Below are 71,599 nucleotides of genomic sequence, written 5' to 3'. Positions count from 1 at the left end.
TGTTGTGCTCAACAGAGTTGGCACTTTCTTCGTGTATGTAGAGCCACCTTTTGCGCCATCCTTGGACAGAATCAGGAAATTTGACGTCGAAGTAATCGACATCAGTTCGGACACAGATAACAACTCCACCTATGTTATAAGTGGCGTTGTGGGAGCCATTGCGGCGGAGGCAGAAAATGCGTTTCCAAAGAACCCAATTTGGAGTGATTCCAAGGAAGCATTCGCACAATGTGATGAAAATAGAAATATGAAGGATGGAATTGGGGGTCAGCTGGTGTAGCTGAATCCCATAGACAAAGAGAAGGCCGCGGAGGAAATCATGAATTGGGGTAGAAAGGCCGCGGATGAGATGATCAACAAAACTAACCCGGTACTCCATTGGAGGGTTGGGGTAGCTTTCTTCGCTGGGGAAGCGGATGGCGTCTTCTTTCTTCATCAAGCCAAGCCTCTTCAGCAAGTTAACATCCTGGTTGGAGATTTTAGATCTCTCCCACTCAAGGTCAGAAGCAGCCATCGTCGATTCTGGAGTGCTGTGGCGAGTGAGTCGCGTGCGCGGTGGCATCAACGGCACTGGGAAAAGCAGAGCTTGTGCGTGCGGAAGATCAAACAGAGTTGGGCGCAAGGGAAATTTTTGCAGAGGGGAACATATGTGCGGCGCAAGCGAAGGACTGGACCGAGGTTGAAGAAAGGTTTATATAGGGTTCGGACGAAACAGTGCACCGTTGGATGAAGAAATCGTATGGTGAAAAAAGGATCTTGTAGATACAAGGGTAAAAAGGTATTTTTACTGGGATGGAATGGAACAGGCGTTACTGTACGTGCGCCAGGAAAAGCGGAGGACGTGTGTCCCCCACTTGCACGACGTGTCAAACGTAGTGGGAATAATGGACCCACAAGGCAGAGAAATCTCGACTATTCATGGAGCTGAAGAGAATTTGACAAAGCAAAGTATGTCGACAAGGAAAATAAAAGGAGAATGGCGACAGGAGAAGTTATTTGAATACTTCGGGAGCCTTTGGTCAGAAACAAGTTTTTGCCCAAATGCTCGGGGGCTACTTCGATAAAAGTAAAATTTCGACTATGGCAAATATAGAAATTGTGGGAGCCTACAACCAAGCACAAGTTCTTGGCTGTAGCCTCGGGGGCTACTCCCATCGGGAGCGCTGTTCGCGCACCCGAGAGATAAAAAAAAAGAAGAAGAAAGAAAAGAGAGAATATCGGAAATAATGGCAATATAGCGACAAGATGGACTAAAATGTTGAGCCTACAACCAAGCACAAGTTCTTGGCTGTAGCCTCGGGGGCTACTCCCATCGGGAACGCTGTTCGCGTGCCCGATGAAATTTAAAAAGGAAGAAGAAAGAAAGATAGAAAAGCAAGAGAGTATATTTCGAGTTATAATTAACTCTACATATACTCCCATCGGGAGATTAATATAAGTCATATTTGACTCGATAAAATGTGCCATTCCAACAGCCGGAAAAGCACTCGACAATATATTCTCGAACGCCAAAGTTGCGATCAATTTCTGAATGCCGCAAATTTGCGAAGGTAAGACCCCGGATCCATTCTGCCGGGCGTGGCATCGCCGAAGACTGCACTCTGCTACTTTTATCCGTATCAACAGATACGAAGAAAAATCCTAACGGACGCGTTAGGTACCCGATAAATTTAACTAGGACTCGACAGAATGGTAAGACCTTAAGCGGCACCTGTCGGAGTTTACACCAGTATCCCGAGATCATGTCCAGGGACGTGATCTTGAAGTAGGTTTTTGCGGATTGCCACTAGAGCAGTTAACTAGTACCCGATCCGTCGGATGAACTAGCCCCAACTACCAAGTATCCCTGTACAATATAGAAATTTATATGAAGAAATATAGAACAGTTTAAGTTGTCAAATAAAAATAAACAGTGGAGATTTTCCCCGATTCTACGATTCAAGCAAAATCTCGGGGCTACCGACATAGGCATCCCAAATGGGCCTCGCCAAAGATAGTACCCGGGTTTAATGAATGCCTACTACCCGAAGAATAAGAAGGTTCGAGAGCCCAAGATATATTAAGGAAAGTAGAATTGTAATAGGAAGTGTTGTTTGTAATCCGGCGGGATGAGTTAGAAACCGTCCCGACTCGTAACTTGTACAAAACGAAACCCTCGGCTCCACCTCTTATATAAAGGGGGAGTCGAGGGACGAGGAGATCATCGAATCATTGTTCACAAACCCTAGTTTTCATAATCGTCGAGTACTTTTCGGCTGAAACCTTCGAGATCTACTTGCCCTCTACTTCTAACTAAACCCTAGCCTATAACCCGTAGGCATTGACAAGTTAATCCCTTGTCACTCAGGGGCCCAAGTTTCAGCATATGAGCACACTGCTCATGAGTTGTTGTGCAAGCAACATCAAGACAAGGCATGGCTTAGTCACCAGGCCAAGCCAGGCTTGTGTGGCATGGCCAGAGAAGAAGTAGCCAGGGTATAAATGGTACACAAACCCTAGAAACAATGCATAGTCGACCAGATAAACATTCACCAGGCAATCGGAGAAAGAAAATAGGATAGAGTTCATCATGTTCTTGCTCAAGAATAGCACCAACCATCACAGAACCCAACCATCCATCCAAAACCACCAAGTAATCAACCAACAAGCATGGTGACATAAGGAGGAGATCAACCAAGAGCTGGAGGTGAAGGGCTGTGAACATAAACCAACCAGAAGCACTGCATCAACACAATATTTCTTTCTAGGAGCTGGAACAAGGTATACCTAGTTCCTGGAGTGGATCCAGTGGATCCAATCCATTATTTATTCATGACACAGGTCATGGGAGTGAGCAGATGCTCAAGGGGTTATCATCACTTGGTTTTCACCAAGGATCACTGGCAGGAGAGGAAAACCACTAGAGCTAGGGCCATCCAGATACAAATCATGTGCATATAAACTAGGATACATGCACAGATGTGCACACAAGCAAGCATACATGCACAGATAGAACCAGTAGATGGATTACTAGGAATAGTAGCTACCAAGGACTACCCAGTGAGATCCTAAGCAAGTAACCATCAGGAAAACCCTAGATTTTCTTCACAGGAAAGCATAATGGCATTCATATTAATTATGATTCCCAACTATGCAAGCAAAGATGAGTAGCCAACAAGATCCAACCAATTGTGTGAGGAAGCAGTCAGTAGCAATGCTACTGAGGTCACAACAAACACAAAACCATCCAAATTAAAGCGAAGCATTAAGTCATCATTATCCAGTAATGGATTCAGACTTCATTTATTTCCCAATTGATCATGGGAATATCAAATCATGCTTAGCAAGTCATTTAATCAACACTGCATCAGCAGTTCATCAATAAATAATTCATCCAGGCATGAATACATAACTAATCCATGCAACAAGCATATAGTAGCAGCAATGTAAGGCAACACCAAAGATGTGCCTTTACATCCTAGCTACTGGATTAAGTCCAGGGAGCTATGAATGGCAACATCACACACACATAGTAGTATAAGTATGCAGGAGTAGCAGCATCAGCAAGCAAACCATCTATTAAGCAAAGGAATCCATCAGTAACTAGCCACTGACATTTAATTGATCAAATGGATCAATTAAATCAAATCAAGCATCATAGAGAGTCTAGTCATCGGGATTTACTCATCCAATGAATCATTGGATCATACAGAAGGCACAGAAACACCTCACATGCATCACAAGTGTCACAGTAATGCATAGAAAAATACCTAGACAATCAAGCAAGGCACACCAGTAAGCCTAGGTAGCATGGTATAGCATGATGAGCATGGAATAGCATGGCAGAAGCAGTGAAAAGGCAACAATGGCCATGAACAGCAAGCAGAACACACTTGGCCAATAACTAGAGCTTGGTTAATCGGCCAGGTCTTGCAGAGAGGAGGCGCAGAAAACATAGGCAATAACAGCAAGGCCCTGTATGATCATTGGATCATCGGAAGCCTGGGAGCCAGAGGTAGAAGAAGCACAGTAGCATGGGGGCGGACAGACATGATGATAAGAAGGAGGAGCCGAAGAGAAGCTTACTCGCGCCTGGAAGCAGAAGCTACGGCATGGCGAGGCAGTGCCCGCGCGGCCGTAACAGCTGCAAATCCAGGGAGGACGCCGACGTTACGCCGACGAGCTCTACAACAGCAGAACACCCTGGGGACGACGGCACAGGCGCTACCAACACAACACCCGCACCAGGACAGTCCCAGGAGCACGCTAGCGTTGACGACGAGGTCTACAGCTCGCCGGAGACCACCAATCGCCGGAGGCGATTCGTTTCCAGATCTGGCCTCGAGGCGATCCGGAAGAGGAAGGAATGAATCAACGAAACCATGCGGATAGATCGTTAGAACTTCAGGCGGCGGTTCAGGCGGTGTTGGTGTCGAGGTCAGGGGCGGCCGGACTTGGCCGGAGCATGGCGGCGGCCATGGCGGCGACACGGTCGCCACACGTATTGCCAGAGCGCTAGGGTTTCGTGAGAGAGAGGAGTGAGTGAGTGAGTGAGGTGGGCCGGACCAATTCGGTTCCACCGAACCGTTTTTGGGCAGGCCTTAATGGGCTGTCCAAATGGGCCAAATAGGTGGGCTGGCCCAATTGGGCCAGGGGGTTATTTTAGTCATTTTGTATTTGAAAATAGCCCTAGAATTTAACCAAATTTTAAATAATAATATATACCTTTAAAAATCTAATAAAAATCGGATTAGTGAAAGAAAAATTATTCTTAATAAGAATAAAATAAGAAATACAATTTAGAAAACAAATTCAAATTTTGGATTTAAAAAAATTCAAACTTGGAAGTTTTAATTTGTAATTTTCCTTGTATTTAAAAAATAAAGGAAAAATTTCAAATGAGTCCAAATATTTGTTTTCAAATATTTCAAAAGGAATTTCTATTATTCCAAGTCATTTTTTTAAGAAAGATATTTTCCAAAGGAAAATATTCTATTATTCTTATTCCAAAAATATAGAGAAAACTCTATTATTTCAAATTATTTTTGAAATAAATATTTTTCAAAAGGAAAATTTTATTACTTTTAAATTCTTTCCTTTCTAAAATGAAAGTGATTTTATAACTTAAAAGTAATTGCAAATTACTGCCAAAGGCATAAAATCTTAATTCAACCCTAAATCTTAATAAAATATTGGGGTAAGGGATTCAACATAAAATAATACATCCATGCATGCATTATTTGGATTTTATAACATTGTCCTTACTGGAAAATGATGCTTCTTTACAGAACCCGAGGTCCAGGTTCCATCCACTGCATTGAACTGCACTATCTCGCAGTTCACAGGCAAGTTCACCCTTGCTCATGTCATCTTGAGTATTTCTATCAATTTACCGCAAATCTATATACTTATCATTCCTGCATTGAAAATGAAATGTTACTTTTCCAATTATGAATATGACTATGTGGCGGGCAGTGGAACCATGGTATGTGTTGACATGGTGGAGGTTCCATTGCAAGGGTTCTATTTATTTAGGACTAATCACCAATGCCTTCTAGTGATTCTAGCGCCGTACATTTCACGTTGACCATAAGATCTATAATGGCTCTAGGGAAGCCAGCTGTATCTACCTTAATGGTAAAGGTGAGAACAAATGCCTGGGTCGGTCTCTCCATAGATAAAGGGCATGATAGACTTACAAAAGGGTAGGTCTGCGAGGTCGCCGAGATGGTGGTGTGGGCTTGGATCTTATTTCTGGCCTCACACCAAGGAAGTGTGGACGGGGACAAGTTCCTGCGGCTGGCAGAAAGGATAAGGTCTCTTATGGGAAAAGTAACGCACATCTGCAGAGTATATAAAATTGTGGCTTGTCACTCCCAGTTCAGGGAAGGGAACTAAGAACGCGGCAGGAAAGGAACTCCATGAAGTTCTGGTCAACCTGTGAAGACTGGCGGGCATAGTTTTTCAGAATAAAATCAATCTTTTGAAGAAATGTTTTCGAAACATGCATTGACCTGAGATTTCCTGATCAACGGTCATAGCTAGTATAGCTAGTGCATCAAACACCTTTTACTCTTTTAAACTTGCTGAGTACCTCTGTACTCACTTTCTTTCGACACCCTTGCTAGACTGTGATGGGGAAGTGGAGGCCAACGACGGAGCGCCGGAAGGATGCTACGAGCTGGTCTATGAAGAACCTGATCTGATCGGAGGAGTGGAAGGCGTAGACTATGGGATAGTCTACGGGCCCGACGAAAATGAGGCGGAGGAGTAGTGACATACTTTAGTATCATAGAGCCGAGCAGCGTAGAACTTACTTAAATAAGTTGATGAGCTCTCTTTCATCTATATGTGAGTTGTAATAGTATTTAAGTAATATCTTAGGGTGTTCTCATCGGACCTGTGAGAATACCAACTTGTTAAGACTATGTTTGTAATAATATCTGGAGTGTTATGACCTGCAATGTTTCTGTTGTACCACTCTGAGGGATATGACAATTGTGAAGAAGTCCCTTCACGAAGATCATATCAACGACTTGTATACTACAACATGTAGTGGTATGCTGGGTCACCGCAATCGCCGGGGTAGAGGGATCTCGTGATCCGCCACCCCAGCAACCAGCCGGCCTCCTCCAGCGAAGAAGAAGGCCGCCTCCACCGTCGAACCCAAGTCTGCTGCCCCGGGCGACCTCGTACCGTGGGAGAAGCCCAAGATCATCGCCTCTCACCGGCGAGAGGCGGAGGAAAAGGCGCTGTCCGCCACCACCAGCCACCACCGGCGTGCCGACGATGGGAGGCGGGGAGGCCGCAACACAGGCTATGGCCACCGCCCCCGTCCACCCATGCGGGAGGCGGGAGGGCCGCCGTCACCCCTCCATCTTCATCAGACCACTGCCGCCCTGGGGGGCGGGAGGGCCGCCGCCGCCGCGCGAGAGAGACTCCATGGCCGCCGTCCCCGATGCGTCACGAGGGAAGGCCCCCGTCGCCGGCACGCCCCGAGGTCTTTGCCCCGGCGGCGCTGCCGGCGGCGGCGGCGGGAGGCGGCTAGGGTTGGGGTCGGGAAAGGACTATCGAGCGTCTTCACAATCACAAGATACAAGATAGATGGAGATGGAGATGTGAAACCAAGAAATAGAGAGTCTGAAGTCTGGCCTCGAAGGAATAGTTTGGATTAGAGAAGCTCAAATGGAGAGATTTGACTTTCTCATGTACGACCTGTAGAAGAATCTGACATGATACAAGTCATCATCTGTTATGGCCTCACTATACATATGCGACTAGCTACATGCTGGAGTAGCCAGACCGTCCTCTACTTTTCGCAACGTGCATACCAGTCGTTGGTATTGCTGCCCAACAATGGCGGGAGGGGCACTGCTTCCTGTTGCCTTGCTGGTGTGCCTTGCGCTGGCCGGCGGCGCGGATGCTGCCCGGAAGCCGGTCGGTTTCTACGAGCTCAAGAACAAGAAGGGGGACTTCTCCATCAAGGTCACCAACTGGGGAGCCACCCTCGTCTCTGTCTTTGTCCCTGACTGCAAAGGTATGGCCATGGCCGCTTTCTTCTTGCTTTCAGCAGACCAAGATCCTTTGGCTTGTTCATCAAGAGCTGAAATGTTCTTGTAGGAAACGTGGCCGATGTTATCCTTGGGTACGATACCATCGCCGAATACGTTGTAAGATCACGAATTCCTCTGCATTACTACACATTTATTAACTCTGTTACGAAATGTTCCTCTTGCTGGCAATCAAGCAAGAAGGGTTTCGAGTTAGTTATGTTAGAATGACCCAAACAAATAATCTAAGAATGTTTTATGCACCTTTCTGATCAGAATGGCACTCAAGCATTCGGATCGACGGTTGGGCGCGTGGCCAACAGAATCTTCAAGTCCCGCTTCGTGCTCGACGGGAAAGCCTACCGTCTCTTCCCTAACGACGGCAACAACTCCATCCACGGTATGCTACATATTTCACTTCAACTCTTTTCCCCCAATGCATATGCTTGGTTTGACTTAGATGCGCTGAGATAGTTTACCATTCACGGTACTACCATGTCGTGGCTACAGTCCAAGTCAACTTTATTAAGTTTGACTGAATATGTATCAAAAGATGACCTATTCACAATACCAAATTTATATAATATGAAAATACATTTTTTGATAATTCTACTAATATTGATATTATATTTTACTACCTCGGGTCGTATTTAATCGATGCAACCCATACCATAGTTATACGCTAGCGATGGCTTGCTCCGCGTCGATCTTTTCATACCGGAGGGATTAGATGTTAACAATTTTTCTTATATATTTAATCGCAATTACAAAATCAAACCTTGACAAAGGTAATTGTGAATGGAGTGGAGTATGCTACTCCCTCCGTTCTAAAATGATGTCTTAACTTTATCAAAATATACAAGTATCTAAACATGTTTTAGTACGTAGATAGATATAAATTTAGATAAAATCGAGACCTACTTTTATGGACGAAAGGAGTACATATTTCACCTTAACTCTTTTTTCCAATGCATTATGCATGGTTTGACTGTCCGACACACTCAAATAGTTTACTAGTAGTAGAGTTTAAATTATCTTGTCGCTCTTTGTTTAGGCGGCCACAGGGGTTTCGGCAAGGTCATTTGGACGGTGAAAGAGTACGTGAGCGGTGGCGACTCCCCGTACATCACCTTCTTCTACCACAGCTTCGACGGAGAGCAAGGTAAAATCGATGCACATGCCCACATTCTATAATAGACTCTTGCACTTTGATTAAATGAGCTTCATGACACTGACACATCTGTATAAAATTCGATGAAGTCAAATTTGCAACAACATATCCACTGTTTAGAAAACAATTGAGCCGTACTGTATAGCTGACTTGCACTTGCTTCCGCGGATCATCGGGACTGACGCAGGGTTCCCGGGCGACCTGGACGTGTACGCGACGTACCGGCTCTCCAGCCCGTACGAGCTGAGCATCAGCATGAACGCGACGGCCACGACCAAGGCGACGCCGGTGAACCTCGCGAACCACGCGTACTGGAACCTCGCCGGCCATGACAGCGGCGACGTCCTCCAGCAGGAGCTCCAGATCCTCGCGTCGAGCTACACGACCGTCGACGCCATGATCCCGACGGGCCAGATCGAGCCCGTGGCCGGCACCATCTACGACTTCCTGCAGCCGACGCCCGTCGGCGAGCACATGGACATCGTCCCGGGCGGCGGCGGCGGGTACGACCTCAACTTCGTCGTGAACGGGGAGCAGGACGCGTTCCGGCAGGTGGCGCGCGTCGAGGACCCCAAGTCCGGCCGGGGCATGGAGGTGTGGGCTAACCAGCCCGGCGTGCAGCTCTACACCTCCAACTGGGTCATCAACGAGAAGGGGAAAAACGGCAAGGTTTACGGGCAGTACGGCGCGCTGTGCCTGGAGACGCAGGCATACCCTGACGCCGTGAACCACCCCGAGTTCCCGTCGTCGATCGTCAGGCCCGGCCAGGTGTACAAGCACGACATGGCCATCAAGTTCTACCAGGACGCATGATTGACTTCATAGATCCGTCATTTTCTTTTGAGCGGACGATTCGTCTGTTCTTGTTGAATGTGTCGTAGCATGTTGTTAGCTTTGGAAGTGACAAGGTCAATGGGCCAAAATCAAAATGTGGCAATGGCCCCAGGAGGTTGCTGTAATTTGACCGCGAAATTAGAACATCTAGAACTGTGTTGTCACAAAGATTTTTCTACTTGTTCTAAATTTCTACTTGTTCTATTTTTTTTGAAGATTTTTGTACCAACAGAAAAGCTGATAAGTGTGGTATGTTATGCTAGTAAAGCTTGATGCATTGCTTTTCGATTTATTTGATCACTACATTAGCATTCATATATCGATTAAAAATAGTTGGGACAACTTTCATTGATGAGTCTGGATAGATCATGGCAGGGCCCGAGATGGCACAAATATTCCACTGTCCCCGGGATGCAAACAAGATGGTTGATTTGCTTGCTAAATTTGTAGATTTTTTTTTTTGAAACAAGGCAAAAGATTTGCCATTTTCATTGATTAAGAAGAAGTTTTAGAGTTGTTACAAATCAAGACTTGACACAAGGTCAAGCCCAAAACACAAGCCTACTCTCGCGGTATTACAACACTCAAGGCCTTAGCCCCGGCTAGGCTCCAAATGGCGGCTTCATCTTTTATCTTGGTCCCCAACAAACTTAAGGTGGAGGCATTGTTCCGAAAAATACGAGCATTTCTTTCCTTCCAAATTTCCCATGAGACCAACATTGCAAGGGGCGCCATGGCCTTCTTTGATTGCACTTGCTTGTGGATCGCGTCATTCCACCACTCCTTTACATTCCTCATAGTACGCCAAGTTGCGGGATTAACGTCTTGTAGTCCTAGCCAATTCTTCACCCTTGACCACACACAAATGGTGAGCCGGCATTTGAAAAGAAGATGAGAGGCGGATTCTTGTGCTTGATTACAAAGCTTTCATGTTCCACAATTTGTCCATCCTCTCTTTTGGAGCCTATCCACCGTCCAAACTCTATTTTGAATGATTAACCAAGCAAAGATTTTGCACTTCGGTGGAGCCCATGGCTTCCAAACCAAGGAAGGCATACAAGATTTTCCAAAGAATTGCATGGTGTAAGCCGACTTGGAGGAGTAGCAACCATCCTTGGTTAGCTTCCATAGGATTGAATCTGTTGTGCTAGAGTCCAAGTGTATGCCATGAGTCATCTCCCAAAGATTGGTAAATCTGTAGATTATGAGGATAGCTTCTTTTGGATTGATGATCCGCCTTCGTTTTTATTTCCACGGCTTGTGGATGATGTAACCTCGATTGCTTAATAATAAATGTTGCATGTTTGTTAAAAAAAGGTAAATACTTTTTTTATAAAAGGACCATTGCTCTTGGTAGCTATCATAGTAGCTTGTTGGTAAAACCTTTGTTCCGTGACAGGCAATGTCGACATCTTTGAGAATGGCAAAGGTAACCATAGATTCGTTTTTATTTATGAAAAACGCTTTATTAAACTCTAAGCTAAGATTGTGCCGACACAATTCATAGACGTTACACCGGCCTCATAGACTCTTATCTGGCACCCCCAATTTCTTATCTTTCACCAGTTTTTAATCAAAAATATTCCACTAAGATAAGATGGTGGTGTTGGGGGGATAACCCCCGGTATGCCAAAGGCATGCCAAACCGGATGGTTTGAGCCATCGAGATACCGGTTTAATGTTCTTACCGGAAGCCTGGTAGGAATTTGGGAAAACAAAGCTAGGCCGGTATCCCCAAGGGGGTATGCCGGAACCCGGTAAAGAAGATACCGGAAAGGAGAGCCTGTCGGCAGGACTGGTCAAAGATTCTCCCCAGAGCTAGAGGACAAAGATGAGCTAAGCAAAGTAACTTTAGACGAATGACTGACGATAAAGAGAAGGGTGACGGTCAAAGAAGCCGGAGGACGTCAGCGCCCCTGATTAAAGAGGACTCCGGTGTCATTTATGATTAAAGTAGCTTTGTAAAGTAGTTTGTCTAGTCAAAGATGCCATTAGGGTTTCTTCCAGTGTAAGCCACCCTCTCCCCTATATAAGGAGAGGGGGTACTGCCTCCTACAGGCGCGATCCATAGCATGACCAGAGAGAGATCAGTGTACATGAGCTTGTAACCATGTTGAGATTAATGAAGCAAGCGATCTAGTAAAGAGTTCTTCCTCTTGTCTCTCTTCTTGTATACCGGCCTTTGGTTGTGTTCTTGAGGAAAGCATCCGGAAGTTCTTCCCATCTAATCGCAAACCCTCCCCCGAATCCTCATACGTCCATTCGGCCCCAACTTAAGCCATCCTACGGCATCTGCTCGTTCACCACGACGACAGTTGGCGCCCACCGTGGGGCCTGAAGTGGCGCATGCAGGGATACACATTCGGGCGGGTCTCCTCGAGTTCGCCGGCGAGCGGACAGTGTCTGCGCTCGTCCAGAGCTTCTACTCCATCGATTTCATCAACGACAACGCGGGCTGCTTCGCCAACGGCGGCATCTTCCCCAAGAATGGCCGCATCATCGAGTTCGGCAGCCACCGCGTCTACTTCGGCACCGTCCCTGTGCGCCAGCGCCTCTCGCCGGTGCTGGTGGCACCGGACCCGCCAAGATGGCTCGTCGCCGGCAGCGTCGAGGTAATGATGACCGGTGTGGCTGGTGCAGGAAAGGAGGTTGCGGCTGAAGGTGCTGGTCGCGCGGTTTCGACCCGTGCGGCTAAGCCTCCGCTGGAGCGCGACGCAGGCGCAGCGGGAGCATCTTCCGTACCACCGGCAACGCCTCTCCAAGCGGCGATGAACGCGCTGGCAACCCCCATCGCGCAGAACATCGACCCGACAGCGGCTCAGGCGGAGCTGGAGGCGCAGCGCCTGAGGATACTCGAGAGCGGCAAAGACGTCGTCAAGGCGCAGCGCGAGCTGAACCTAACCGTACGTGAGTATAACGCTGCCCATGGCCTTGCTTCTGTTAGCGCTCATGCTGCTAGGATACCGGAAAACCGGCTTAAGGCTCGCAATCTAGATCGGGATTTGCGTAAGGAAGTTCTTACCGGCAAGAGTACCTCTGCATCTGTTAGCATTGTAGAGAAACCTAAGTACAGCAGTCCGGATAAAACCATAAAAGCTGCTAAGGCTGCTGTAGATCTGTGTGACTCGCTTACCGGAGAGGCTCTGGCAAAACAACAAGAGCGTGTCAGAGAGCTGCTAGATACTGTAGAGCAGCAGAACGCTGAGCAGCTGGCTAGGCTGAACAAGGCTATAGCCTCGAAATCCGCGCGTTCAACAAAGAATGCCGGAAGCAAGTCCCATGGGCAGGCCTCGTCCCCCCATCCGGACAGAAGAAAAGAAAAAGAAGTAAACGCACGGCAGATGACTGTGTATGATCCGGTCCTTGCCGGTAAACAAAAAGCCGGGCAACACGATGCCGGTAGAAAAAGCCAAGGGGCAGAGCGAGGCTACGCCAAGGAAGGCTATGCCGGAAACAATCATGCCGGTAGACATGAAACCGGGCAAAACTATCCGGCTGCAAGGGCAGCGTATGATGATGACGAGGAGGAGATGCCTCCACCAAGGTACCGGCAGGCAAGGGCCGCGGCACCAGAGCGTTACGATGAAGCTGATTCGACAAGACCGGCAGCATACCGGAACCCGTTGGGGGAACGCTTGGGAGAGAGATACCTACCGGAACGGGATGCGAGGCACCGTCTGGACAGGGTGTACTTGTCAGAAATGATCGAGGAGGAAGGTCCTCCGGGCCCAAAGTGCTTTGGCCCAAGAATCATGAGAGAAAAACCACCAGTTCGCAACTTTACGTTGCCCCGTGACACAAAAACATACGATGGCACTACGAAGCCGGAAGATTGGCTCGCGGATTACGTGACCGCGGTATACGTCGCGGGCGGCGGAGGAACCGTAGCAGGAGGAGGAAACCGGCGCTGGGCCGTGAGGATCATACCATCATTTCTGGTTGGACCGGCAAGAATCTGGCTAAACAACTTGCCGGCAGGAAGCATAAATGGCTGGCTGGACTTTGAGGAGGCTTTTGTGAGCAATTTCAGCAGCACTTATCAGAGGCCCAACAGGCCGCAGCAACTCGCTCTGTGTGTGCAACGACCGAACGAAACAGACCGGGATTATCTGGCCCGGTGGAACACCACAAGGAACTCTTGTGAAGGTGTAATCGAGGCACATGCCATTGCTTGGTTTAGCAGTGGGTGCAAAAGAGGTTCGCCGTTGTGGCAAAAGCTGCAGCGGAACATGCCGACAACGTTGGCAGAAATGATACGTGTGGCGGATAACTATGCGTTGGGAGACCCAACGCAGCCGGCAGTGCAACCCGAACCGGAACAGCTACGCCAAGAGCAACACCGGGACAACCGGAACAACAAGAGGAGGGAAGATTTCCCGGATCGAAGATATGGCTCGCAGCAAGTTGCTGCTGTGCAGGAAAACTCTGATGCCAGCGGCAGCCAGAGGCAAAGAACCGGATCGCAGCCATGGGCGGGTCCAAAGAAACAGTGGGTGGAAAAGAAACCCTGGGTCCAGAAAAGAAACTGGCAAGAACCCGCAAAGTACACCATGGAAGCAGCCATGGACCAAACCATGCCGGTGGCACACACCGAATCCGGCACACCCGTCAAACCATCTGACGAAGGATTGTACCTGGACCAAGTACTTGATGGAAAAAGGGGCGGTAAAAGATGCCCAAGGGCGAGGAGGCAATGCAATGATGCCACCACCGGACATGCCGCGGCAGCAACAGCTACCGCCGCCACCACCGCTTACCGGGCCAAACGCTTTACCGGTGCAGCCAAACCGGCAACAGTACCAACAAGTTAACCGGGTGGACCAAGATGATAATCAGCCACCTCCACCGACACCTTTAGGCCGGAATGTTTACGAAGACCCACATCAGTGCTGTGTTGTCTTTGTCACTGAGCCGACAGACAAGCAAAGCCTGCGCCGTCGTTCCATGGAGGTGAACGCGGTGATGCCGGCGGTGCCAAAATACATGCCATGGTCGAGCCAGGAACTCTGCATGGTCATACCGAGATCATCCTAAAATCATGCCGAACCCGGGTGGCTATGCTCTCGTGGTGGACCCAATCATGAAAGGGCCGCAAACTCGAGTGAAGTTCAGCAAGGTGCTGATAGACAATGGCAGCAGCATCAACATCATGTACAAGCACACTATGCACACCCTGGGCATAACAGAAAACATGCTTCAGCCAACGCACACGACTTTCCATGGAATCGTTCCGGGTTTGTCCTGCGCACCGATTGGAAAAGTCCGGGTGGATGTGTCGTTTGGAGGACGTGACAATTGCCGGGTTGAGAACCTGGAGTTTGAGGTGGTGGACTTAGATAGTCCGTACCATGCTCTGCTGGGGAGACCAGCGCTGGCGGCCTTCATGGCCTCAACCCACACGGCGTATCTCAAGATGAAGATGCCGGCACCTCGTGGACCTCTAACTGTGGTGGGAAACTACAAGATCTCGCTGGAAACAGCATCTGCCGGATCAAACCTAGCGGAATCGCTGGTGATCGCGGAGGAAAAGAAAAGGATGCAAACAGCTGTTGCGCTGGCTCAGTCCTCACAGTTGAGCTTAGCGGCAATGAGTGCGAGTCTGAGCGCTCCGGCGTTCAAACCGACAAATGAAACGAAAGACATCGTGCTGGACCCGGCTTTCCCTGAGCGTACCGTTCGTATCGGTGCCGGCCTCAGTGAGGCATAGGAAAGCGCGCTCGTCAGCTTCCTCCGTGAGAATCGGAATATCTTTGCCTGGTCAACTGAAGATTTGGTAGGTGTTCCGAGGGAGCTGGCTGAGCACTCCTTGAACGTTCGAAAAGATGCCAAGCCGGTGCGACAACCCCTGCGCCGGTTCGCTGAAGATAGAAGAAAGATCATAGGAGAAGAGGTAACCAAACTGCTTGTTGCCAAATTCATTGTGGAGGTCACGCACACAGAGTGGCTGGCCAATCCGGTGATGGTTGAAAAGAAGAAAGATGAGAACCTGGAGGCAAAAGCTCCGAAGGTGTGGCGCATGTGCATCGACTACACTAACCTGAACAAGGCTTGCCCAAGAGACCCTTTTCCTTTACCACGGATCGATCAAGTGATTGATTCAACCGCGGGGTGTGAGTTGTTATCTTTCCTGGATGCCTATTCCGGTTTCCACCGGATTCCCTTGAAAAAGGAAGATCAAATAAAAACTGCGTTCATTACCCCGCACGGGGCTTACTCGCTATATCACTATGCCTTTTGGTTTGCGCAACGCCGGTGCAACGTACCAGCGCTGTATGCAAAAATGCTTGTTTGATCAAATCGGAAAGAATGTGCAGGTGTATGTGGACGACATCGTGATAAAAACTAAGGTAAAAGATACCCTAATCGATGATATCCGGCAAACGTTTGATAACCTAAGGAGGTTCCGGATGAAACTCAATCCGGCAAAATGTACCTTCGGTGTTCCTGCCGGCAAGCTGCTGGGTTTCCTTGTCTCAAGCCGAGGCATTGAGGTCAATCCGGTAAAGATCCGGGCAATTGAGAGAATGACGGTACCACAGGATCTGAAGGACATACAAAAGTTTACCGGAAGCTTAGCATCGCTAAGCCGGTTCGTAAGCAGGTTAGGAGAAAAGGCCTTGCCATTGTATGCCTTAATGAGAAAATCCGATAAGTTCGTCTGGACCCCTCAGGCAGACGCAGCATTCAAGGAGCTGAAGACGATGTTAGCTACCGCGCCGATATTGGCTTCGCCGTTGGAAAGAGAACCGATGTTGTTATACATAGCAGCAACCAACCGGGTCGTGAGTGTTGTTGTGGTAGTAGAAAGAGAAGAGGAAGGAAAAACCGTCCGCAGGCCGGTATACTACCTGAGCGAGGTGCTCTCCCTCTCAAAACAAAACTACCCGCACTTCCAGAAAATGACCTATGGCGTGTTTATGGCCGCCACAAAACTCAAGCATTACTTCGAAGAACATCCTATGAAGGTGGTGAGTGAGGCACCCATCTCCGACATCATGAGCAACAAAGACGCCAGCGGCAGGATTGCTAAATGGGCAATACAGATATCACCGTATGTTCCGGTGTACGAAAGAAGAGACGCCATCAAGTCGCAAGCTTTAGCTGATTTTTTGGTTGATTGGGCGGAGATGCAGTACAAGCCCCCGGATCAGAGACTGGAATACTGGAAGATGCACTTTGATGGATCCAAGCTCAAGGAGGGCCTAGGTGCCGGTGTGGTGCTAACCTCACCAAGGGGAGATCATCTCCGATATGTTTTACAAGTGCATTTCAGGGCGTCAAACAATGTCGCTGAGTATGAAGCCTTGATCCATGGGCTTAAGGTCGCAAAAGAAATCGGTGCACACCGGATCATTTGCTATGGAGATTCAGACCTTGTGGTGCAGCAGTGTTCCGGGGATTGGGACGCAAAAGATGCCAACATGGCCTTGTACCGGTTTCACGTGCAAAAGATTGCCGGCTTCTTCGAAGGCTGTGAATTTCACCATGTACCGCGTGCAGAAAATGAAGCTGCGGATGCTTTGTCCAAGATAGGCTCATCCCGACAAGAAATTCCTCCCGGAATAGCCTTGGCACACCTGAGAGCACCATCAATCAAGCCAAGTCCAGAGTCGGAATCAATTTTTGTACCGGAGTCACACATTGTGCCAATGGATATCGACGAAGGAAACCCGGGGACTATTCCGGTAAGCTCGGGGACTGTTCCGGTAAGATCGAACGCTGCCGCGCCTGTACCGGAAGAAACAATGCTGGTAGATAGCATGGACATAGACGTACCGGTATTCCTAGTTCGGGAGACTCCGTCCTGGGTTAAACCTATTAAGGAATTCCTGATCAACGGCACCTTGCCGGCTGACGAAAATGAATCAAGGAGAATCCAAAGAAGGTCCAAGGCCTATACGTTCATTAATGGTGAAGTGTACAAGAGAAGCGTTACCGGTGTCCTTCAAAGATGTGTGGAACCGGAAGAAGGGAAAGAAATGCTTGAGGAAATTCACCAAGGAGAATGTGGGCATCATGCCTCATCAAGGGCACTGGTAGCAAAAGTGTTTCGGCATGGGTTTTATTGGCCCACTGCTTTGGAGAACGCTGAGGATTTGGTAAGAAAATGCAACGGGTGCCAGAGGTACGCCAAGCAAAATCATACTCCAGCATCCGGTTTAAAGACAATACCATTGACATGGCCATTCGCCGTTTGGTGCCTTGACATGGTTGGGCCATTCAAAACTGCAAGGAGCAGCATGACTCACATCTTGGTCATGGTGGATAAGTTCACCAAATGGCTAGAGGTAAAACCTGTCGCAAAATGTGATGGGCATACAGCTGTAAAATTCTTAAAAGATGTCATCTTGCGGTATGGATACCCGCACAGCATTATTACTCACAATGGAACCAACTTTGCTCAAGGTGAGTTCAAAAGGTTCTGTGAGGATAAGAACATACGGTTGGATTTGTGCTCGGTGGCACACCCACAAGGCAACGGCCAGGTGGAAAGAATGAATGCTTTGGTACTCTCCGGTATCAAACCCAGACTCATTGACGCAGTGGAAAAATCACCAGGGTGTTGGCTTGATGAGATACCATCAGTGCTGTGGAGTATAAGAACAACTCCAAACCGGTCTACCGGATACACTCCGTTCTTCATGGTTTATGGAGCAGAAGCGGTCATACCAACCGACATCATCCATGATTCACCAAGAGTGCAGCTCTATACTGAGCAAGAGGTCAAGGAGGCCAGAGAAAATGATGTGGACTTGCTAGAAGAAGCAAGGGAGCTAGCTTTGGCAAGAACAGCCATTTACCAGCAAAACCTCAGACGCTATCATGACCGGAAAGTTAATCCAAGAGTTTTCCGGGAAGGAGATCTTGTGCTTCGCCTAGTGCAGCGCACTGAAGGCCGGCATAAGCTCTTGCCACCTTGGGAAGGTCCCTTCATTGTAAGCAAGGTGCTTCACAATGATGCATACTATCTAATTGATGCTCAGGAGTGGAAAGAAGGAAAGGCGGACAAGTCCGGAGAGGAGAGCAAGCGTCCATGGAACGTAGCTCTGTTGCGTCCTTTCTACTCTTGAAGTGGTGGTGTAAGAAGTTCCTTTTGTACCTTATATGCTATGAATAAAAGATGCCAGAACCTTGAATGAATCTCGGGGACTATCCCAATAAGATTGCATGCAACTTGTCTATTTTTTCAGTTCACCGGTTGCTTATTGAACGTTTTTTCTTTCCGGTTTAGTAGTGTGCTAAATCCTACCGGAGTCTTCGACTGCTGCTGTCCGCAAACCGGCTTTATGGCAAGCAAGATAAACCGGTAGGAGATAAGCACATGAACTGCGAAAAGGGAGAGCAGGAAAGAACAATCCGGAAAATTTAACTAACCCGGTTAAACCGGTTTTGCAAAATTTCAAAGTTATTTCCAAGTTCAAGAAAATGCTTGTTTGGTGAAAGAACCTTGTGCTCATACGCCAAAGAACGCCCAGAGAAGGCAGGCAGAGCCAAGGCAAAAGAACCAAGTATGCATCAAATTGGATGCGGAAACAATTGGGAAATCTTTGCAGTGCAGGATAAAAGCAGAACCAAAAGCAAATGTGCTAAAAGCAAACTTAAGATAATTAGCTACCGGTATAACTTACCGGCAGAAAATGTTGTACCACAACCAAAAGCGGATTTAAAGTCTTACATCATAGACCCCGGCATTCCGGGGCAGAATTTAACAAACATTGTTTTAAAGTAAACACGACCAACAGACATAGCAGGCACACATATCACAGAGAGATCATCACGCAGCGGGGGCTTCTGGAGGAGCATCGCCGGCATCAGCGTCGCCCAGGAGCTCTTCTTCGGCTTCATCCTCCTCCTCGTCGAGATAGTCCGTGACGCCAGGAGGGGGAGGGATGAAGGTGCGCATATCGGCATACTCCGCAATGCGGTACGCGCGATCCTGCCGCTTAGCGGAGAGGATCGGGTCCAGATCGGTTTCTCGCGTCTTCACGCACGCCGGTGAGGGCGTCCAGATCGAGCTCTGGGTACCAGGAGCAGGCAACACGGAGGGCGGAGTCCGCGCCAGCACGGGCAGCAGAGCACTGCCACTCGCGGATCCTCCTGCCGGCGCCCTTAAGACGATCGCTGATGAGTGAGAAGGTGTCCGGCACCTCCTCACCAGGCCACAAGGTCCTGAAGAGCTGGGTAGCTACATCAGGGATGTCCGATAAGTTGCGGTCTATGGCGCGCATATGGGACACCCGCGCGTTAAGCGCGACCAGATGGTCGTTGGGCGTCCATGGCACGGTAAGATCCGCTCGGCCTTGGTCCTTGCGGCGCGCGTCCACCTTCTTGACAGCGTGCCCCTGGGAGTCCGGAAAGAGGCCTGTGTAAAGAAAGAAAAAGGTCAAGGAAGAAAGACCGGAAGGAAATGAGTCCGGAAGAAGAAAGACCGGAAGGAAAGATAACAAAAAGAAATTGAGAACGGAGGAAAGAAGGCTCATCAAGGTGAATCAGAGAAAGGGACTCACGGTAGGCAAGCGCGTCGGTCGCGAGGATCAGCCGGTCGCATTCTTTATGCTCCTCCTCCAGGCCGCGCAGCTCTTTCCTCAGCACCCTTTCGCGCCTTGGCCAGCTCCTCCAGCTCCGCCCGCAGCACCACGGTGGCGTTGCCGGCGTCCTCCAGGGCCTCCTCCATCTTGGCCGCTGCGTCAGCTTCAGCGGCCTTGAGGGCATTGGCATGGTCAAGCCCCAGTTGGATGAGCTGGGCCTTGAGCTCCCGGTGGCTGGCCTTGAGGGCGTCCAGCTCCTCCTTATGCTGCCGGACGAGCTGATCCTTCTCCACTGCAATCCGGAACAGAAGATGTTAACAGGATCATGCTAATAAACACGAGAAGAAAATCAAGTTTAAAGGAAAAAGGAGAGAATCATACGTTGGGCGGTGCCTTGAGAGCATCGATGGAAGCTTCCGGGATCACTGTCAAGCAGAAATTAAAAGTGTTAGAAAGGGAAAGGTTTCCGGTAAGAAAGATGCCGGCAAAACAAAGATTTACCTTGGCACTTGTCGTGTGCCTCAGAGAGCTCCCGATGCTCCCATAGAAGCTCCTCGAAGAGGGCCTTCCGAGCGTCAGCCGTGAGCTGTTCAAGAAAAGGAGGTTAGTAAAATTTCGCGCTAAGAACAAGGTTCTTAACCCGAAACTCGGGGACTGGCAGTGCCGGTTTTGCGCTAAGTTTTTAAGTTAAATTTTGCGCTAAGAACAAGGTTCTTAACCCGAAACTCGGGGACTGGCAGTGCCGGTTTTGCGCTAAGTTTTTAAGCTAAAGTTTTGCGCTAGGAACAAGGTTCTTAACCCGAAACTCGGGGACTGGCAGTGCCGGTTTTGCGCTAGGTTTTTAAGCTAAGTTTTGCTCTAAGAACAAGGTTCTTAACCCGAAACTCGGGGACTGGCAGTGCCGGTTTTGCGCTAAGTTTTTAAGCTAAAGTTTTGCGCTAAGAACAAAGTTCTTAACCCGAAACTCGGGGACTGGCAGTGCCGGTTTTGCGCTAGGTTTTTAAGCTAAGTTTTGCGCTAAGAACAAGGTTCTTAACCCGAAACTCGGGGACTGGCAGTGCCGGTTTTGCGCTAAGTTTTTAAGCTAAAGTTTTGCGCTAAGAACAAAGTTCTTAACCCGAAACTCGGGGACTGGCAGTGCCGGTTTTGCGCTAAGTTTTTAAGCTAAAGTTTTGCGCTAGGAACAAGGTTCTTAACCCGAAACTCGGGGACTGCCAGTGCCGGTTTTGCGCTAGGTTTTTAAGCTAAGTTTTGCGCTAAGAACAAGGTTCTTAACCCGAAACTCGGGGACTGGGAAGATAGACAAGAGAGAAACCGGCATGAAATCAAAGAAAAGATAAACAAAGCCGGAAACAAAGAAACCGATAAAGATTGAAACAAATTAGAAAAACATACCATCAAGTTGGTCGTGGCATCGTACCACGCACTATCAAGCTCTTTCACGGCGTTGCGGAGCCGCATGAAGTGCTCCTCAGACGACCGGTCCCCGGCCGGATCGGGGAGCCGGCAGCCGGTCCTTGCCCAAGCCGCGGGTCGCCGGGGTTATGTCCGCGGCGTTCCACTTTGGGCATAGGGCAGAAGGTGCCCCAGGTCTCGGCCTTGGCGCTTGAACTCCGTGATGCGGCCAAGGAGGCCGGTGGCCTTCGTGGCGGCATCTTTGGCGGCCTTGGCGACGTGCAGCGCCAAGGGCTGCTGGCCGCCGGAAGGGGCGCTGGAGGCCGTCGCCTTCCCCTTGATGAGCTTGGTGGTCTTGGGCGGCGGCGCAGTAGAAGCGGCCCCGAGGGGCTTGGCGCGAGGAGCACCTGGGCGGCGGCATCGGGAGGGTGCGGGGAGACCGGGAGCGCGGGCGCGTCACCCGGTTTGGAGCCTTCCGGCGCGGAAGATTCCGGCACGGAAGTTGTTGTCTTTTCAAGGACGGGAGGAGCTGGAGGCTCCGCCCGTCCGGTAGCTTCTTCTTCTCCGGCGCCGATGTTGCCGGCGCCGGTGTCTCGGTGTTCCGGAGGGAAGGAAGGATCCTCCTCCGTGCGGTGATCCGATGATGAAGGGGCCGCACGCCCCAAACTTGTTGTGCCCCCGAAAGGGAGGCGGAGATGTTGCCGGCACCGGGTGGTGCCGGGCTTGAGCGAGGAGGAGGGGTTGAAGTCCTTGCGGAATCTTCAGAGCCCGATGGCCTTGGGCCAAGCTTGAGCGCAGGGCTGAGAAAAAGAAAGAAAGACGGTTGGAAAAGGGAAACCGGAAAAAGAACTTGGCGAAAAAGAGGCCAACCGGAAAATGAGTAACTTACCCGGAAGAAGTTGGCATCGCTTTGCGCCCGTAGCGACGCATGCCCACCTGCTTCTCCCCCAGGGGCTCCGTCCGGAAGCGCTTGGAGGGACGGGCCTGGCTGGCACCGGCATCAGATGCCGGCTGCTTGTTCTTTTGGCCCTGGGCCATGAGCTTGTCCACAAATTCGGAGCCGGCCTCGGCGCGCAGGGGCGGCACGTGCTCATGGATCTATGAGTTAAGTTTGGATAAGAAGCAATTCACAGGAAAGCGATAACGGAAGGTAAAAGAAACCGGAAAAGAAAATACCTCAAGCGTGATCAAGTCGTCAGCGGAGCCGGTTGGCTTTGGCGGAGACCGGCCAAGGTGCGCTGCCGGGGTCTTGCCCATCTTCAAGTCCTTCCGAGAAAATATAGGGATCCGGGTCAAAGGAGTCGAGGGCGCGGGGCTGGCAAGGTCCACGCCGCTCGCGCTCGATAAGGGGGAAGCGGTCCTTGGCCTGAGACAAGAAAAAGTAAGATTAGCAAGAACAAAAAGCTACCGGCCAAGAGCAGCCCCAGCCGCATAATCCCTTACTTCTTGGGTCGGAGGATTATCGGTGCTTTGAGAGGAAGGAGGCCCCACGCCCAGTCAGATGGCATAGCAGTTCGGCAGATCTGCTTAGCCTTGCGAACGACATCCCTCTTGCTAAGCGGACGACCTGTGATCTTGGTGGGATCGCCTGGGCCGTACATCTCGCTCATCCTATGCACGCGGCGTTGCAGAGGAAGCACCCGACGCGAAATAAACGTGCGGATGATGTCATCCGAGCAGATGTTGGTCTCCTTCTTCAAGGAGGCCAAGAAGCGCACCACCCGGCTGGTTTCGACGTGATCGCTTATCGGGTTGTAGCCCCAGTTGGTCCTGCTAGGAGGCCCCGCTTGAAAAGGAGGAAGATCGATGAGGTTGGCACGGCCGCTGTTCTTCACGTAGAAGAAAGTCCCTTGCCACAGCCGGCAGGATTCGAGGCCGGAAAACTTAAGAAAAGGGCTCCCTTGCCGGGAGCCAACTATGCAAGAGCCGCACTCCACGGGCGGCTTGGGCTTGGGGATATCCTTGCCCTGAACGGAATTGATCCGAAGAGCAAAAAAGCGGGCGAACGTCTCACGAGTGGGACGAATGCCGATATAAGCCTCCATAAAGGTGGCGTAGCAAGAGAGGTAGAAGATGGCGTTGCCAGGAAGGTGGTGAGGTTGGAGTTTGTAAAAGTCTAAGAACGCACGAAAGAAAGAGGAGGCAGGAAGGCCGAAGCGACGCTCAAAGTGAGCAAGAAAGACGACATATTCGTCATCTTCAGGATCCGGTTCGATTTCGTCACCCGGAATCCGGCAAGTGACACCTTCCGGAATCCGGCGAGACCGGTACAACCAATCGATCTCAAACTCGGTAACGTTGGAGCCCATCTAGGCTCCGCGGGTGATTGGGGAAGGCTCCTCGCCGGAAGATTGGCTAGAGCTGCTAGAGGATGGGCTACCGGATGCTTGGCTAAAGCTACCGGACTCTAGGTGGCCGCCGGACTCTTGATGGCTACCGGATTCCTGCTGATTGCCGGAATCGATCTCCATCGGATCAGAAGCCGTGGACTCGCCGGGAGATGGTCTACGGCGCTTGAGAGAAAGGGAAGAAGAAGATGCAGAGGAGGATTCCTCGTCAGACATTGCAAGGGGAGGCGAAAAAACAAGAATCCCAGACTTGGACCCCGCGTGAAGATCTACGAGTAAGAAGAAAACCAAAGAAAAAGAGGAAATAAGAACACTAAAAACCCAGATCTGGAAAGCAAGCAGAGGACGAGTAAAACGAGATTGGTACCAACCTTAAGCAGCGGAGTCGCGAGTGGGAAGTGTTTGTCTGGCGGCGGAGCAGGACCTGCGGTCGCCGGGGAGCGCCGTCGACGGCGAGGCGGAGAGGCCTGCGAAGAAGCACGAATGCGGCGGGAGCAACGAAGTCACGGCCGAAGATCTCCGGCGCAGCGAAGTCCGGCGGAGGCACGGCGTGAGTTCGCCGGGCGCCGGAGCTTGAAGGAGCGACGGCGGACGGAGAGCGGCGGAGGCGCAAAGGCGTGAAGCTCTGTGCGCGAAGGGGGAGAATGCGAAGAAGACGAAGAAGAAGGGGCGGTTCTGTTTATAAAGGAGAGAGAAGGTGGGCAGGAAACCGCTGGGCCGCGACGGTTCGCCTCGCGGCCCACGACGGTTCGCGCCTTGGGCCGCCACGTGGCGAGAGGATACACGCGAGAAAATGGGAGCCACACGGATGCGCACACGGGATCCCGAAGAGGTAGTGGGATCCGCTGCGTTGCATTAAATGAGCGCGCGGGAGTCGAAGCGATATGACAACTGACACTGGCGCGACGATCCACAGTGCGCATGTCTCTGTCAGGCGCGGGGCCCGAGATATTCTCGACTTCGCCGAGGAAGCAGTAAAGACACATGATACCGGAAAAAAGAGATGCCGGAACGAGCCTTGCAAAGAGAAGAGAAAGAACAAGGGTAAAGGTGCCGGAACTAAGCTCAAGACATGAGTAGTTAAACCGGTATCCTAAGGAAATGAGAACCTGGCATGGTCTGTAGGATAGAATCCTCCAGGCTATACCAGCTTCGGGGACTAATGTTGGGGGGATAACCCCCGGTATGCCAAACCGGATGGTTTGAGCCATCGAGATACCGGTTTAATGTTCTTACCGGAAGCCTGGTAGGAATTTGGGAAAACAAAGCTAGGCCGGTATCCCCAAGGGGGTATGCCGGAACCCGGTAAAGAAGATACCGGAAAGGAGAGCCTGTCGGCAGGACTGGTCAAAGATTCTCCTCAGAGCTAGAGGACAAAGATGAGCTAAGCAAAGTAACTTTAGACGAATGGCTGACGATAAAGAGAAGGGTGACGGTCAAAGAAGCCGGAGGACGTCAGCGCCCCTGATTAAAGAGGACTCCGGTGTCATTTATGATTAAAGTAGCTTTGTAAAGTAGTTTGTCTAGTCAAAGATGCCATTAGGGTTTCTTCCAGTGTAAGCCACCCTCTCCCCTATATAAGGAGAGGGGGTACTGCCTCCTACAGGCGCGATCCATAGCAAGACCAGAGAGATATCTGTGTGCGTGAGCTTGTAACCATGTTGAGATTAATGAAGCAAGCGATCTAGTAAAGAGTTCTTCCTCTTGTCTCTCTTCTTGTATGCCGGCCTTTGGTTGTGTTCTTGAGGAAAGCATCCGGAAGTTCTTCCCATCTAATCGCAAACCCTCCCCCGAATCCTCATACGTCCATTCGGCCCCAACTTTAGCCATCCTATGGCATCTGCTCGTTCACCACGACGACAGGTGGTGATATAATGAATTGTCTGGTGATAACATTTATCGTGAAAATTGTCATTGAGATATGGTCTGGTTTTGTATATCTTGTGTAGAATAAAATGGACAATAAAGACAAATCGTTAGTTAATGGTTATAGAGTTAAAACATTTGATTTTTTTAAAAAAATAAATATGGTAGGGCAGCACTTATATTTGAAAATTTGAAGTGCTGATGTCATTGCTCGAGTTCTACTAGGATGCATGATTTGAAAATTTGAAGTCCTGATGTCATTGCACTTATATCAAGTTCTACTAAGATGCGTGCTTTGACTTCATTGATCCGTCAGTTTTTTAGCGTTCTTGTGGCATGTGCCGTAGCATGTTGTTAACTTTGGGAAGTGACAAGGTCAATGTGCTAAAATCGAAATGTGGCAATGGGCCCGGAGCGTGCTGTAATTTGACCGTGAAGTAAGAACATCTAGAACTGTGTTGTCATTGAAGAATTTTCTACTACCAAAATTAAACGGCTGAAAAGTGTGATATGTTATGCTAGTGAAACTCCACGCATTGTTTATCGATTTACATGTAATTTATCACTTCATTAGCATTCATATATCGATTAAAAGAGAAACCTAAAACAATAAATGGAAACCCACCCGCCGACGAGAGAGCGAGTTCCGCCACACCTACAAAACTTAAAAGACATCGGAGGCGGGACGAGCCACCGATAGCATTGGCATAGGCGACGGAAGCCCTAGCCACATAAACTCTCTTTTTCTCCTATCCCTCTAGTACCAGTTTGTTCGATCCTTCCTTTTCTCTTCATGTTATACAGAGCGGGACTAGAGACCGGCCACCACGTGTGGCTTGCCGGTGTCGCACCGGAAAATAACCGACCACCAACACATGTGACGCCGCCCCTCCCTCCTAGATTTCTCCATTGGTTGTGCCAACTCGTGATGCTTAGGTGCGCGCTCACCGCACAAAGAGGAAAGGAGAGGTCCGCCACAACTCGGCCCCCACAACTTTCGGTTGCTCGGCCACCGCTCATCCCACGTGCCTGACAAAGAGGCGCGATGATGCATCGATCTCGACTCTTTTGGTTACACTCCCGACATGGCAAGCAACAGTTCGTTGTTAGCTAGGGTGGTGAGAGGAATAACTCCAGGGTTGCCGGATCTGGCTCCGACAAGTTAAATTCATCACCAGCGAGCTTAGAGACGATGAGCTAGGTGTTAGTTGTTTTGGGGATATGTTTTAGGTCGCGAAAGGCCTTTCGGGCTGTGATAAGTGACTATGGCTTTCGTTGTTTAAGCACGGATAAAATGCTACAGTGATGTTTGTGCATATGCAATATAGGAATATCTCCAACGTTGAATGCATTACTTTTTTTTTGTTGCAAATGGATACACGAGTTTTTACGTTTTGATACAAAAAAATGGAAATGTGTTGTTTCTTTTTGCTACATTGCTGCAGTTTAAAATGTTATTACCCCTGGTACAAATTATGTCGCACCTTCACTTAATCTAGACAGATTTGGCAAAGTTTTGCCTAAATCAGCGATAATTAATTTATATTGAAGGGAGTATAACATTTTTGCTACAATTCATAAGCTTAGAAAAAATTAGAGAGAACTGCTGCAAAATGCTATTTCATTTATGAAAACTAGCAAGGTGGCCCTCGCAAAAGCGAGGGTACCATCTTTAATGTGAAATATTTATTGTTTATTTATAAATGTTGATTTTCCTCTTCTATTACATTCTATATTACAAAATACGCAACACATTCTATATGGACATATCTTGAAGATAAAAAATTTACAGCTATGTATATGATTATATTACTAAGTAATAAACAATAAAATTACAAATCATTTGAACGAAAAATCTTATAATATCGATTGCTCAAAAAAGAAAAACTGATGCTATTGATTATCTATTTCTCACCTCAAGATCTTGCCATCCTTACTTTGATATTCCCAATGGAAAAATTCCCATTCAAAAATTGATGACATTTAGATTTAAACAATTGCAACTATGCATATGAAAATAATTATGACTTTTTGTAAAATTATTTTGAGTGCTAGACCTACTGCACATTTTTTTATTGAAGAAATGAGAAATCTTTGAATAAGCAGTCCAAATAGATATGTTCGACATTACACTTCGTGGGGATGTATTATGAAACATAATAGAAATCAGAGTGCATATGTATATAGAGCTATACTCAATGCTCAATAAAATAGTTTCTTGCTCACAACCAAAGAAATCTAGGACTGCTTAATTCAATATTCAAGGAATTTTCAGAACTGAAATATACGTAAAAGATATAACCAAAAGACAAGAGGAGGAAGCCAATTCAAACAAAAACAAAAGAATGATCAGACAAATCACTGAGCTAAACTAACTGAGATATATTACCCAACGTGAACTTCCTATCGGTACACTTCACGGGGCTAAATTTCTGAATATTGGAATCATGATTTGTATTGATATGCAATAAAAGTGTATTTTTTCTTACATCCGGTCGGAAAAAGTAACTTCAAATAGGTGAGCATGGAAAGTTAATTAACTCAGTATATCTATTTTGTGCATCTAAATCATCAAGGTCTATCTATTTGAAATATGTACCTTAATATTCAACAAAAAAAATGATATTGCATGTTCGCCAAACATCAGCTCTTCAAATGGAAATGTGTTTAGGTACATATGTACCTTAATTTTATTGCCATAATTTATAATTTCTAAATGTGCCGAACTTCAGCTCTTTATAACCATGTAATGTCCGGAGACATTAACTTTACATGTAGTGTGAAAAGCTTTTCAGCGTATGTCGATTGATTTGCCACCGAACAACTGTGAATAGTGATTTGCTCGTCAATAGCATAATCAAGCCATCGCCTTTCAATTTCCATGGTCGCAGAGTCAATGGGAATAATGCCTTATGATTAGCACCCCTAACGGAATACAATGAACTTCTACCGCTCTGTCGAAGGTTGAATCATGCTAGGCTGATACGATGAATCGATCCTAGCTCATGCGGTATTCATTGCTAGGCTGATTTTCCCACAACGGCGGGAGGAATACTGATGGATTGTTGCATGATTGATTTTCTTTGTTGATTTTTTATTGGTGGTAGCTGATTTTTCCATGGCAGCGGGAGCAATTATGATGGATAGTTGCCCGACTAATTTTTTCTCTTGGTGATAGTCACAATACAATTCGGTAAGGTTAGACCTGAACGGATGCGCAGACAACACTAAATTGCACTTGATGGGCGTAAATAGATTTAACCCATTAAATTAAATGTCTTAATTTTTTCTTCAAAAAAGTTATAAAAGTCTAACGGTATAATATATCATTTTAGAAAAGTGGCCATCAAACTGATGGTCGGATGTTTTGCCTTCTTCTATTTATAAAATGTTGTAATCAGCGCAGATCACAGTATTGCTTAACTACTATTATGTTAGGTACAATGATTTAAGTCTCCACTATAACGTTTTTATATAGTTTTTTTTGGTACAACATTTGATGCTTTAGGTACAAAATTACATTGATATATTTATGTCGGTAGGTAAAATATACAGCGATCAAATTTGTTAATTAGTATGATCTTTATATTTTTTCCATTTAACTCTTTCCATGTAGTGCCGTCACGTGTTTCTCTTCCTTAATTGGCATATCTCCATCAGGGTGCATGTGTGCCTGGCTCAGCGTATGTGTTTTTTTTTTTGGTATATCTCTAGCCAGATCATGCACGCACATGTATGGACTCTCCATGTGCCGACGGATTTTTTTTCTTCTCTTGACACGTACACAGTTCGGGCCAACAAAATAGTTACGTAATTTTTTGCCAAATCTTAACCGTAAATTTTAGATCTACTGGTTTAAAAGAATTATGATGATGTGGATCTTAACCGTAAATTTTAGATCTACTGGTTTAAAAGAATTATGATGATGTGGATAAACGTAGTGTCTCTATTTTAGACCTACGTATTGTGCTTTTAGTATATAATAGATGCTACATACACAGAAAAAATGGTACTCCCTCCGTCCCACAATAACTTGCTCAACTTTGTCGAGATACGAAAAATTTGAACAAGTTGTATTGAGATAGAGGGAGTACCGCGACTCGAGATACTTTTTGCAGCATTTAGTGGTTTCATCCGGTGTCCCCACACATGTGAAAAAAACATTGCAGTCATCCAGGATCCACCCACATAACAATATATTGATTGTATAGTAATTAGTATTATCAGATTCACATTAGAGCACACTTTGTAACAACCTCAATTTTATACCAACAATCTTTATATGTTAAGACATAATTCTTGGTCGAAGATATACATTTAAAATTGAGAGGCTTATTCATTGGAATCCAGGAATATTATTTCGAACATCGATTAATTTGCATTAAGAGGATGCTTGACAGTATCATGATGTATCGTAGTATCTTACTCGTATCCCAATACATGCCAAAAGCGATACTATACGATCCCATGCTTATGCAAAAAAATATGAACAAAACAGTTTGGTAAGCCTAAAGTAAAATTTGTTTTGTAGTCTCAGGGCTAACTAAGTATTTAAACAATACAACATTAATAAGTTTAGGCGAGATGGTTTTAAAAAGGAGTTTCTATGTGGAAGAAAGCAATCAACAGGGCTATTTGTTTATACCGATTGTGAAGCATACGTAATCTTTTGTTTTGCGGGTTCCTAATTAATTATGTTTGTATCATGCATTGGATGAGCCTGCTTATATTTATATTATTTAAATAAATCATTTACATGTTTATGAAAGACATAGAATATGCTGAAGATTCAAATTAAAGACCAATTTAAAATATATTTGAGATACATTTTTGATATACATATATTTTAATTAAAATAAAATCTTATAGTATCGTGATTAGTACTATACGATTTTACGATACGATACGATACCGCTGATAAAGAAAATGATCTTATCTAGTATCTAGATACTGACAACCTTCATCAAGGGCGGCAATTCACGTTTTTCTCTCTCATAAAACCGAGTTTATTTTGGCAAGTTATTATTTTTGAGGTGATCATGTCTACTCGCCTTCGAGTGCAGCAGTAGCGCCCCAGTCCCCCAATTAAAACCTTCCCGAGCTGGCACGGGATCGGCCGATCGCCACGAGGGATTCTATTCCGGTCCATTTCCCTCCTAATCTACCAACCTGCGGAAGATAAAAGAGTAAACTGCATGGGCGGTCCCTATTCTTTTCCCGCACCTTCACTTAAGTCCCTATTCTTTGAAACTGAACATCTAAGTCCTAAACCTTTCGTAAGTGATTCATGTGAGGTCCTATTTTGCTCCGACCACTTTGACCTGTCTACGTGGCACTTTGACCATTGCCACGTCAATGGTAGGGCCCACAAGGGGAGCTGTCCATACGTGTATAATTGCTAAAAGGACCCCACAGGTTATATTCCCTATGTACTATTTTTTTCAAAGAATAAAAGGAGGAGGGTGCCGCTCGCCGATGAGTCCAAGGCCGGGAATGGTGCAGCGGCCCATCCTCCCCTGCCGTAGGTCTGGTTGGAGCGGGCAGCTCGATGGCCGGCAGGACCCCCTCCTCCCCTGGTGGCGGTGGTCGGCCAGCGGCCCGACCTCCCTTGGCGCAGGTCCGGTCGGAGCGGGCAGCTCGACGGCCGGCAGGACCCCCACCTCCCCTAGCGGCGGTGGCCGGCCAGCGGCCCGTCCTCCCTTGGCGCAGGTCTGGCCGGCGTGGGGAACTCGCCCGTCCTCCCCTGGAGGCGGCGGCCGGCCAGCGGCCCGTCCTCCCTTGGCGCAAGTTCGGTCGGAGCGGGCAGCTCGACGGCCGGCAGGACCCCCTCGTCCCCTAGCGGCGGTGGCCGGCCAGTGGCCCGTCCTCCCCTGGCGCAGGTCCGGCCGGTGTGGGGAACTCGCTTGTCCTTCCCTGGAGGCGGCGGCCGGCCAGCGGCCCGGCCTCCCTTGGCGCAGGTTCGGTCGGAGCGGGCAGCTCGACGGCCGGCAGGACCCCTTCCTCCTGTAGCGGCGGTGGCCGGCCAGCGGCCCATCCTCCCCTAGCGCAGGTCGGGCAGGCGCGGGGAACTCGCCCGTCCTCCCCTGGCGGTGGCGGCCGGCCAGCGGCCTGGCCTCCCTTGGCGCAGGTCGATGCAGCCTAGGCGCGATGTCGCGTTGGAGAGCGTCGGGCTGGGCTGGATGAGTAGGGAGCAGGAGGGGCGCACGCGGTCATCGCCGCGCGTCTATGGTCTGCGCATGCCAGCCGCGTGCTCTTCCTCGCAGAGATCGACGCGATGCAGTGACCCACTGGAGTTGAAGAAGACAAACTCAACGACGGTGTTGGAGACCCTCCCGCAACGGGGAGAACGACGATGTCAAGCACGGCGCGCTCTGGACGTCGAATTTGGGGCCAAGCGCTCATTGAAGAATCGGGGGATCTTTTTGCAAAATTGTATGTCCAGCTGGCACGCCTCCTGGGCCCGATGTAGATGTGGCACCGGTCAACACTGGTCAGACCGATTTAGGACCTCGCATGAATCACTTACGAAAGATTTAGGACTTAGATGTTCAATTTCAAAGAATAGGGACTTAAGCGAAGGTGCGGGAAAAGAATAGGGACCGCCCGTACAGTTTACTCAAGATAAAATATCCCGAACCAGAACACTCCTCTCCCCCTACAAAAACAGAACACAACGCAACAAAACGGAGCACACTTCTCTCGCTATCGCGCGATCCAGAGGCGAACGGCGCCGCAACGACCGCATTTCCGGCAACCATCTCCTACGACGGCGGCACTATCGCCGGTAAGCTCGTCTACCCCTTCCTTCCCTATCTTCGTCATCCATTCCGATCTGTGGTAGAGCTTGTCGGTGAGGTTGAGCGCCTGTAGAGTGTATACCAGCGAGTGGGTGCCAACCGGGATCTTGGGGATTACTCATTACTGGATTAGGGGCAGCAGATGACTCGTTTTAGGATCCTACTCCTTTGGGGAAGAAACATGGGTTTGGTCGAGGGCGCCTGGCGGCGCCGTGCTTGCCCGATTTGGTGGTAGGACTGCTGATCTGGGGAGTGGGGACTCGGCTTCTCTGACGTGCGCAAGGCACGTCACGGAGCACCTTGCCGTCCCTGTCAACACCAAAAGAGCAACGACCCACTTGTGCATTACTTTGAAAAAACGACGCTTCTAAATCCGAACCGAGCTGAATTCTCAACATTTCGAGATTACTGCCAGATTTATCAAATTAATTTCCTGCCACTATTCCTGTCTGGATTGCTGCACGAGAAATGGGTTAAATCGTTCTGAGATACTGTCACTGTCACTGCCATGCCATTAGCTGCAACGACAGCTACAAGCAGGGCGATAAAGACAGCATCCCCTGGCAGCCTGAAGTATCAGCATATCTGCTGATATCTGAATCGTCTATTTTTATTTTTTATTTTTGTTCATGATGTACTGCTAGCAATCTTTAATTTCTACTTGGCCAGCAATGGATGGCAAGCTGGAGTGACCAACTAGCCATAGCTGATAGCTGATACCCTTCTCTCTGCTATCTGCAACGTGCAAACCAGTAAACCACTCTGCCATTAGTACTTAGCAGTGCTGTGCAACGTCCCTGTGCACCAGGTAAACAATGGCCAGAGCTGCACTGCTGCCTGTTGCGTTGCTGCTGTGCCTTGCACTAGCTGGCAGCACCGATGCCAGAAGGAAGGCCAGTGGTGGTTTCTACGAGCTCAAGAACAAGAATGGGGATTTCTCCATCAAGGTCACCAACCAGGGAGCTGCCATTGTGTCTGCAATTGTCCCTGATGGCAAAGGTATGGCTGATCTTCTTCTTGCTTCCAGGAGCCCGTGCTGCTTAAGATCTTGAACCTCTTATGCAGGGAACTTGGCTGATATTGTTCTTGGGTATGACACCGTTGCTGAATATGCAGTAAGATCTCGAGCCCCTCTATTTTCACTGTTTTGGATCAGTATTACATATGCATTGTTATCCTACTGTTTTCCGTAGCTTCTCTTTTATCCTACTGCATCATCATACCCCCCCCCCCCCCCCCGTTTCTCCTAAAATCAAAACATTGCAGAGGCAAAAAGGCAGGAGAAAGTTTGTGGCTAGACATAATATATACTGAAATATGCAATGCAGCTTTAATTATGTTACATGCATGATCCAAATATCCAAATACACCTAAATTCTTCACGTGTTTTATTGCTTGTCTCCTCGTCAGAGTGGATCTGCATCATTCGGAGCGACGGTTGGGCGCGTAGCCAACAGAATCGCGAACGCGCAGTTCGTGCTAGATGGGAAAACCTATCATCTCATCCCCAATGATGGAAACAATACGCTTCATGGTATGATTCAGACTTCGCTTCAGTTCCTTTTTTTGTTTCGACAAACCCAGTGCATAGACTCACGTTACGGTAAGATTGATAAGTTTACTCCCCATCATTTCCTTGCTGCTTGTTTAGGAGGGCCCAGGAACTTTGGCAAGGTCATTTGGACGGTGAAGGAGCATGTACACGATGGTGACTCCCCATACGTCACCTTCTACTACCACAGCTTCGACGGAGAGCAAGGTAAACCAAGTTGAATGCTGCCAATTTCTTGTGCTTTGATAAATTTATCAGACTATTTTTTTTTATCAGACCACGGTATAGAATCTCTAGAACAACGAAAGGGGATAAGGGGGCCATATTCCCAAATGGCCCTCTCCGAATGTGTCCAATGTTAATCCTGTGCTAGCTTTTAGTGACAGACAGAAAAACATTGACAATGTTCATAATATGCAGCACAAAAACATCATAGGCTTATATGATCAGATGTGATGTTGGTTGTGGCCATTTCTGTAGTACCACCGTCGAATCGTATACCGTTGATCTGACATGGGTTTCTTTGGTTGTGTGATCTTGTCTGGGGCATGCAGGATTCCCAGGCGACTTGGACGTGTACGTGAAGTACCAGCTCTCCCGCCCATACGACCTGAGCATCCGCATGAATGCGACGGCCAGGAACAAGGCGACGCCGGTGAACCTGGCAAACCACGTGTACTGGAACCTCGCTGGCCACGGCAGCGGCAACGTCCTCAAGCACAAGCTCCAGGTGCTCGCATCCAAGTACACACCCGTGGACGGGTCCATGATACCGACAGGCCAGGTGGTGCCTGTGGCCGGCACGAAGTACGACTTCCGGAAGCCGACGGCCGTGGGCACGCACCTGGAGATCTTCCGGGGAGGCAGCAGCGGGTACGACATCAACTACGCCGTGGACGGGAAGCAGAACGCGATGCGGAAGGTGGCGCGCGTCCAGGAGCCAAAGTCCGGGCGGGCGTTCGAGCTGTGGGCGAACCAACCCGGCGTGCAGTTCTACACCGCCGGCGGGCTCGCGAGCGAGAAGGGGAAAGACGGCAAGGTGTACAGGCAGTACGGCGCGCTGTGCCTGGAGACGCAGGCGTACCCTGACGCCGTGAACCACCCCGAGTTCCCGTCGTCGATCGTCAGGCCCGGCCATGTGTACAAGCACGACATGGTCTTCAGGTTCTCCAGCCAGGCGAGCTACTCCGACGCGTAACTGAATTTGTTCCGTCGTGTGTTGTGGCCTGTGCTGTAACATATCGCTAGCTTTGTAATAAAATGCGGCATTGGGACCGGAGGTTAATCGTTGTCATTTGAATGCGTAATAAAATGCTGCTTGAACTGTGTTGTGCTGAATACTTTTAGCAGGTTACGGTCGTGCAACGTGGTCACATCTCACATGTTCATAGCAAATTCAGCATGGTTCTGGTGCCGGTGGTTTGCTGTGAATGGCCAAGTCGTTCACTCCGGGCATGTTGATTCCTAGCCACAATTTGCTATGATTTTTGCCACACTTTGGCTTGCCACATTTTATTGCGTGTATAGTTTATTTGTCATGGACTTAACTTTTTTTTGCCAACTTTTGCTAAAGTTTAGCTTCAATATTTTAACCACGCTTTTGTGGCTAACCACACTTTGGCTCGGCAAATTATGGCTAGGAACCAAATAGACCCTACATCCGGTCTTTCGGTGCCTCCTACTCTGTGTCTGTGCCGACGCTACGGCCATGTTTCGCGCTTCGGTGACCATCAAGGTTGGCCCATGCGCCAACTTGCTCTTCTAGGAGGACCCTTGGATCATTGGCTTGTCTGTGGCTGTGATGGCGCCGGCGGTCCTTAAGATTGTTAGTCCCTGCGTCATCCATCGTCGCAAGGTGAGCGAAGGGCTGCCCCACGACAACTGGGTCCGTGACATCGTGGGCGAGCTGTCTGTGGACGTTGTGGTCCAGTTTCTCAAGTTGTGGGATGCGGTGGGGAATGTCTCCCTTAGCGATGGTGCAGACGAGTTCGTGTGGAAGTGGACGGCAGACGACAGGTTCACTTCCAAGCCCGCCTACCATGCGTTCTTACACGACACCGCTGCTCTCCCCGGTGCTGCATAGGTGTGAAACTGCTTCACGCCTTTCAAGTTCAGGTTCCACGCATACCTCGCTCTTCGTCGTAGATGCTGGACGGTAGATCAAAGGTTACACCGCGGATTGCCATCTTACGTGGCGTGTCCGTTGTGCAACTCCGCCGGAAAAACCTCTGATCACCTTAAACTACAATACTCCTTCGTTCACAGCGTGTGGGAGGTTTTTTTGTCGTGCCGGGCTGACCTTTCCGTGTTGGGTACAGACAATCTGCTACCAACCTGGTGGCCGGCTCGATCGCCCACCTCTCTCTTGATGACACCAAGGTTGTCAACTCTGCCATCATGCTTGTGCTCAGATCCATGTGGCTAGAACGGAACGCGAGGGTCTTCAGTAGAGTGCTTGATGATATTGTTCAAGAATGGAGCATTTGGCTTTCTAGTAGGCGTGGGTTGGAGAGAGGTGTGACCTAGAGTCGTGTTTCCACCGTTGGGTGGCCTAGAGGTGTGGTGTCTTTTTCAGGATTGTATCTGTAACCGGTATCTCTTTTCTATTTTAATGAAATGGCGCGCATATATCTTAAATGAGGTTTGTCAAAATTTATGTGTATCTAGATGCTATTTAGTGTTTAGGTATATCTGAATCTAAACAAATTCCAGACAACTTTCGACAATTTTCGTGGAACGAAGGAAGTATTTGTGTTTTAAAGCTAGAAGCCAGATTATGTACACCTTTAATTCTTTCAAAGGGCAAGCCCCGTACCTTTTGGGCCATCACTTAAAAGGACCTCCTCGTCAAGCCCACGCCCAAGACGAAGGGTCGCGACTCGCGAAGGACCCAATGTTGCATTAAATGTTCGCCGGTGGGTATAAGATTACACACAGGACCTTACAGAAAAGCAAAAAGACAACACAATCCTGGCTAATTGGATAAAGGACCCTAGATGAAACGCAGAAAAAAGCAATCAAGTCCTTGATCCTCTCCACCGGTATGGAAAATGAGCTCCACGCAACGGCCGCCAGCGCCATCGCCAGGACGAAACCACTTGGCATCAGCGCGTTGAAGAACACCGTAACGTAGACGCATGAATGCCTCCTATTTGGCTCGCATGCTAGGACATTGAAGAGCCCGGGGCGCACAAAGCACCACGGCACGGAGTGGTCTCTCCGACCAAAGATAACAACGACATCTCTTTATCGCCGTTGATGAACTCCGCCAGTTGCAACAACTTAGTCTTCCCGTGGAGCACAAGAACCCACCACCCCCTTTGCCCTTGCACCACCTCGGTGATGCAGATGACTAGAACTGGGCCAGAACTCCACCAAGCTCAGGAGTAGAGTCCCTCTGAGATTCTCCTTCTCAGCCACCATGGCCAAACAAAGAAGAGGGTAGAGAGAGTAGCACTCCACTAGATCAAAATTATTCCAGCAAGAAGTAGAGAGGGATTTGGGAGCGAGAAACACCGACCCTCTCAGTCTTACCTTCCGTCTCGTTGCTGCTCAGTTGAGGAAGAAAGCTTGAGAAAGAGAGTATCTATGGATCTGGAACCGTCCGCCTTTTTATTTGCGGGGAGGAAGCTAACAAAGAGAAAACCTAAAACTACTAGAAACCCGACCCCCCTCTCACCCTTCCCCGGCATGGGCGTACCCAGAGGGTGGATCGAGTGGGCCGTGGCCCACCCCAAATTCTGCAGAGAAAGTTGACTACCTCTAATCTGGGCCAACGACTCCGTTACCGCGTGCGAAGAGCTAGCTGGGCCTGCGAGGTGACAATCGAAAACTCTAGAAAAAGGCCGACCTTCGCGAAGGGAACGCAACTCGCTCCGCACGCGACAAGTGGCGCGCTGTGATGCCAGAAAATCCCTGGAAAGTGGTCTCCCTACTCGCCACGTGTCACAAGGGGAAGCAAGGTGAGGATGAGGGAGGAGAGAGAAAGCAAATGGGAGGCTGGATTGTGTCAGTTTTTCCTTTTTTGTAGATTTGTTTTTTCAAAATAAAATATCTTGAGAACCGTAAGTCTAAATCACGAACCGTTTTCACTTTTGAGATCCTCGCGTCGAGATCTTCAAAACTAGATCCCATGTTGATAGGTTTGGAGATACTTTTTTCGTTGCACTTCCAATAGTATTATGATTGTACGCATCGTCATGTGTACCTAACTGTACTCGTGTTTCAACTGATAAGTAATTTTGTTTTAGTGTATTTGGTGCAGTTTTTTCCTTTACTCGCTAACTGTACTCGACCGTATGCGGGACTGTACTTGTACTTACTCGTGTTTGCGACTGTACCTGCTCGAATGCGTTACTGTACTTCTGTACAAGTACTTGGTCGTGTTCACGACTGTACCTATCCGTATGCGCGCATGTACCTGCTCGTGTGTGTGACTGTAGTTATACTCGCCTGTATGTTCAATGTTGTGCGTGACTGTACATGCTCGTGTGCACGACTGCCTGCTCGTGTGCACGACTGCCTGCTCGTGTGCGTGACTATACTTGTACTCGCCTGTGTGTTCAACTGTACTCGTGTGTTGTGCGTGACTGTACCTGCTCGTGTGCACGACTGTATCTGCTCGTGTGCGCAACTATACTTGTACTCGCCTGTGTTCAACTGTACTCATGTGTTGTGCGTGACTGTACCTGCTCGTGTGCACGACTGCACCTCTCGTGTATGTGACTGTACTTGTACTCACCTGCATGTTCAACTCTACTCGTGTGTTGTGTGCAACTGTAATTGTGCAGGGGTGTAGCTCGATTGTGGAGCGCGCGCGGACTGGCTCGGGAAGCGCGGATGTACTTCGTTGGCTCGCTCGGGGCGCGCCGGCGTACTCGTCCCGGGGCGCGCAGGAGGGACGTCCTAGGCTGTACGTCTAACATGCGTAGGTAGGCCGTACGTACGAGCGAAGCACGCAGCGGATCGCTTTTGCTTCGTGCGCGAATGACGTGCATGTGTAACATCGTTGCTAGCCTCCATGCATGCATCCGAACCAATTGGCACAAGCTAGTTGTAGATAGGTAGCTTATTTTTGTTTTTAAAGAATCGTATAGCAAATTAGCGCGTAATCAAACTACAAAAGTAAAAATAAATCTGAGTACTCTAAAATTTAAAATACAACTCAGGGAAAAACCACCATCACATGTGGCGGCGTAGAGAGAGTGCCCGAATCTTCGCGAAGGTCGTGGCCTCATTTGAAAATTTCTCCTAGGTTCTTCGCCTTTTCAAGTCATACACGTGTGAGGAGGCAGCCAGCGGGATAAATCAAGGTGTTATCTTTCCTTAGCTAAACCAATTCCATCGACACTTATTGCCAAAAAAAAATCCATCAATGCTTTTCAATTTATTTCTGGTAGATTGTCATCTATAAATTATTTGTCACACGATAAAAAATTAGATGAGTCGATTAAATTCTAAAAAGAAGAGGTGGAAATTTTTTCAATACTATTGCAACTTCCTTCATTCTAAATTTTTATTTGTCAAATTTTTGAAATGGAGAGAATATTTGTTAGGCATTTTTTTATTGCATAAGGTGTAGTGCAAAAAAAAATTGAAGTATGCCCACCCTTCAATTTTTTTTCTGCGTCCGCCCAGGCTCCCCGGCCACCATGGCCTTCGGCGACAAGGGAGAGAGAGGCCGGCAAGGAGATCTACGGGAAGAGGCTCAAGCAGGGCTGTCTCCACGGGGTACGCTAGGAAAATCACCGGTCCTACACTCTCGTATTATCTCTCCTCCCTATGTGTTGGGAGAACCCATAACTTGTCTTTGGTTCATGATGAATCTAGTTTCTCCTAATGTTAGATGTGTACATTTTTCGTTGAGAGTGTGCTAATCTCTAATCATAGAAAAATTGATTCGGATGGTACCAACAATTTATATGTGCATCATTGTAGAATAGCCGTGGACAATTCATAAACCAAATGATGCATGATACATACCACAAAAAAATATGTGTGTGACTAATTCTCAGTCGACCGAGAGTCCTGGACAGGCGGCGCGTGGCGTACGAGAAGCTAGGATTTGACCGGGCGAGGCTGTCCAACGCATCGCCAGACGGCCAATAGGCTACAAGTGTAGCAATGTAACAAATTTGTAATATATAACTAAAATAAAAAATATTTATTTTAGCTAAAAAATTCTATCGGGCCGCCGTATTGGGGACGCCGGTGTGGGAACCGTTCCCCAAACGGAGGATGGCGTGCCGGCGCCCTCGATACGGTAGTGCTGGCCCCCTATCGGCGCCTATTTGGGGGCACCAATGGAGATGCTCTTAGGCACCATGAGAACTAAGAGCATCTCCACTCGTCCCCCCGACGAGGCCCCCGAGCGACGTTTTTTCCATCCGGACGGCGAAATTCGGCCCAGTCGCGCCCCCGGTTCCTCGTTTTCGTCCGGATTTGGCCCTTCATCCATCCGGCGAGCCCACGCCACCCCCGGCCCCCCGGGGCGCGCTCGGGGACTCCGGACGAAAGCTTTTGGCGCGAAACGGCGTGTGGACCCGCGTAGTCGGCGACTGGAAAACTAAATCCTGTCGATTTTCCCTCCAATTTGCTTGCATATCCCCATTCCCTCCAATTTGCTTGCATATCCCCATTCTCTCCCGCCGAACTCCCCCAATCTCCTCGTCTTCCAGCTCCAGTTCCTGGTGGCGTCTTCTCGTCCACCACCACTCTCCTCCTCGTCTTCTCGTCCACCACAATGCCGCCGAAGGCGCCGGCGAGGAAGATGCGGGCGAAGAAGACAAAGCCGCCGGGCATGTCGAACGCCGCGTGGGCGGCGGACGAGAAACGGCGCGAGGTGGAAACAAGCGCCAGGGCGGAGAGGGTGAAAAGAGCCGCCGCCAAGAGGGCGGCGGAGGCGGCCCAGGACGAACAAGCGAGGCCGATCGGCGATGGCCTATAGCGGCGGCATGTTCCCGGCCAATGGCCGACGCAAGGTACAACAAGTTCCCCGTCTTCCTTCTCGCCTTCGCTGTACTCGCCGTCGCCGACTGCCGTGGTCCAAGAGGGCGCCTACGTCCAACCGTCCAAGTCCACACCGTCGCCGCCCGAGCTTGACCTCGGCGGCGGCGGCCTGTTCGAGGGCACCTCGCCGGCCCTGCGACGAGGGCCGCTCCCGTTCGGTGCGATGGCGGCGCCGAACGAAGAGGAGATCCATGAGATGATCACCTCCGGCTCCGCCGCCGCCGCTGCGAGCCCAGGGTTCTTCATGACCGCCGCCGCTGCGTGCCCGGGGTTCTTGACGCAAGAGGAGACGAGGAATTGGTACCAGGGCCACCGCAACGACATCCTCCGAGCCACTACGTCGTCTCCGCCGGCTCCTACCTCGTCTACCTCACCATCTACCTCGTCGACTGCGACTGCTTCGACGTCCACTGCCGCTGCTTCATCGTCGCCCGCCGCAGCCGCTTCGGCCACGGCATGTGAGGAAACAGGTCCGTCGGACACCGCCGTGCCGGCCGGGACTGCCGACGAGCCTGTCTCCGTGTAATTTCCCTCCGATCGCCGATCTGTGGCTGATCCTTTTGCTCCTTTTGCCGATCAACTGGCCGTACTTGTAGCGCGGGACGGCGATTTGTTTGAATTTAAACTCTATCCGCCGAACTCCGGGTGGACGACTGGAAATACGGTACTCCCCACGCCTTAATTTCGTCCAATCCGGCGGTAGTTTCGTCCGGATTTGGGCGTGGGGAGCGCCAACGAGTGGGGATGCTCTAACATGTGGTTGTGTGGTTAGGAGGGCAGTGACACTCACAACCCACTAGAGTTCAAACCCCTGAGTCAATATACTTTGATGTCTCATAAAAACGGAATACTTTTCAGTGGGGGGGGGGTGACATTTCCGTCGATACTGAGACGCCAATGGTACTTCGTCAATCTCAAGACCCACTGGATAATATTTCTTGAACTCAGTCTCTTGGAGGTTTCTCATAGAGGTAGGGTGTGCCAGTGTGTGCGTTCATATGAGAGACTGTATGTGCGTATTTGTGAGCGTTTGCGCCATCGCCCGCCATGGCCGAAGTTGGGAAGCGGCTTTCACCGGTGGCTGCGCCATCCCAACTCCACCGGGCCATCTCCGATCTGCCGTGCCCAAAGGGCCACGACTCTCCCACATCCAATGCCGTCGACGCCAGAAAGCTCTGGTCGCCATGCACCTCTTGGGACGAACATGTGCTCTAGGCACCGCCCCAATGAGCCGCCTCTTGGCCAAACATCCCCAACGGAGGGGACGCCGCCGCCCCAAGGTCCATGCGCTGCAGATCGATCAACACCCCTTGCTGATACAGTTGCCCCCGTGACGCCACGCCGCCGGGAGAAGCAGCCACACTAGGTCTTGCCACTGCTCCAAATCGCCGCCGAGCGCTACGCGCCCCTCCCGCTGCCCCATGACCAGGAGGCGCCAGGGTCCCGCGACGAGGTGAGGGCGAAGGAAAGAGGGGGTGGCGGCTAGGGTTTCTCTCTTGGTCGCCCGTGGAGGTAGGCGACGCGAGGGACACACACGACGGTAGTGATGTTTTGGCACATGGGAGCGTATGCTCCTTTATTTGAAGATGCATGTTAGACACATTTTGAAATGTCAAAAAATTTAAAACAAAAATTTTGCACGTACATTTTCATATGCTACACGCTCGCAAAGTCGTTTAATGAAAAATCTTGTCGTGTGACTTAAAGATAAAATTTAGTGCTAAACAAAGACTTGACACAAGATAAATTTTCTCTTTTTTTCACGTAGACTAAAAAAAATAGGAAACTGCTGGGCGTCCCCCGGGGATCTGATTTCCCAGCCCCCGGGTCCCCAGCCGTCGGATCAACTATTTTGACGGTTAGATTTGCATGTAGCAAAAAAAAATATCCGGCAGCAAAAAATCACCCCCGGCAGCAAATGACTGAAGCAAAAAACGGTTCGTTTAGAAAAGAAAATAAAAAGGCTGGGCTCGCCGGAGCCCTCACCGGAGACCTCGCCGGACACCACGTAGCAAACATATTACACAGTTATAGCAAAACCGCAAATAAATTGTAGCAAAATATTTTTATTCATATGCTGCAAATCCTCAGTGACGTGTAGCAGCGCCGCCAAGGCAGCAACTCCGGCCACCCAAGGTAGCAGCGCACGTGTCGGCCGGCTCCGGTGAGAAACATCGCTAGTGTCGACCACGATGGTAGCACGACGAAAGTAGCGGACACCGTTGCCACTTGTAGCAGGCGCCGCCGCCGCTTGCAGCAGAGCCGCCGGCCTTTGGTAGGGCCGGATGTAGCAGGCGCCGCCGCTTGCAGCAGAGCCTCCGGCGTTTGGTAGCAGCGCCCGCTGTCCCGGACGAGCGAGCGCCACCGTTGTTTGCGGCAGCGCCGCCGGTCGGACGTAGCGGGCGTCCCCGCCGCTGCGGCGGCAGACCGCCGACCGGAGGTAGCAACACCACCGGCGGGACGTAGCAGACGCCGCCGCCTTCGGTAGCATCGCCGCCGTCCGAACGTAGCATACGCCGACAAATGGATGTAGCATTACCGGCGGGCGGCATGTACTATGGTGGACACTCGCTAGTGGTCGCAGCGGCGCCGCCCACCGTTTGTACCATAGACGATCAGGCCGGTGGAGGCGGCCGACACACGGGAGGCTCGGCGCGGGCACCGACAAGGATGCAGCGCGGCCGCGCGCAGGGGAGGCTCTGCCTGGGCTCCGACGAGGACAGAGCCTGGGCTCCGACGAGGACGCGGCACGGCGCCTGAAGGAGGAGGAGGTCGGGGGCTGCGGCCGGTGGCGAGGGCAGAGAGACCGCTGGAGGAGGAGGTCGGGGAGGCGGGCCGGCGGCGAGGTGAGAAGCACGACGCAGCGGGAAGGCGCGGTGGCCGTCGACGGGGGTGGCGCGGTGGCCGTCGGCGGGGAGGGTGCGGTGGCCGTCGGCGGGGAGGAACTCGTCCAATGTCGCTGGCCATGGTAGCGTGCGACGGCGCATCGAGCAGGCGGCGTTGATTTTGTGAGCGAGAAGAGATAAGGTAGTTGCCTTCCACACGTTTTTCTCGCCAGGATGTGGTGGAGCTGCTTCCACGTGGGATATGCTGGAGGATTACTGTTCGCACGATGCGTTTGATCGAACGACCTGGGAACAGGAGGTTGCTAGCGCGTCAACCCCCGGGGGAAAGCAATCATTTTCCAAAAAAATATCATTTCTTTGTGAAACTTATGAACACCCATACATTATGGAGATGTACATGTAAATTTTTTTATCAATTTTTTTTAACACTTTAAAATATGTTTTTATGGTAGAGCGATCGTATAAGCTGAATTGAGTTTCTGACACACGATACCTTATTATCGCCACGATTCTTCTTATAGTCGCTCTCTCCATGTTCAATAATCCCACAGTTGCAGCGTGCACCGCTCTGTGGATACACACCATGGCGGTGTACATGTTCAAGTCCCAAATCATCTCATCATAGAAAGCACGCGAGCACACGAATATTCAGGTTCGACGTTCACACTCGCACCACCGGTCAGTGCCAGCGTGGGACGGCCGGGCACGGAGAGAAGAGCCAGGACAAGGAAAACGCACGCTGCACAGGACAAAGCCGTGACATTTCTCTGGGGCCTTGGGAGCAGAAACCGAGGGAAAACAGCACTTCAGGCTTGGCATCATCCCGTCGCATCCATATGCTACTACTCTGACTATATATCCACCCATGACCCATCCAGCACTTCCAAGACACTGTAGGCCCCGTAGTCCTTTTCTCTCTTCGTCTTCCTCTGGACAAGCCTAGCTTAGCCTGACTAGCTAGTAGCAATGACTAGAGCACCGCTGCATCTTCTTCTCGCCGCGCTGTGCGCCATCTCCTTCGCCGGCGCCGGCGCCAATGCAGCGGGGAGGAAGATGGTGGGCGTGTACGAGCTCAGCAAGGGAGATTTCTCCGTCAAGGTGACCAACTGGGGCGCCATCGTCACCTCCGTAGTCTTTCCTGATTCCAAAGGTATGCTACATGCGGATCAATCGTGCTTCGTGTCCGTGGATGGAGACTCCTGTCTTGGGGTTTCGCTTCGGTTCGTGGTATCGGCTCTGATGCTTTTCTGCCCGCTATTGGGAATTCCGACTGTGCTTCTTTCTCTCTGTCAGGGAATTTGGGGGATGTTGTCCTCGGCTACGACACCATTGCTGAATATGTTGTAAGTTCACACACTCCACTGTCCTCGTAATTTCAGTCTTTTTAAAGTTGATATATATGCAACCCTCCTCTGTTTCTCGCGAGATTACTGCTTGCTTGGCCAGCTTCTGCCTGAGCTTGGTAGTACATTGTTCACCTAGTAGTAGATTGTAGAGCATACAGAGAATGCGGGTTACCCTTCTACTGCACAATCAATTTTTCATTTCATTCGACATGTCTAAAAATCACTTTTTTTATGTTCCTCGTTTACCATGATCATTTTCCCTGGTAGTACATTTTTGTATCGTGAAGCAAAGATTGATACTCAGCTTCATTGGAGAATTTTCACTTCCAGAAAAGGGGGGAACTTAATTGCTGATTGGGTGTCCCATAAATCAGTCTAAAAAAATCTCATAAATTGCTGTCAGCTGTCAAATCATTCCGATTCTAAATATCAAACTCATCAATTCATACAGGACATCTATTTGTCGGCTTCAGTACGAGTTCAATTTTCTACACAACGTGGTCCAACAGTTGGTCCAATACATAGAAAACAATTATTCGCACACTCCGTTTTGAAAAACAGAAATTGTTCACATACTAAGTTGCATTGCGATCGCCACGTCTCACCTGCGTAGACGGCACTGGTATGGTAGACTTGATTCTAAATGATATAAAGGAATACCAAGATAAGAGAAAAACTAAACTATGTGAAACCCATGAATCCACAAAGCGATTAGCTGGATGCCGTTCTATTTATGCGGTGGCCATGTTACCCGTGAAGATAGCATATGACCACAGGAAAGACAAGTGACAACCTCACCATGTGATGCCGGTCTTGCCTTGATCATTGTTAACTTGTCCTCCACTTTTAGCCATATAAAGTTTTCCTTTATCTAGTCTCTTTTCTGAAGCTTCACTTCTGCGTGTCAAATAATGTTACTACTGTTTAGTCACACAAAGGCCAAGCAAAATCTTGTGCCAGTCAAGCAAGTTGTTGACAAAGTTTATCTCATCGTTATCCAAAGGGAAAATATCTATATGCAATCTCCAAAAAGGGAAGTTTTATCTACAAACTAGAGCATGACAAAAATTGACAGTTCAGAGTGATTAGAGCATCTCCAGCCGCGTCCCCCCAAACCGTACCCCAAAGCGCGCCGGATTGAACGTTTGGGGGACGTATTTTGTTGGTGCCGCCTTTGGGGGACGTTGCTCCCCAGTCGCGTCCCCCAAACGCCGCCCCAAACATTAAAAATAATGTAAATAGATAGAATAAAACTCTTTACTAATATTCAAATCGGTTCAACATAAACAAAATACATATAAAACTTCGAAAAAACATAATTAAATTACATATAAATTATTTTAAACTACTACTTCTTCTTCGATGATGGCCCCGCCTCGTCATCGTCATCACGGTGGCGCTTCCTGCTCGTCACCTCTTCCGAAGAGGCGGTGTCGGCCGACGCGTCGGAGTCCTCCTCGTTGTCGCCGGTGCTCGCCGGCTGCGCCTTGGCCTTGGCGGTATTGGCCTTCGCGTCCGCCTCCGCCTTCGCACGGGCCACCGCCGCCTCCTGTGACCCTTCTTCCTCCGCGTCCTCCTCCACGCCCATCCATTCCTCCGCGCTGTCAAGTGGCGGGAGGGAATCGTCGTCGCTGCTGGGCGTCGGAGCTTTCTCCCACCAATGGCGCCATCCAGCAGGCTTTCCCTCGCTAGAGGTGTCGGACGGGAGCTCGGAGATGTAGCTGGGGGTGTCGGATGCGGCCGGTGAAGATCCAAAAGCGCCGACGTACGGGTCTTATTGAGCACGGATCAACGGCGGCGCAGAAGTCGAAAAGAGCAGCGGTTGCTCTTCCGAGGAGTCCCGACTCCATTCCGGCGGTTGCCGCGTCGTCGACGCGGTTGCCAATGCGATGGTTCCGCTTCCCGGGAACTGCACCGTCGCTACGTAGGCGGCGGCTGATCGTCCCAGCCACTGACGCGTCGGCCCCGCGTCGGTTCGCCTTGCTTTTCGGTGTGTCCGGCGTCCCCGGAGCGTCCCCTGTGGGATGGGGACGGGCTCGGGGCGCCGGACACCGTATCGGGCCGCGCCGGACAAAAATGGGCTTTGGGGGACGCGGCTGGAACTGTTTTTTTGTCCGGCGCGCCCCAAATTCCTTTGGGGGAGATGCTCTTAATTGTATCCAATTACCTCCTTAAAGGGTAAATGTTAACATCTTAGTACTCAATTTGTTTTCTGAATCCTGTCAATCAGAATGGATCTGCTTACTTCGGAGCGCTTGTCGGACGAGTAGCCAACAGAGTTGCCAATGCGCGCTTCGTGCTCGATGGAAAAGTTTACCACCTATATGCTAATGATGGCAAGAACGCACTTCATGGTATGCTCCAGAGTTTGGGAATGTTCTTCTGTGAAACAAACCCCTTGTGCTTCATATTATGATCAATCAAGTTATTATCATGTTCATTTTACAGGTGGTCACAGGGGCTTCAGCAAAGTTATATGGACGGTGAAGGAATATGTTAGTGGTGGTGACACCCCACACATCACACTAAACTACCACAGCTTTGATGGAGAACAAGGTAAAAACGATGCAAATGTGATTATACAGTTTACGATAGGACGTTCTTTATTGTCTTGAATTATTGGTCTTCAGACACTTTGATCTCCTGTTCAGAAGATCGGAATAAAATCTTCAACGTCAGTACTAATACTGCAGAGCTGACCGCTGACCTCGTGCTGTTTTCATTTATGAACTTAAGAGCTGCAACTTCACACGTGTTTCTATTTTAGTCACAAAAACAAATCTTTAATTTCAAGTTAGGTTTCTCAAGAATAAGAACAGTAGTTTCTGGTATGAAGTATTGACTTATCAGTATTTCCCATTTGGCCTAAGAAATAGCAAAACCATAACTTCTTTTTTTTGTTTTACTCTTTTATGTATGTAGCCTGCCATCTCCCCTTTAGCATTTGGCTAACTTTGTAAGAACGATCTACCAAAATTTAGCTGTGCGCATCTAATGATGCAAACATCGGAAACTTTAGTCTTCCACTATGAAAAAAAAAGATACTGGTCCAAGCAAATTTCCGCCGAAAAACAACAATCAAGTAGCAGTGCCCACACCAACATGCATTCATGTGGTACTGTATCATCCACTTGCAACTGATTATATTGCTCTGTATCCAAAACAACGGTCCAAGATCATGACATATCATGAACACGGCAGAATGGCATCTTGCATGTCAAGAATTCAGTAAACTTGTTAAAAAAAATTCAGTAAAGAAAAAAAGGGAACAAAACAAAATAGCTGCAACTGTTTTATTTCACAAACTTAGCAGATTGTCAAGAATGACGGTGCTTTCTAGTAAGTAGCAATCAAGTCTGAAGAAGTCACAATGCTGTCTCAATGAATTACAGGGTTCCCCGGGGCTCTGGACGTGTACGTGACGTACGAGCTGTCGAGCCCGTACGTGCTGAGCGTGCGCATGAACGCGACGGCGCTGGACAAGGCGACGCCGGTGAACCTGGCGCAGCACACGTACTGGAACCTAGGCGGGCAGGGCAGCGGCGACGTCCTGGGCAACACGATCCAGCTCTTCGCGTCCCGGTACACGCCCGTGGACTCCACGCTCATCCCGACGGGGCAGGTCGCGCCGGTGGCCGGCACGCCCTACGACCTCCGGGCGCCGACCGCCGTGGGCGCGCACATCCACCAGGTCTCCGGCGGCAGCTCCAACGGCAGCACCATCTACGGCTACGACATGAACTACGTCGTGGACGGGGACGAGCGCGCGCTGCGGAAGGTGGCCGCCGTCCGAGACGGCGCGTCGGGGCGGGGGCTCGAGCTGTGGGCGGACCAGCCCGGGGTACAGTTCTACACCGGCAACTTCCTCAAGGACGTCAAGGGGAAGGGCGGCAAGATGTACGAGGAGTACGGCGCGCTGTGCCTCGAGACGCAGGGGTTCCCCGACGCCGTGAACCACCCCGGCTTCCCGTCGCAGATTGTGAGGCCCGGACAGGGGGTGTACAAGCATGACATGGTGTTCAAGTTTTCGTTCTAGCGAGCCAAGTACAGCACTAGTTTAGGCAGCTTCAGTCGGTTGATCGATCTCCTGGATTTGGTCACGTTGTTGGTGCTTGTAGGAGCGATAATAATCCCGGGTTCGAGGTGAGTTCGAAAAGAGAGCAAAAGTTGATCTTTTTTTTTTTTGAAATAAAACATACTATATTAGGTCAGCAAGCCGCCTTGTTAAAAACCTTCCAATCCGCTTAGGTACCCTAGAAGGAAAAAAATGTGCATCTGAAACTTACCACCTCACATCAGAGTATTGTTACATCATATCTAGGAGCGTTTGGAGTACAAAACTAGGGGGTTCATCAACACAATTACAATCAATATGGGAGATAAAACACGACCTAGCTATAGAATAAGCTGCATTGTTCACCTCTCTTGGGCAAAACTTGAACTCCACCTCCCTAATTATGCTAGCTTTTTCCAGAATAGTACTGCATAACCTCAATGCAATCGGACTTAGCCTCCACATAGGAACACCCTTGCCGAATCGCTAGCTGAAGTCCCATTTACATTGCCAAAGCTTCAGCCATGGGCGCTGACGGTACATGTGCAATAAAGTTGCAAGAAGCAGCAATAAAGTTACCAAGATGGTCCCTTAAAATGGCTCCAGTCGCCCAGTTGAGTCATCTATATTGAAAGCTGCATCAACATTTAGTTTGAGGAAATTTGCTCTTGGTTTTTCCCAAACTTTTTTCATCGTGTTGTTTGCGACAGTCGATGATCTAGCAGCGTTCGCAGTAATTGCTCTAATGGAAGTAGCACAGCGCATAATAGGCGGGATATTTTCACCATGGAATCTCCTATGTCGAAGCCACCAAATGTACCATGCACCCGTGGCCACTAGTTCCTGCACCATGATAGAAGAAAATCCAGGAAAAGTTCTTGGACGAGAGCATAAGATGTTTTTAAGAACTTCGGAGCCCGAGTGATTAGCTTGGCAGAAACTTTCAATAATATTCTCCAACCCCATAGCCTTCCAAATATTAGTCGCCCCCTCACATTCGAAAATCATATGTAGCACATCTTCATCATATGAGTTACACAACGGGCATAGTCCTGATGTTCCAATATGTCGATTAAAAAGGATTGCTTTCAGGGGTAGAATACCATGCATTGCCCTCCAACAGAATATTTTCACCTTTGCTGAAACATTCAAACTCCACCGAATTTTCCAAATGGGGTTATTCACATCAGTACCTTGGATTAAAGATGGGCAAGTCACTCCATTAAATTGATGATGCCACTCAAGATGGTATGCGGACTTTACCCAAAAAAATCCAGATCTAGTGGCGTGCCAAGCTATAAAGTCATCAAAAGAGTTATTAGCTAATGGAATCCGCAGGATACGTTGGACATCAAGTTGATTAAAAATCGAATTCAGGAGGTCTTGATCCCATTGGCCGGTATGAGGGTCTATCAGTTCATTCACCCTTGTAAGAACAACTCCACCACACTGAGTTGTGACCTTCCGATCAACACTAGATGGTATCCACGGGTCCTTCCAAATGTTTATCGAATTACCGTCACCAATTCTCCAAATATATCCTCTTTTAAAAGTTTAAATACCAGCCACAATGCCTTTCCAAGTGAAAGAAGAGCCTGCTTTAGGCCCAGCTTTTAGAATGTCCCCATCTGGGTAATATTTTGCTCTAAGCACTTGAGCACATAAAGAATTTGGTTCAGCAATCAACCTCCAAACCTGTTTTGCTAACATTGCCACGTTGAAGAGTGGAGATCACGAAAACCCATGTCACCCTCTCTTTTTGGAAAACATAATTTTCACCAAGCATACCAGTGCATCCTTTTTCCTTGATCATCGTCACCCCACCAAAACTGAGCAATCACATCTGTAATTTCTCTTGCATATATTTTTTGGAAGCAAGAACACCCCCATTGCCTATATTAGGATAGCTTGGGTGACAGCTTTCAGTAGAATCTCCTTACCGCCCATGGAAATGAATTTTTTCCTTCCATCCTTTCAAGCGTTGCATAATTCTTCTACAAGATAAGAAACAATCACTCCTGTCAGCTCCCACAAGTGCCGGCAATTCCAAATATTTATCCGAGAGTGCTTCCGTGTCAATGTTCAGAGTATTCCAAATTTCCACTCTAGTATCCACATGAGTATTAGGGCTGAAGAAGATGCTAGACTTAGCAATAGTAACCAAGTGTCCCGAATTTACACAATAGGTACCAAGAATTTGTTGCAATGAGGTTGCATTATTCAAATCTTCCTTCAAGAGAATCAAAGAATCATCAGCCAAAAGTAAGTGTGATACTGATGGTGCATTTCTGCACACTGAAAGAGCAAAGTCTAAACCCCGTGTTTTGTGTGTTTGATGACAACACTTGAGTTATCTCACCGTGTGCCTTGAGTATCATTGCTAGATTTGCAAGTGCACGGTGACCTCGCTGGACACGTCAAGATCGGAGGATTGAAGCGTAGTTTATAGGTTTTCTGGTTTTATGTGTGTTTTGCGAGGTGACATGGCTGGAGAGAAAAAGGGGAGAAACCCTGTTTTTGCCAGACCGGTACTACCGGTACTAGTAGCGGTAGTACCGCTACCCCTACTAGTACCGCCCATGGTACCGCTCTGACGTTCTGCGCTGATTTGACCCACAGTACGAGTTACGGTACCTCTGCGGTACCAGGAGCGGTAGTACCGCTTGCGAGCGGTAGTACCGCTCATGGTACCGCCCAGGTACCGTAACTAATTACGGCAGTACCGCTTCGGTACCGCTGTGGTACCGCTTCGAGTCCAGTAAGGTTTGGACCCTATTGCGGTACCTCGAGCGGTACCGCGAGTCCACGTGGACTAGATCTGTGGGATTTCAAACTCAGAGCGGTAGTACCGCTTACCCAAAGCGGTAGTACCGCTTAGGTGAAAACAGGACATAACGGTTGGATTTGGAGGAGCCTATTTAAGGGGCCCTTCTTTCCCAACTCGTTTTTTGCTCTTCTCTCTCTCTCTCTCCTCCATTGTTGCTGACCTCAAAGTGAGGGGATCTCCCCATCCATCCAACCAATCTTGCTCATACTTTGAGGAGTGGTGGAGGAGACCCCGATCTATCATTCTACCGAGAGAAAGTTCGCCAATTCGTGGTACTCCTTAGTGGATCTTGGTGGTAGGGTTCCTATGGTGGGACATTGGAGATGTGCAGCTATGGAAGCTAGCTTGGTGATGCACTAGCTCCATAGGGTGTTGGGAGCATCCTTGTGTGTGGAGCTCGCCCCAACCTTGTGAAGGAATCACCGCCTCGACCGGTGCCTTAGTGGAAGAGGGGGAGCACTGATGTCTACGTTCCCCCTCCTTTCCTGTAGACAGTGTTGGGCCTCCAAGAGCAGAGGTTTGTAGAACAGCAGCAAGTTTTCCCTTAAGTGGATCACCCAAGGTTTATCGAACTCAGGGAGGAAGAGGTCAAAGATATCCCTCTCATGCAACCACTGCAACCACAAAGCAAGAAGTCTCTTGTGTCCCCAACACACCTAATAGGTGCACTAGTTCGGCGAAGAGATAGTGAAATACAGGTGGTATGAATAAGTAGTAGCAACGGCACCCGGAAAAGTGCTTTGCCCGGGGCGGTGAACAAGCAGTAGTAACGCAGCAGTAGTAACGCAGATAAAACAGTAAACAAGCAGCGATAGCAGATATTTAGGAACAAGGCCTAGGGATTACACTTTCACTAGTGGACACTCTCAACATTGATCACATAACAGAATAGATAAATGCATACTCTACACTTTTGTTGGATGATGAACACATTGCGTAGGATTACACGAACCCTCAATGCCGGAGTTAACAAGCTCCACAATAATGCTCATATTTTAGTAACCTTTAGTTTAAGATAGATCAAAAGACTAAACCAAGTACTAGCATAGCATGCACACTGTTACCTTCATGCATATGTAGGAGGAATAGATCACATCAATATTATCATAGCAATAGTTAACTTCACAATCTACAAGAGATCATGATCATAGCATAAACCAAGTACTAACACGGTGCACACATCTGTCGCCTTTACACACGTGCGGGAGGAATAGAACTACTTTAATAACATCACTAGAGTAGCACATAGATGAATTGTGATACAAAACTCATATGAATCTCAATCATGTAAAGCAGCTCATGAGATTATTGTATTGAGGTACATGGGAGAGAGATGAACCACATAGCTACAGCGAAGCCCTCAGCCTCGGGGATGGATTACTCCCTCCTCATCATGGAGGGAGCGATGGCGGTGAAGATGGCGGGTGAGATGGCTCCGGGGGCAATTCCCCGTCCCGGCAGGGTGCCGGAACAGAGACTTCTGTCCCCCGAATTGGAGTTTCGCGATGTGGCGGCGCCCCTGGAGTCTTTCTGGAAGTTCGTCTTTTCTCGTCGATGTTTTTAGGTCACGACGGCTTAAATAGGCGAAGAATCGGAGTCGGAGGGGCCACGGGGTGGTGCCACCATATATGGGGCGCCCCCTTGGGCCGCGCGGCCGGTGGTGTGGGCCCCCCGGCACCCCTCCGACTCTTCTCCGGTGCTCCGGAAGCTTCCGGGAATTATAAGGCCTTCGGTCTTGATTTCGTCCGATTCCGAAAATATTTCTTTACTAGGATTTACGAAACCAAAAACAGCAGAAAACAGCAACTGGCCTTTCGGCATCTCGTCAATAGGTTAGTTCCGAAAAACACATAAAAATGATATAAAGTGTGAACAAAACATGTTGGTATTGTCATAAAACAAGCATGGAACATCGAAATTATAGATACGTTGGAGACGTATCAGCATCCCCAAGCTTAGTTCCTACTCGTCCTCGAGTAGGTAAACGATAAAAGATAATTTCTGAGGTGACATGCTACCAACATAATCTTAATCATACTATTGTAAAGCATATGAGATGAATGCAGCGATTCAAAACAGTGTTAATGCAATGAGTAAACAATTGAATCATATAGCAAAGACTTTTCATGAATAGTACTTTCAAGACAAGCATCAATAAGTCTTGCATAAGAGTTACTCATAAAGCAATAAATTCAAAGTAAAGACATTGAAGCAACACAACGGAAGATAAAGTTTAAGCAGTTGCTTTCAACTTGTAACATGTATATCTCATGGATAGTTGTCAATGCAAAGCAATATAACAAGTGCAATAAGCAAGTATGTAAGAATCAATGCAAAGTTCACACAAGTGTTTGCTTCTTGAGGTGGAGAGAAATAGGTGAACTGACTCAACATAAAAGTAAAAGAATGGTCCTTCAAAGAGGAAAGCATCGATTGCTATATTTGTGCTAGAGCTTTTATTTTGAAAACATGAAACAATTTTGTCAACGGTAGTAATAAAGCATATGAGTTATGTACATTATATCTTACAAGTTGCAAGTCTCATGCATAGTATACTAATAGTGCCCGCACCTTGTCCTAATTAACTTGGACTACCGGATCTTTGCAATGCACATGTTTTGACCAAGTGTCACAATGGGGTACCTCCATGCCGCCTGTACAAAGGTCTAAGGAGAAAGCTCGCATTGGATTTCTCGCTATTGATTATTCTTCAACTTAGACATCCATACCGGGACAACATAGACAACGAGATAATGGACTCCTCTTTTATGCATAAGCATGTAACAACAATTAATAATTTTCTCATTTGAGATTGAGGATATATGTCCAAAACTGAAACTTCCACCATGGATCATGGCTTTAGTTATCGGCCCAATGTTCTTCTCTAACAATATGCATGCTTAACCATAAGGTGGTAGATCGCTCTTACTTCAGACAAGACGGACATGCATAGCAACTCACATGATATTCAACAAAGAATAGTTGATGGCGTCCCCAGAAACATGGTTATCGCACAACAAGCAACTTAATAAGAGATAAAGTGCATAAGTACATATTCAATACCACAATAGTTTTTAAGGCTATTTTGTCCCATGAGCTATATATTGCAAAGGTGAATGATGGAATTTAAAGGTAGCACTCAAGCAATTTACTTTGGAATGGCGGAGAAATACCATGTAGTAGGTAGGTATGGTGGACACAAATAGCATAGTGGTTGGCTCAAGGATTTGGGATGCATGAAAAGTATTCCCTCTCGATACAAGGTTTAGGCTAGCAAGGTTATTTGAAGCAAATACAAGCACGAACTAGTACAGCAAAACTCACATAAAAGACGTATTACAAGCATTATAAGACTATACATCGTCTTCCTTGTTGTTCAAACACCTCACTAGAAAATATCTAGACTCTAGAGAAACCACTCATGCAAACCAAATTTTAACAAGCTCTATGTATTTCTTCATTAATGGGTACAAAGTATATGATGCAAGAGCTTAAACATGAGCACAACAATTGCCAAGTATCACATTACCCAAGACATTATAGCAATTACTACATGTAGCATTTTCCAATTCCAACCATATAACAATTTAACGAAGAGGAAACTTCGCCATGAATATTATGAGCTAAGAACACATGTGTTCATATGAACCAGCGGAGCGTGTCTCTCTCACACACAAGCATTTATTCAAACAAAAACAAAAACAAAAGCAAACAAACAGACGCTCCAAGTAAAGTACATAAGATGTGACGGAATAAAAATATAGTTTCAGGGGAGGAACCTGATAATGTTGTCGATGAAGAAGGGGATGCCTTGGGCATCCCCAAGCTTAGACGCTTGAGTCTTCTTGAAATATGCAGGGGTGAACCACTGGGGCATCCCCAAGCTTAGAGCTTTCACTCTCCTTGATCATAGTATATCATCCTCCTCTCTTGACCCTTGAAAACTTCTTCCACACCAAACTTTAAGCAAACTCATTAGAGGGTTAGTGCATAATCAAAAACTCACATGTTCAGAGGTGACACAATCATTCTTAACACTTATGGACATTGCTCAAAGCTACTGGAAGGTAATGGAACAAAGAAATCCACCCAACACAGCGAAAGAAGCAATGCGAAATAAAAGGCAGAATCTGTCAAAAACAGAACAGTCCGTAAAGACGAATTTTAAAATGGCACCAGACTTGCTCAAATAGAAAAACTCAAAACTAATTAAAGTTGCGTACATATCTGAGGATCACTCACGTAAATTGGCATAATTTTCTGAATTACCTACAGAGAATTAGACCCAGATTCGTGACAGACAGCAATGCTGTTTCTGCGCAGCAATCCAAATCTAGCATCAACTTTACCATAGAGACTTTACTTGGCACAAAAAAAACACAAAACTAAGATAAGGAGAGGTTGCTACAGTAGTAAACAACTTCCAAGACGCAAATATAAAACAAAGTACTGTAGAAAAATAGCACATGGGTTATCTCCGAAGAAGTTCTTACTTTATAGCCATTAAGATGGGCTCAGCAGTTTTAATGATCCATTTGCGGGAAATAGTATTTGAAGCAAAAGAGAGCTTCAAGAGGCAAGTTCAAAACAAATTTAAGTCTAACATGCTTCCTATGAAGAGGAATCTTGTACACAAATGAATTCATGAAGAACAAAGTGACAAGCATAAGAGGATAAAACACGAGTAACTTCCGGATTCTCAACATAAAGAGGGGAAACTTAATATTATTAAGATGCATATAACCATATTTCCCTCTCTCATAATAACTTTCAGTAGCATCATTGATGAAATCCACAATATACCCATCACTTAAAACATTCTTATCATGGTTCATATTGTTAGAATATATGTTTTAGGTTTCTTTATTTTATGTTTTGCACCCAATACGTATGTGTATTGGTGTCTCCCATTGTACAAACTCTTGGTCATGTTCTGGCCCTATATTAACACGTAACCGATGGGAGACGACCCCATCGTTCAACCCTAAAACTCCAATATGGTATCAGAGCATTGCTCTTCCCCGACATCCTAGCTGCCGCCGCCGCCGCTGACTCCCAGCCGCCGCCGCCGCCAAAACCTGCCGCCGCCGCTGTCTACTCTCAGCCGCCGCCGCTTACAAAACCCGTGAGCCACAGATTAACTGTCGCTGCCTCCTTCTCTACAACCAAAAACAACAAGCCGCCGCCGCCGCTGACCTAGCTGCCGCCGCCGGCCATACACCCAAGAAAACAAGCCTGCCGCGCCACTCGTTTATCGGTCGCCGTCGCCGGCCTTACAACCAATCTCAAAAACTCCGGACATCACAAAACCCCAAACCTAGATCGATCTGATCATGGGATCTACCTCCACCAACACGCTCGCTGGCTCTGTCCGCCGCCCTCGGTGCCCCACCCGCGCAGCAGCTCACGCGCGGCAACTTCTTGCTATGGAAAGCTCTTGTGTTCCCGGCGTTCAGAGGAGCCAACGTCATGGCGCTACTGGAGGGCACGGATACTGCTCCGGCCAAGATGATTGAAGTCGAAGATGCAGATCACAAGAAGATTCAAGTTGAAAATCCAGCATATGTTACATGGCTCGCTCGAGATCAGCAGGTGCTGCGGTTTCTCCTCAACACCGTGTCTCCCGATATCCTGTCACATCTCCTTGACGTGAGCTCCACTGCTGATGCCTGGTCAGCCATCAACGCTATGTTCAAGACGGCGTCCCGCACCAAAGCTCAACACCTCCGCGAAAAACTCAATGACACCAAGAAGCTCTCCTTGACCGCTGATGCTTACTACACCAAGATGAAAAGCTTTGCCTCGGAACTCTCAGCACTTGGCAAGCCGGTGGAAGATGATGAGATGCTCGGTTATTTGCTTCATGGCCTGGACAAGGGAGAGTACAATGCGTTGATTACATCTGTCAATGCAAATCCTGGCACCACTCTTGATGATTTCTTTGAGCAGCTGAGTTCATATGACATGCGCAACGGAATTGAAGAAAACGGCGAGTTCATCTCCTCCGCCAACCTTGCTCGCCGTGGCGCCACACGTGAGCAGCGCCCACGCGGACGTACTCCGCCGCCCCGTGGACACACACCACCTCCTCGTGGTCGTAGCCCTGAGCACGGCTCCTATCGTGGTGGTGGCTACCGTGACAGAGATGATGACCGTGGACACTGGCGCCGTGATGAACGCCAAGGAGACCGCCGTGATGACCGTCGTGATCGACGTAGAGATGATGGTGGGGGTGACCGTCGCCGTTTTGACAATGGACGTGATGGTAATCGTCGCCGTTTTGATCGCACTCCCACTCCATATGTGGACACGGATTGCCAGATATGTACCAAGCATGGTCATCCAGCTAGCAAATGCTGGTGGCGCTACTCAGATGATAAGAAGAACAGAGATGATGGTGAGAAAGGTGCAAATCTGGCTTCATATGGTGTGGATACAAATTGGTACACTGATACAGGAGCAACTGACCACATCACTGGCGAGTTGAACAAGCTTCTTGTTGCAAACAAGTATCATGGTCAAGACAGTGTTCGCACTGCTGAAGGTACAGTATGAACATTAGTCACATTGGAAATTCAATTTTGCGCACTCCTCATGGTTCCTTTGATCTTAAAAATATTCTTCATGTCCCTAGTGCTTCCAAAAATCTGTTGTCTGTTCATCGTTTTACACTTGATAATCATGTCTTTATTGAGTTTCATCCTTTCTTCTTCTTAATCAAGGACCAAGCAACCCGAAGAGTTCTGTTTAGAGGCCCTCGCTGGGGTGGTCTCTATCCTCACGGTGCCTATGTTTCATGAGACCGCCAAGCATGCTTATATCACAATAAAGCCATCATCCTCTACATGGCATCGTCGCTTAGGACATCCATCTTCGTTCGTGGTTCAGACAAGTTCTTAGAAGAAATAAAATAGCTTACACCCCAGAGAGTACCCCATATGTATGTGATTCTTGTCAGTTGGCCAAGAGTCATCAGTTGCCATATCCCATGTCTTCTAGTGTCTCTACTGCTCCCTTGGAGCAAGTATTCTCAGATGTATGGGGTCCTGCCCTCTCTCTGTGGGAAAACATGCATACTATGTAAGCTTTATTGATGATTTTAGTAAATTCACCTGGATTTATTTGCTCAAAAAGCGTTCTGATGTTTATCAAGCTTTTCTTAATTATCAGCAATATGTTGAACGCAAGTTTGATAGGAAAATTGTTACTATGCAAACTGATTGGGGAGGCGAGTATGAAAAATTAAATGGATTCTTCCAGAAAGTTGGCATCACACATCATGTCTCATGTCCTCATGCTCATCAACAAAATGGTTCAGCTGAAAGAAAACACCGTCATATAGTTGAAGTTGGTCTTGCTTTACTTGCCAATGCTTCCATGCCTCTCAAATTTTGGGATGAAGCTTTCATCACTGCCACTTTTCTCATTAATCTCCTTCCTAGCAAAGTTCTTAACTTTGAAACACCCACTGAACGTCTTCTTCATGTAACACCCAATTATGATGCTCTTCGCACTTTTGGTTGTGCGTGTTGGCCTAATCTACGTCCATACAACAAAAGAAAGCTTGCTTTTCGATCTAAACGGTGTGTGTTTCTTGGGTATAGTCCCCTACACAAAGGTGTAAAATGTCTAGACATATCTACTGGTAGGATTTACATCTCTCGTGATGTTGTTTTTGACGAGAATGTGTTTCCGTTTGCCTCCCTACATCCCAACGCCGGTGCGCTTCTTAAAAAGGAAATCTTGCTCCTTCCAACCTCCTCCATACCTCATGAGAGTGTACAAAATTCGAATGACCATATTGTGCCTATTGTCTCTGTTACTAATATGCAACAGGTAGATGAAGCTGCTGGCGAAAATTCTGCTGAAAACGGTGAAGTAAATGCACCAGAATCTGATGTTGAAGCTAACTCAGAAACAGACAACAGCACTGAACACGAGGAGGATTTGGAGGAATATTCCTCTGACCATGCTGATCTCGAGACGCAGCGATCCGAGGCGGATCCGCGCGCCAGTTCTCCGCGTGGAGATTCTCCTGGCGCTCCTGGTGCTGTTGGCCGCACTCACGCCGGGGCCTCCACTGCGTCGTCGACACCTGGCGGAGCGGGACGAAACGGGACCGTGTCTGTCCCCGCGTCCCCGTCCTCACCCACTGCCTCGCCGCCACCTGGCGCCTCGTCCCCATCGCTGTCCCCGTCGCTGTCCCCTGAGGCCTCTGGTGGATCCTCTGTGGCGGAGAGTGGTGGAGGTGAACATGATGCGAGAAAATTCAAATTCAGAAAACTCAAATGATGGTGAAGTTGCTCCGCCACCACCTTCTCCACACGGGGTCCGTACTCGACTACAAAATGGTATCCGTCATCCAAAGCGAGTACAACGATGGTACAATTCGATATGGCCTGCTTTCCTCTACGGAGTGAACCACATACTCTCACGAAGCTCTGGATGATTCAAACCGGCATCAAGCTATGAAGGATGAATATAATGCTCTTATTGAGAACAAGACTTGGCACCTTGTTCCTCCAAGCGTGAAACAAAAATTTAATTGATCTGTAAATGGGTTTATCGTATAAAGAAAAGGGCGAGATGGCACCATTGATAGATACAAGGCAAGGTTAGTTGCAAAAGGTTTTAAGCAAAGGTATGGAATTGACTATGAAGATACCTTCACTCCGTGGTGAAAATTGCTACTATCAGAATTGTGTTATCAATCTCTGTCTCTCGTGGATGGAGTCTACGGCAGCTAGATGTCAAGAACGCGTTTTTGCATGGTGTTCTGGAAGAGGAAGTCTACATGAAACAACCTCCTGGTTTTGAAAATCCTCACGCTCCGCACTACATATGTAAACTTGACAAAGCTCTCTATGGACTGAAGCAAGCTCCTCGAGCCTGGTACTCTAGGCTGAGTTCCAAGCTGTGTGAATTTGGTTTCATACCATCAAAAGCTGATACTTCACTATTCCTTCTCAAAAAGTCAGGTATTACTATGTTTGTTCTGATTTATGTTGATGACATCATAGTTACTGGTTCTTCGATCATGCCATCACTTGCTCTCCTTCGAGATTTGAACAAAGATTTTGCTATCAAGGATCTGGGTGATTTGCATTATTTTCTTGGCATTGAGGTTAAGAAGGTACACAATGGATTACTTCTCACACAGGAAAAATATGCTACAGATTTACTTGACAAAGTTGGAATGCGCGGTTGCAAGTCTGCTCCTACACCTTTGTCTTCGTCTCGAACAATTGTCTTTGACGAGATGGTACTCCTCTTGGCTCGAAGATAGCTCTCAGTATAGGAGTATTGTTGGAGCTCTTCGATATTTAACCTTGACTCGACCCGATCTAGCATTTTCGGTAAACAAAGTCCGTCGATATTTACATGCTCCAACTACGGAACATTGGACAGTACGCAAAACGTATCCTTAGATATGTGAAAGATACATTAAAACTTGGTATTACTTTTACCAAATCTTCATCCACATTCTTGAGTGCTTTTTCGGATGCAGATTGGGCTGGTTCTTTGGATGACGGACGTTCTACGGGAGGTTTCAGTATATTTGTTGGACCAAATCTAGTGTCTTGGAGTGCTAGAAAACAAGCCACGGTGTCAAGATCTAGTACTCGAAGCGAGTACAAGGCTTTAGCAAATGCCACGACTGAATTAATTTGGGTTGAAGCCCTTCTTGCTGAGCTTGGAGTTAAACTGAGAGAAAAACCAAGTCTCTGGTGTGACAATCTAGGTGCAACATATTTGTCTGCAAATCCAGTGTTTCATGCTCGTACCAAACATATTGAGATTGATTTTCACTTTGTGAGAGAAAGAGTTGCTAGACAACAGCTGGCTATTCGGTTTATTTCGAGCAAGGATCAAGTTGCAGATGGCTTCACAAAAGCTCTTCCAGTTATAAAGCTAAATGAGTTCAAGCGTAATCTCAACCTTTCACAAGGTTTCGATTAAGGGAGGGTGTTAGAATATATGTTTTAGGTTTCTTTATTTTATGTTTTGCACCCAATACGTATGTGTATTGGTGTCTCCCATTGTACAAACTCTTGGTCATGTTCTGGCCCTATATTAACACGTAACCGATGGGAGACGACCCCATCGTTCAACCCTAAAACTCCAATACATATGCATAGAAGTATCATTAATTTTGGCATAAGGAGAGTTCTTTTCATTAATAGTAATTGGAGCAGGATTATTATCAAGAATTTGAACATGGTAAACAAGTTGCATATTAAGGGAATTGTTTTTGGTAACCCAATCATGACTATGACAAGTTTCATAAGGATAGTTAGAACCTATATCATAGCATTCTTTGTAATGATCATCGAGAGATCGGAGGCACGGTGTCATCATAAGAAATAGAATAGTTATCTTTCACAATCGGTTTATCCGTGTCCACACCATTATTGTTATTAGAAGGAGATATATCAAGAACATAATGACCAGTAGCTAAAGGATTTGCAAACACCTCTTCCCCAAGCTTAGAGCTTTCTATATCATTATGGGAGGAAGCATGGATAACACCGACACTATGGCAATCATTATCATCATCATTTTCAGAATTAATTTCCCGGAGATTTGCAATATCAAAAGTAGTGTGCTCATTCAAATCATGATTGCTAATGTATGTAAAGGGCATAGGAAGATCATCGTATTTAGATTCATTATCACAATAATCATCAGGAGCAACATACTTACGGTTACCTATCGTTATCTCATATACGCGGGGATATGATGTTACCTCTTTCTTTTTATTCCCCTTATTCTTCTTCTTCTTCTTCTTCTTCTTCGTTCCCTTCTTCTTCTTCTCCTTCTCCTTTTCCTCGTTCCCTTCTTCAGGAGGGAGAGGCTTGAAGGGTGGCTTGTCCGCATAACCTGATTTACTTTCGGAAACAATAGAAGAAACTTGGGAGGATCCCTCCTTTTCATTAATTAGTTGAAAACACACAGCGGTCCTATCATATTTTGGCAAGGTGTCATCTTCTAAAATATTTTGTATGTAAGTATTTGTATGGCTATTATCAATGCAATAAGAAAAACACCCATGCATGACATCATCAATATCAAGATCACTCATATGTAACAAAGAGATTTTTCTCGACAGTTCTTCACACCCCAAAAATAAAGTAAGTTCATCATGCTGATTAGGAGTAATTTCATCATCACAATACAAATTTGCAGCACTCATTGGGTTCAAATTATCATTGGAGGAGCATTGAAAATTAAAATGACCCACTTCATGGCAAACTTCACAAATAAAAGGATAGAGGGCACAAACTTTTTTACCAAGATCATCTAGAGCCCTAAACCACTTTCTAGTTTTTTCATTAGCATGATGGATACAATATTCATCTTGGATTTGATTAATTCCACAAGGTCTATGTATTCCACAAAAATTAACATGCTTATAGGAAATAACATTCTTAGGAGTTTGAGCATGCTCATTACAATAATTAACAACAATTTCATTCTTCATGCAAGCCTCTTTAAAAGGTTCATGATACTTATCAAAATTCTTTTTAGGCAATTCAAAATGAGAAGCAAAGGCTTTATAAAGATTTGCAGCAACTTGAGAGTCAAGACCATAAGTAGCACTCATATTTCGAAATTTATCGGTATCCATAAAAGCTTCAATGCATTCATAATCATAATTTATACCTGACTCTTTACCTTTGTCATTCTCCCAATCTTCAGCGTTCTCCTTAATCCGATCAAGAAGGTCCCTTTTAAACTCTTCTTTGTTGCGCGTGAATGATCCAGAACAAGTAGCATCCAGCAAGGTCTTATCTTGAAAAGAAAGTCTTGCATAGAAATTATCAATGATGATATTACCCGGAAGCTCATGATTGGGGCATTTGAGCATTAAAGACTTCAATCTCTCCCATGCTTGGGCAATACTCTCTCCATCATGAGGCCAGAAATTATATATTCGGTTTCGGTCTTTGTGAATTTCACTTGGAGGATAGAATTTAGAATAAAATAGAGGCACAATATCCTTCCAATCAAGAGAATGCTCATCTTTTAGCGAGTTTATGCCAATGCGCCGCTTTACCGAGACAACGACATAGAGAATAATTTCTTCTTCACTTCATCCATAGAGATACCTGCACACTTGAATAACCCGCATAATTCATGCAAAAACAGTAAATGATCTCCAGGATGCACAGTTCCATCCCCTTCATAGCGGTTATCCATAACACGTTCAATAATTTTCATAGGTATTTTATATGGGATACTTTTAGTAGGTGCATTTAAAATATCACAAGCATCATTAGAGTTATCGCATATGGGAGATAAAGTGTTATCGAGCAAATTTTCTCACCGAAGATGGGAAGCTAAAAAGATCACAAAAACTAGCTTCCCCAAGCTTAGACTTCTCCATAGCATTAGCAGTAATTGCATTCATACTAATAACATCGCTACTAGCATGCGAATAAGGTTCCATTGGTTTTTTAATGTTTGCACCAAACAATTCTAAATCAGGAAAAAGATTAAAAAGCTCACTAAAATTTTTGTTGTTTTCCATTATGCCTAACTAGTGAAAATAAAAACAAGAAACAAAAAGATGCAATTGCAGGATCTAAAGGAAATAGCTTCGAGCACTCACACACCGGCAACAGTGCTAGGAAATAGCTTAGTAGTCGGAGGATGTGAATACCTTTTACCTTACCTCCCGACAACGGCGCCGGAAAATAGCTTGATGTCTACGTTCCCCCTCCTTTCCGTAGACGGTGTTGGGCCTCCAAGAGCGAGAGGTTTGTAGAACAGCGGCAAGTTTTCCCTTAAGTGGATCACCCAAGGTTTATCGAACTCGGGGAGGAAGAGGTCAAAGATATCCCTCTCATGCAACCACTGCAACCACAAAGCAAGAAGTCTCTTGTGTCCCCAACACACCTAATAGGTGCACTAGTTCGGCAAAGAGATAGTGAAATACAGGTGGTATGAATAAGTAGTAGCAACGGCACCGGAAAAGTGCTTTGCCCGAGGCGGTGAACAAGCGAGTAGTAACGCAGCAGTAGTAACGCAGCGAGTAGTAACGCAGATAAAACAAGAAACAAGCAGCGATAGCGATATTTAGGAACAAGGCCTAGGGATTACACTTTCACTAGTGGACACTCTCAACATTGATCACATAACAGAATAGATAAATGCATACTTACACTTTTGTTGGATGATGAACACATTGCGTAGGATTACACGAACCCTCAATGCCGGAGTTAACAAGCTCCACAATAATGCTCATATTTTAGTAACCTTTAGTGTAAGATAGATCAAAAGACTAAACCAAGTACTAGCATAGCATGCACACTGTTACCTTCATGCATATGTAGGAGGAATAGATCACATCAATATTATCATAGCAATAGTTAACTTCACAATCTACAAGAGATCATGATCATAGCATAAACCAAGTACTAACACGGTGCACACACTGTCGCCTTTACACACGTGCAGGAGGAATAGAACTACTTTAATAACATCACTAGAGTAGCACATAGATGAATTGTGATACAAAACTCATATGAATCTCAATCATGTAAAGCAGCTCATGAGATTATTGTATTGAGGTACATGGGAGAGAGATGAACCACATAGCTACAGCGAAGCCCTCAGCCTCGGGGATGGATTACTCCCTCCTCATCATGGAGGGAGCGATGGCGGTGAAGATGGCGGGTGAGACGGCTCCGGGGGCAATTCCCGTCCCGGCAGGGTGCCGGAACGAGACTTCGTCCCCCGAATTGGAGTTTCGCGATGTGGCGGCGCCCGGAGTCTTTACGGAAGTTCGTCTTTTCCGTCGATGTTTTTAGGTCACGACGGCTTAAATAGGCGAAGAATCGGAGTCGGAGGGGCCACGGGGTGGTGCCACCATAGGGGCGCCCCCTTGGGCCGCGCGGCCAGGTGGTGTGGGCCCCCGGCACCCCTCCGACTCTTCTCCGGTGCTCCGGAAGCTTCCGGGAATTATAAGGCCTTCGGTCTTGATTTCGTCCGATTCCGAAAATATTTCTTTACTAGGATTTCGAAACCAAAAACAGCAGAAAACAGCAACTGGCCTTTCGGCATCTCGTCAATAGGTTAGTTCCGAAAACACATAAAAATGATATAAAGTGTGAACAAAACATGTTGGTATTGTCATAAAACAAGCATGGAACATCAGAAATTATAGATACGTTGGAGACGTATCAAGCACCTTCGTGGAGCTCTCTCGAGGAAGAAGGTGAGGCCTTCCTTCGTGGTGTGGCCGTCTAGTCTCTTGTGTGAGACTAGCACCTCCTCAACGCTGACGTACTTCCTATTGTGGAAGGAACTGCGGGAAACAAACCTCGCCTCGTCTTCGCGCCCCCGGTTGTCTCGCTCCTTACTCTTACTATCTTGTTGATTCCTTTACTTGTTGCACTTGTCCTAGGATCATTGTAGGAACACCGCTATCGCTAAAGCTCTCATCTTTATCTTCCGTTGCACTAAAATTGAAAAAGGCTAAAACTTGTCGTAGTGCCATTCACGCCCCCTTCTTGTTCGCTACGATCCATTCAAGTGGTATCAGAGCGAGGTTTTCTTGCTCGGGCTTTGGTTGGGACGCTCCAACTCGGATCTGATCAAGACCAATGTGACGCTGAGCGATTTCAACGGACAAGCATCTGACGCACAAGGTGTTCTGAATGTGGATCTGACCGTAGGAAGCAAAACTGTCCCTACGAAGTTCTTTATTGTCGACAGCAAGAGTTCCTATGTTGTCCTACGAGGGAGAGATTGGATCCACGCCAACTGTTGCATTCCTTCCACGATGCACCAATGCCTAATACAGTGGGATGGAGATGAAGTAGAAGTCGTCCACGCAGATGATTCAGCCGAGATTTCAACGGCTGGCATGAACGTTTGGGAGACATCAGGCCAAGAGCCACTCTCAGGCATCAATTTGGACGACTGCGAGCGCATCGACGTGACAAAGAACGGGGTTAGGCTGGTTTTATCCACCGGCCTGACCGTGTAACAAGAGCAACATCGATGAACAAACGTGGCGATGCCGATCCAGGTGATCGGCCCCAAGGATCTATGAAGGAACATTGCAAAAACCTTCATCGAGCAAGCAACGTGGAGGCCGATTCCAGCAATCGGCCAAAATTATCCTCACCTTACATTCTGCCTGGGTTCAGCATTTGATCCAACAGGGAATACCTGAAGAGCCGATACCATCAAATCCCTTGAAAGAATCGGCTCGGGGGGCACCTAGGTGGATAAAACACGAGGATATGAAGTAGAAGTGTCTTTCAAATGCCCAGCAGCTCAAGATATTCTTTGATGATGGGTATTGAAGTATGGGGGCCGATACATAAATCGGCCGTAAAAATTCCAAATTTTTTAAGCATAGCCGATGCGCAGACATCGACTTAAGGATACAAAGCCGATGCGCGGCCATCGACTCTAGCACAAATTTCATGGGGTCTACCAGCATGTGCAAAACACAAGGACCTCCAGCTCCGTGTCAGAGGAGTTCTATTTCTGAGACGTTATGTGATCATCTGCAATATCGGCTTTCAACGGAAGGAAAGTGATCGGCTCTGGCTGACTCTGTGTGGCAGTTTTCGCTGCGTGTCCACATCACTGTCTTCGCCTCGACTGAGGCTCGGGGGGCAGCTGGCCTGGTGGATGCTCGGTTTTGGAAGCCGATGGGGTGGCCATCGGCTAGTTTTGCGGCGCGATTCTCTTCAAGGGTGGTGATCCAACAGAACTCAAGCTCATTGGCCGGAGAGATGAAGGATATGACATCGGCTTATTGAGCATGGACCAAGTTCACAATCACCCCGTGATGAAGGTCGGAATATGAGAGACCAATGCGTTGCTATCGGCTCACTGAGCATTGGCTAAGTGGACAATCGGCGAAATCAGTTTGAGAGGAAATCGGCAGAATCGAAGGAAGTTCTTCATGGCAAAAGGAATTTTTCATTGATACTAAGATTTCTTACAAAGAGGAGCCGATTGCTCAAACAAAAGGGAAACAGATTGCTACCACTAGCCCTATGCTAAGTGGTCTCTACTCTAAAAGCCGTCGCTGTCCTCGTCATCACCGCCGTAGCCACTGCCAGTGCTGCTGCTGGTGGGCTCCTCGTTGCTGCTACTGGAACCTTCAGCGGAGGCTTCTTCTTCGTCATCATCATCGTCCTCATCTGACCAAGCCCAGCCACGGATGCGCTTTGGTGGCGGTTCGTCGGAGGAGGTGTCGTCCTCCTGCTCTTTCTTCGTGTCGGAGGAGATGTCTTCGTCTTCTTCATCCTCTTCTTCTTCTTAGGTGATGGAGGTGAATTTACCCCGGAAGGGAGGGTCGTCGTCATTACTCTCCGCCGCCAGGTCTCCGTCAATCAGGAATCGGAGGTCATCCTCCCCGTCAGTCAGGGGCATGGCGCCGTCTGACCAGACAAGGTCCTCGGGTCGGCCCTCCGGCACGAAATCGAAGTCCCACTCCTGCTCGTCCCAATTCTTGGGAGCGCGCCTATTGTATGCTTCCATTTGGTCGTGCTCTGGAATCGACTTGCTTGAGGAAGAGGATTGGAGAGAAACGGAAGAGGAGGAAGAGGACGACATGGCTATGGAAGGAGAGGGTTTTTTGGCTGACGGCTAGTTTGGAGCAGGGGGATGAAGTGGCGAACCGTTCGGCACAGATAAATAAAGGGGGTGTAGTGGAGATTTAATGCCATAACGGTTCTCGAGGACGTGATGCCGAAATTATCAATTCGTGCAGGGAAGCCAAGGAGGCGAGGCGAAATACTGGAAGATTCCGCGGCAGTCCTGCTCTGCCCGACATGACCCGACGAAAGGAAAGCGTAATGATTTTGGAAATGTCATTTCCAAAACCAGGGTCTATCAGTTCATTCACCCTTGTAAGAACAACTCCACCACGCTGAGTTGTGACCTTCCGATCAACACTAGATGGTATCCACGGGTCCTTCCAAATGTTTATCGAATTACCGTCACCAATTCTCCAAATATATCCTCTTTTAAAAGTTTAAATACCAGCCACAATGCCTTGCCAAGTGAAAGAAGAGCCTGCTTTAGGCCCAGCTTTTAGAATGTCCCCATCTGGGTAATATTTTGCTCTAAGCACTTGAGCACATAAATAATTTGGTTCAGCAATCAACCTCCAAACCTGTTTTGCTAACATTGCCACGTTGAAGAGTGGAGATCACGAAAACCCATGTCACCCTCTCTTTTTGGAAAACATAATTTTCACCAAGCATACCAGTGCATCTTTTTTCCTTGATCATCGTCACCCCACCAAAACTGAGCAATCACATCTGTAATTTTCTTGCATATATTTTTTGGAAGCAAGAACACCCCCATTGCCTATATTGGGATAGCTTGGGCGACAGCTTTCAGTAGAATCTCCTTACCGCCCATGGAAATGAATTTTTCCTTCCATCCTTTCAAGCGTTGCATAATTCGTCTACAAGATAAGAAACAATCACTCCTGTCAGCTCCCACAAGTGCCGGCAATTCCAAATATTTATCCGAGAGTGCTTCCGTGTCAATGTTCAGAGTATTCCAAATTTCCACTCTAGTATCCAAATGAGTATTAGGGCTGAAGAAGATGCTAGACTTAGCAATACTAACCAAGTGTCCCGAATTTACACAATAGGTACCAAGAATTTGTTGCAATTAGGTTGCATTATTCAAATCTTCCTTCAAGAGAATCAAAGAATCATCAGCCAAAAGTAAGTGTGATACTGATGGTGCATTTCGCACACTGAAAGAGCAAAGTCTAAACCCCGTGTTTTGTGTGTTTGATGACAACACTTGAGTTATCTCACCGTGTGCCTTGAGTATCATTGCTAGATTTGCAAGTGCACGGTGACCTCGCTGGACACGTCAAGATCGGAGGATTGAAGCGTAGTTTATAGGTTTTCTGGTTTTATGTGTGTTTTACGAGGTGACGTGGCTGGAGAGAAAAAGGGGAGAAAACCTGTTTTTGCCAGACCGGTACTACCGGTACTAGTAGCGGTAGTACCGCTCTGACGTTCTGCGCTGATTTGACCCACAGTACGAGTTACGGTACCTCTGCGGTACCAGGAGCGGTAGTACCGCTTGCGAGCGGTAGTACCGCTCATGGTACCGCCCAGGTACCGTAACTAGTTACGGCAGTACCGCTTCGGTACCGCCGTGGTACCGCTTCGAGTCCGATGAAGGTTTGGACCCTATTGCGGTACCTCGAGCGGTACCGCGAGTCCACGTGGACTAGATCTGTGGGATTTCAAACTCAGAGCGGTAGTACCGCTTACCCAAAGCGGTAGTACCGCTTAGGTGAAAACAGGACATAACGGTTGGATTTGGAGGAGCCTATTTAAGGGGCCCTTCTTTCCCAACTCGTTTTTTGCTCTTCTCTCTCTCTCCTCCATTGTTGCTGACCTCAAAGTGAGGGGATCTCCCCATCCATCCAACCAATCTTGCTCATACTTTGAGGAGTGGTGGAGGAGACCCCGATCTATCATTCTACCGAGAGAAAGTTCGCCAATTCGTGGTACTCCTTAGTGGATCTTGGTGGTAGGGTTCCTATGGTGGGACATTGGAGATGTGCAGCTATGGAAGCTAGCTTGGTGATGCACTAGCTCCATAGGGTGTTGGGAGCATCCTTGTGTGTGGAGCTCGCCCCAACCTTGTGAAGGAATCACCGCCTCGACCGGTGCCTTAGTGGAAGAGGGGGAGCACCTTCGTGGAGCTCTCTCGAGGAAGAAGGTGAGGCCTTCCTTCGTGGTGTGGCCGTCTAGTCTCTTGTGTGAGACTAGCACCTCCTCAACGCTGACGTACTTCCTATTGTGGAAGGAACTGCGGGAAACAAACCTCGCCTCGTCTTCGCGCCCCCGGTTGTCTCGCTCCTTACTCTTACTATCTTGTTGATTCCTTTACTTGTTGCACTTGTCCTAGGATCATTGTAGGAACACCGCTATCGCTAAAGCTCTCACCTTTATCTTCCGTTGCACTAAAATTGAAAAAGGCTAAAACTTGTCGTAGCGCCATTCACCCCCCCTTCTTGTTCGCTACGATCCATTCAAGTGGTATCAGAGCGAGGTTTTCTTGCTCGGGCTTTACCGCCTAAGAAATGGCCGAACAAGATGCGGGTGTGGCGAATGGGTCACCTTCCCTTGTGCCTGAAGGAGATATGCCCTAGAGGCAATAATAAAATGGTTATTATTTATATCTCTATGTTTATGATAAATGTTTATATATCATGCTATAATTGTATTAACCGAAACATTTGTACATGTGTGATATGTAGACAACAAGAAGTCCCTAGTATGCCTCTTAAACTAGCTTGTTGATTAATGGATGATTAGTTTCATAATCATGAACATTGGATGTTATTAATAACAAGGTTATATCATTATATGAATGATGTAATGGACACACCCAATTAAGCGTAGCATAAGATCTCGATCATTAAGTTATTTGCTATAAGCTTTCAATACATAGTTACCTAGTCCTTATGACCATGAGATCATGTAA

General features: G+C 47.8%; 3 protein-coding genes across 3 annotated transcripts; all 3 read left to right on the top strand.

Annotated features, from left to right (window-relative positions):
• The first annotated feature begins 7,335 nt into the window (after positions 1-7,335).
• LOC124671916 (galactose mutarotase-like) lies at positions 7,336-9,513 on the top strand. The gene is made up of 5 exons (XM_047208235.1): positions 7,336-7,516; positions 7,600-7,649; positions 7,806-7,929; positions 8,584-8,691; positions 8,888-9,513. The coding sequence occupies exons 1-5, from the start codon at positions 7,336-7,338 to the stop codon at positions 9,511-9,513; spliced, it is 1,089 nt and encodes a 362-aa protein (XP_047064191.1).
• Positions 9,514-33,284: 23,771 nt separating this feature from the next.
• On the top strand, positions 33,285-35,295 carry LOC124678769 (galactose mutarotase-like). The gene is made up of 5 exons (XM_047214627.1): positions 33,285-33,468; positions 33,535-33,584; positions 33,880-34,003; positions 34,121-34,228; positions 34,576-35,295. The coding sequence occupies exons 1-5, from the start codon at positions 33,285-33,287 to the stop codon at positions 35,217-35,219; spliced, it is 1,110 nt and encodes a 369-aa protein (XP_047070583.1). The 3' UTR covers positions 35,220-35,295.
• A 9,477-nt stretch (positions 35,296-44,772) lies between these two features.
• Positions 44,773-49,368, top strand: LOC124677823 (galactose mutarotase-like). The gene is made up of 5 exons (XM_047213777.1): positions 44,773-45,025; positions 45,169-45,218; positions 47,452-47,575; positions 47,670-47,777; positions 48,614-49,368. Exons 1-5 carry the CDS (start codon positions 44,842-44,844, stop codon positions 49,255-49,257), a joined length of 1,110 nt encoding a protein of 369 aa, XP_047069733.1. The 5' UTR covers positions 44,773-44,841; the 3' UTR covers positions 49,258-49,368.
• The last annotated feature ends 22,231 nt before the right edge of the window (positions 49,369-71,599 follow it).

Source organism: Lolium rigidum, chromosome 7, assembly GCF_022539505.1.
Source record: "Lolium rigidum isolate FL_2022 chromosome 7, APGP_CSIRO_Lrig_0.1, whole genome shotgun sequence".
Classification (NCBI taxonomy): Eukaryota; Viridiplantae; Streptophyta; class Magnoliopsida; order Poales; family Poaceae; genus Lolium; species Lolium rigidum.
The sequence above is the reverse complement of the archived record's forward strand: the minus strand, read 5'-3'. Positions and strand labels throughout refer to the sequence as shown.

Coding starts and splice junctions, on each gene's coding strand:
- LOC124671916 (XM_047208235.1), top strand. CDS start 7,336: ATGGCGGGAGGGGCACTGCTTCCTGTTGCCTTGCTGGTGTGCCTTGCG. Junction 7,650..7,805: donor ATACCATCGCCGAATACGTT/GTAAGATCACGA, acceptor CTTTCTGATCAG/AATGGCACTCAAGCATTCGG. Junction 8,692..8,887: donor CAGCTTCGACGGAGAGCAAG/GTAAAATCGATG, acceptor GGACTGACGCAG/GGTTCCCGGGCGACCTGGAC.
- LOC124677823 (XM_047213777.1), top strand. CDS start 44,842: ATGACTAGAGCACCGCTGCATCTTCTTCTCGCCGCGCTGTGCGCCATC. Junction 45,219..47,451: donor ACACCATTGCTGAATATGTT/GTAAGTTCACAC, acceptor CCTGTCAATCAG/AATGGATCTGCTTACTTCGG. Junction 47,778..48,613: donor CAGCTTTGATGGAGAACAAG/GTAAAAACGATG, acceptor AATGAATTACAG/GGTTCCCCGGGGCTCTGGAC.
- LOC124678769 (XM_047214627.1), top strand. CDS start 33,285: ATGGCCAGAGCTGCACTGCTGCCTGTTGCGTTGCTGCTGTGCCTTGCA. Junction 34,004..34,120: donor TGGAAACAATACGCTTCATG/GTATGATTCAGA, acceptor CTGCTTGTTTAG/GAGGGCCCAGGAACTTTGGC. Junction 34,229..34,575: donor CAGCTTCGACGGAGAGCAAG/GTAAACCAAGTT, acceptor TGGGGCATGCAG/GATTCCCAGGCGACTTGGAC.